Raw genomic sequence first — 72,089 nt, 5'->3', positions numbered from 1 at the left:
TGCAATGGCTGGAGCCGTGCCGATCAGGAGCCAGGAGCTTTCTCTGGGTCTCCCATGCAGGTGCAGGGGCCCAAGGACTTGGGCCATCTTCCACTGCTATCCCAGACCATAGCAGAGAGCTAGATTGGAAGTGGAACAATCAGGTCTAGAACCAGCGCCTATGTGGGATGCCGGCACTTTAGGCCAGGGCTTTAACCCACTGCACCACAGCACTGGCCCTGGGCTTGTTCCTCTTAAGATCACCAATTTTCTTTTCTTTTCTTTTTTAAGATTTTTATTTATTTGAGAGGTAGAGTTACTGACAGTGAGAGGGAAAGACAGAGAGAGAGGTCTTCCACCCGCTGTTTCACTCCCCAAATGGCCGCAAGAGCTAGAGCTGCACCAATCCGAAGTCAGGAGCCAGGTGTTCCTTCCTGATCTCCCATGCAGGTGCAGGGGCCCAAGCACTTAGGCCATCGTCTATTGCTTTCCCAGGCCACAGTAGAGAGCGGGATTGGAAAAGGAGCAGCAGGGACTAGAACAGGCGCCCATATGGGATGCTGGCACCACAGGCAGAGGATTAATTTACTGTGCCACAGTGCCAGCCCCAAGGCCACCAATTTTCTTAATAATATTGATTACAGAATCATTTTAGCCCCAGAAGTATTGCTTCCACGTTGCCCTCGAGTCATGTTTGTGTGTCCACAGCCCCTTGCACTCTACCTGTATTATAGGCACTTTTGTAAAGACTCCTGTGCTGTTTCAAATGGGTTCTCTTTTACTCACTCGCACAAATGAGTAAACAACACTTCTTGGCCACCTGCTCTGCTTCAGCATTCAGCGAGGACCTGGGGATAGAACCAAGTGAAACCCCATCCATGACTTCTAGGTCTCAACTTGCTAACACTTGTATCACACTCAGCAGTCTCAGAGCACCTTGGCCCACATTTTCTCATGTGTTCCCCACAACAACTTGGAGAGGTAAGCACAGAGCAGGTGATAGGTTTATTTCTGTTTCAAGAAAACTGGAGACAGGCTAGACAAGTTCTTTCAGGTCTCATGGTTTGGCAGCATTGAGAATAGCCTCCAACCTAAGACTTGCTCTTAACCCAGGCACTCTGCCTATGCACAGCCACGAGTCAAGGCCAAGTATTCCTGGTAGACCCATCTTGGTGTGTCCCAGTGCTTCGAATGAGAGAGTAAGATGAGAGCCATGGCGGTTTGGAGGGGCTGGGTCAGGTCTTTAACCCAAGTCTGTGCCATGCTTCTTGGATTGTTGTCTCCTGGAGGCACAAAGACAAGGGCAGTCTGTCCGCTCTCTGAAGTTTGAATCTTAGAGTTGTGTACTTTTTTGAACTTACCCTGTTGAAAAATATCAAGGTCAGCTCATGATTGAAGAACCTTCCTCCTCTCTTTTAAGTCTCCGTGCTTATATGATATTGTTTTCCACTGAAGAAGTTCTCTTAAAAATGAGGTTGAGATCCCTAAAGAAATTGCTTCAATCAGCAGCAGGGCTTAATGACTGTTAATGGGAAGTGGAGATAGGATAGTAAGTGTTACTTTGATTAATAAGAGAACTGCAGAGAATTTAAATTGTGCCACTGATGGATTATTTTCTTCAAGCTTGATAAGCACTTCTCATTTGTTCTTAAATTTGGTCAATACTGTTAAAGGCAGCAAAATGAAGTATAATTAATTCTATGACTGCTGCTCAGACCAAGTGTTACTAAGAAACAGATTATGATGCAGACGACGGTGGAAGTCATGGTGTTGACAGCTGGATGCTTTGAATACCGGCCCTTGCTTGTTAGCCCTAAAACATGAAAACAAAATTTCTGTATCCTGATTTTGAGATACTTAATGCCGTTTTGTTCATTTGTGTGTATTCTGCTGACCATAATACAGAAAATATCAATAAGATGATCAGCTGACATGAAAATGATCCTTCTTTAGAAGTCTGGAGAGTAAATAAAAGGTGGTGATCATACATCAGTTAAAGCAGGAAGCACCGGACGCTCATTTTGAATTTATCACTAAGAAAATGGGATATTGATTTGACATTGAATGGCTATTGAAAGAAAGTGTTACATATTTCCTCTTTTTTCAAAGATTCTGCCCCATCTTAGAAACCATGCTTTACTCTTGCTATTAATTTTTATCATAACTGTTGATAAATAGATGTGTTTAGAGCCAAGAATACCTTATTTTAGTAGACAATTTTATTTACTATCAGAACTAATGCCTAGGATATTGGACAAACCCCTTTGGATAAACCCCTTTCTTTTCTGTAAGCAACAGGATGCATATTTTCTGAGTAGCTTTTTTTCCTCTTGGCCCATTTTAAATCCATACCTATCTATTTAAGGGATAGCAGTCACTTTGTAAGTCATGCTAAAGTCCATGCCTGAGTGTGGGCAGAGATATTGGAGGTCTCTCCTTATTTTTTAAATTTTTTTGAACGTTGAATTGCCAACTTTATTTTAAAGACAGAGAGCTCTTCCATTCCCTGGTTCACTCCCCAAATGCTCTTAACAGCTTGGGGTTGAATCAGATCAAAGGCAAGAGCTCAGAACTCAATCTAGGTCTCCCATGTGAGTGGCAGGGACCTAAGTACTTGAGCCATCGCTGGCTGCCTCCCAGGTGTGCATTAGCAGGAAGCTGGAAGCAGAAGCAGAGCCTGGACATGATGCCAGGCCCTCTGATAGGGGATGGGGGCATCTCATTGCAGCCGTCCCAAGTGGGTACCTTCACTGCTGCACCAAACCTCCTCCCTGGGTTTCAGTCTTTTTTAAAAATTTTTTAAAATTTTATTTATTTGAAAGAGTTACAGAGAGGCAGAGAGAGAGAGAGAGAGTTGTCTTCCATCCGCTGATTCACTCCCCAGATAGCTGCAAAGGCCCAAGCTGTGCCAATCCAAAGCCAGGAGCCAGGAGCTTCCTCCAGGTCTCTCATGCGAGTGCAGGGGCCCAAGGACTTGGGCCATTTTCTACTGCTTTCCCAGGCCACAGCAGAGAGCTGGATCATAAGTGGAGCAGCCGGGACTCAAATTGGCGCTCACATGGGATGCCAGTATGCAGGCAGTGGCCCCACCCGCCATGCCACAGTGCCGGCCCTGGTTTCAGGTTCTTAATTCATATATTCTCGTGCTTGAAGTTCACACTCGGGTGCCTCTAGTTAATTCAAGCAGTGCTTCCAAGTCTTAAAATGAAAAATTAATTTCATGTCACTTTTAAAAAATAAAATACGCAATGTGTCAGCCCTGTTTCCCGAAACCTCCCCATAGCAGCAGGATTTTACAGCTTCAGAAATCTGGCCTCAGACTGAACAGGTGTCCTTCTGCTCCAAGGCCTCGAGCGCCTTCCAAAGTGTGGACCGTCACAGCGTGAGTAATACCGGATTAATGTAAAACCTAAGTGTGGTGGGTTAATAGTGCAGTTATAAAGTTTCTCCCAAGTTCTAATTCCGTTATTAAAAATGTAAACCTTATCTATTATAAATTGAGGACTAATCCTCTTGCACACGTGTCCTCTCACATAATTTCCGAGGATGAAAAAAATCACAGGACGCACATTTCAGGCCAGAGTGTGGAAGTCATGCCAGGCTGCAAGCGACTCTCTGGGGGCAGAGCCCGGGGTCTGAGCAAGAGCCCTGCGCCACTACTTCCCGGAAGGCCACATTCTGGTCCCCCCCTCCCCCGCCACCACCCATTGTGCTGCCCAGCCTCCAGCCATCTCTCAAACCCTCAGAGAACCTTTTCTCCTCCTTAAGGTGCAGGCACAACTCACCTGCTCTCTCAGGTTCAGCTCTGGGCTCAAAATCACCTGACTGGGTGAATGCTAGGAACCCCCACTGCGCTTCAAGCTTCAACTGTTGTGGAGAATTCATTCCACAGATGAAAAGTGGGCCCTGCCAGGGAGCCAGCCTGTGCTCCCTGCGGGACACAGAATTAGGGGGAGAGGGGGCGGTGCTGGAAGCTTCCAAGCCTGGGGTGGGGGTGGAGGAGGGAGGTGTTGGTGCGATCTCAGAGCGGCCGGAGCTAATACCTTCTGGAGGTGCGTGGAAGACACAGAGCCAGGAGGGGTGACAGGTGCAGGCGCGCAGGGGCCCCTCAGAGTGATAGACGGCCACCTGCGGCGAGCTCAACTTGTGCACACACAGAAGGAGCTGTCTGGCGTCATCTGTGTTGTCTCGCTGACCCTCCGCCTGGCTCCTCTCTATGCTGTATACAGGAACGCTGTACTTGTTAATTCCCTGTTTCTGCTGTATCCCATCACTCTGGCACCCGGGGCTTCGGTGTTGCAGAAGTTGCAGACCCTGGTGCTGGTTTATTCCCACTCACCCCACATCTCCGGGTGTCTGCCCATGGAATTCGGTGCAGTGCAGCTGATGGCTTCAAAGTTGCTCTGTGATGCACAGAGCCATGAGGTGCCCGCCTTCAGCTACCACAGATGGGTGCTGATGCAGGCCACAGTCAGACACGTCCTTACATTGTGCAACGCAGGTGCCTCCCACACATAGCTGGAAGCCTCAGAAATCACACTAGGCTCAGAGGAAACCAGTGCACCGTGTGTATGTGTGTGTGTGTGTGTGTGTGTAGAGCACTCCCCTCCCCAGCCTCCGCTTTCCAGACTGGAATATCGGAACCTGGTGAGGCCCAGGAATGAACCAAGAGACAGGGAATGGGGGCTTCGACGGCCCTGCTGGGCTATCCATCCACCATTCTTTGTTCTGCCACCCTGATGATTTCCTGGGTGAGCCAGAAGCCGCTGAAAAATGGCACTCGGCTACATAGGGGAGGTCTGATGCTTTGAAAACAAAGAATCGTTCCATTTAAACTGGAAACGCTACAAACTCAGCAACAGAGTTGGAGGAGGAATGAACTTCCTCCTCCTCTACTACAGTGTGCTTGCTTTGACTAAAGTGTCTGTCATGGTGACGCGGGGGCTGGGCTTGGGTCTCATGGGGCAGGACAGGGGGCTGCTTGGGGGCCAGAGAGCCTGTTGTTTGTCTGAGTCTGGGTGTAAATGAAGAACCGTCCTGGAGGAGTCCCGCCCGGGGTAGAGTTTGCAGCTGCTGCCTTGTGGGGCTCGCAGCCTTCTAGGTGTTTCTGAGGGGCGATGGGTTGTCAAAGACCCGCCTGCATGCCCAAGGCCGCGATCCCCGGTCTGTAGAGGCACCATCCCGCTAATGAGGGAGGAAGACCATTTGTTTCAGTTATGTGGTTCCTCGGCCATAATCTCTTTTTGAGGTTTATTAAATCATATAAAATTTCAATTTACACTGTAATATCCTCTAAAAGATGGAGCACCCAGAAGTAGTAAGTCTGACAACATTTCTTTCATTTATGAGTCGTATTGTTGACGGCGTTAACACGGCCACATCCAACAGCAGGATTATTTATGTCGGGGCAGTGATGTTCTATCTCCAATTTAATTTTGTAAAAGTTAATTACAAATTAGAATAAAATGAATGCAGTTACAGGAGGCAGTGAAATGCTGAGATAGGATGTTATGGGAGGGGTGGGCGGGTGGGATACTGATGCAGGCTGTATTCAGCAGCACATGGGGACACCCCCGTCCCCCATCTGCAGGGTAAAGAGAAGCTGTCTGTTTACTCCATCTGGACTTGGACCGTCCTGGAGGAACACAGAGAGTCTCGGGGGTTATTCCAGGGAAATCCCCTTCTCTGCCAGCCTGGCAGCCTGGCTGCAGGCACCCAGCACAGCCCAGGAGAACCCAGAGGCCCTGGTGCTGGGTTCCACTTCGGTTACCCACTGTATGTGTCTGCTTCTGCCCAAGGAGAGAGGGCAGGGGAGGCCTAGTAGTGGGGAGACAGAGGAATGAGAACCCGGCCCCCTTCCTGTGGGGACCTTCCCAGGTGAAGTCTGTCTCCAGGGTGTGCTAGCAGAGAGTTTTCTGCCAGAGCAGCCCGCGGGAAGTGCTGGTCACAGCCCGGCCAGCGCCGCTGCAACCAACCCAGCTCCTGGGGAGGCGATGAGAGGGGCAGCATGGCAGGAAGCCCCAGGCTGCTGCTTGTGCAAGACCCGGGCTGGGCCCTATCCTTCCTCCTGCTGCGCTGTTCGGATCCCCCCCCCCCCCGGGGGGGCTGGTGGAGGGGAACCTGAGCCTCACCCCTCAGAGGGGGGCTGAATTAGCAACACTGCAAGCATTTCCCAACACGCTCACTCTGTTCTTTGAATCCGGGGATCTCGGGGATCTCGCTTCCCACCGTCCTCACCTCCACACTTGACCCACAAGGGGGGCCCTTTGAAATGGCGTGATTGACTTGCTAGGTGAAAGACTTTTATATTTCGTTTTTAATAGAGCAAAAGTGACTCTAAATTTGTTAATATTCTTTAGGTTACATAGGACAAATTACAGATAAGTGAATCAGTAATGAAATTTGTAATGAGAATTTCTCAAGTATGAAATGTTGGCGCAAGGAAAGTTAATTACGGGATTTTACAGCCATTATAGTTTATATCATAAATGCAAAAATGACTAGGGCCATTTAATTACAGTAGGAGCACACTAAATTTTTATGCAGTGCCATTTTGTTAAAGAGGTACTGGGAGCATTAAGAGCAAATACCATCCTAACAGTGGGGCCAGGTAGTTTTTGCAGCATCAAATAAATATGCTATCGCTACAAAATCGTTCCTTAGGTACTATAATTGACACGATGACTAATGAGATGGGCTTATTCTCACAGCTTCACATACTCAATTTACGGTGTCGGAAAGTTATTTTTTCTACCATCTACAGACCTGGAAGCTACCAGAAAAATCCCTCTTGGAAAACACTATCTCTGCCGCTTCTCTAATTAACCTTCAAAAATGCATTCTGAAATATAGAAGTTGGTGCGTGGCATAGAAATTGGATTGTCTCAGAGACAAAAAAAAAAAAAAAAAAAAAGACCCAAGTGCTAATTTGTTCCTTGTTAAATATCTGACACGTCAAAATTACAGGCAGTTAATGCTTGGGAGCCTTGTAGCAGGCCGGGGCCAGTGGCGTGGTTCTCAGTACCAGTTACCCCAGAACCCGGTACTGCCCTCCCAGATGCCCCCTTCTCCCCGTCTCCCCTCCAGCCAGCCTGGGCCCTGCGGGCATCAGATCCCCTAGGCTGTAAATGGGAGGTGGTGTTCAATGGGACGCACACACAGAATCCTGAGCCTCCCTCTTCATTGTGTCCTGGGGGGTGTGGGGGTGTGGGGGGGGGAATGTGTCCCCTTCTCACCTCCTCACCCCAGGCCTTAGGAGCTTCCAGAATGGGAAAGAAGATTTGATGTGAAAAAGAACTACACTCCCTGTGGGCTCCTGAGGGCTTCAGTGGTTTTGGAAACAAGGGTGACGCCCTGCACCCCCGTTACCCCAGGACCAGGAGGCTCCGCTGAGAGTGCTCCTTTCCCTGCCCAAACCGGATGAAACCAAAGGAGCTGGGAACCCCAGACTGTGTTGATTTGGAAAACCTGTGTTCAAGCCATGTGGATCCCTAAAGCTTTGAGCTCGGTGTCTGAAAAGCAAAACAGATACTGAGTCATGGCATAGCTGGTCCAGCGCCTCCTGCAGCATGAGCGTCCCATATGGGCACTGATGTGTGTGCCGGCTGCTGCAGTTCCCATCCAGTCCCTGCTGTTGCGGCCACTTGGGGAGTGAACCAGCAGAGGGAGGACCTCTGGTGGAACCCTGCCTTTCAAATAAATAGATACAATTTTTTTTTTTTAAAGTAAAAGTAAAACAAGACAGAAACAATACCTATTTCCAGGGAGGTGTTGAGAATCTGAGACTTGAGCAGAGTTTGTAAATAGAAAAGCAGGCGGCCACACAGGCATGACAGCCTGAGTCACAACTGCTGAGGGCTGGGAGCAATGCCACTGTCCTCCGACACGAACACATGGATGGGTGAGGCAGGGGCAGTGCAGTGGAGTAGCGTCCAGCCTTACAAAGGAGGGAAACGGTCCCCGCTGCTGCTGCCATACAGACGAACCCTGAAGGCATCATGCTCATGGAAACGAGCTGGTCACGAGGCGACAAATACTGTTTGATTCTTCTAAGATGAGGTCCCTCGAGAAGTCAGAGTCACATTAATACCTCTGTTTTCAAGAACATATAGTACAAATATGTATGTGTGTAATAGCTGCATATGAAGTGAATACGGCAACATGTCAGAAACTATTAAAGCTAAAAACTAAAAAAAAAAAACAAAACAAAACAAAAAAAAACAAATGAGAAAGCAGAATGGAAATTGCCAGGGTGAAAGAGAGGCGGGCTGGGGGGTTAATGTTTGAGGGGCAGAGGGGTCACAGTGTTGCGCCATGGCAGGGAGGTGATGGGAGCACAGCTGTGTCAATGTACACCGTGCTGCCGACTGTATGCTGAAAAAATGACTACAACGGGAAGCTTGGTGTTACATTTTTTACAGTTGAAATAGCGATTCTATTTTAAAAGCACCATTTGTTGGATACTCCCAGCCTGGGGTTTGTGCACCGAGGATGGACTTTATAAGTGTCTCCTGAAATCACTTGAAAAAGATTGCACGAGGTATTTCTCCTCCTCAACAGGGTCTGCACTACAACCTGTCCAGAAAATCCTTTGCCCTTTCCTCGCATGAATAATGAACTGCCTCATTTGTCTCACTGTACACCGCATTTCACTCTGTTGTTGGGGAAATAACACAGATGTGAATAGTCACTGCTTGGGGAGCAGCTGGATACTGGATGGGGGCAGGGGAGGGACAGAGGGAGGTGAAGGGCAAGTGCTTGTAGCCAGCCCCAGTGAAGGTGGGAGACCACGGTGCCACTAACCAGGGAAACTTGTAGCACACGTTGTCTATGCAGAACCAGCACATGGAACATTTATGGTGGTTATAAATATTTGGAGCAAATATTTATATTTATTCAAATGTCACCTCATGAGTCATTTTTCAAAGTGGAAAGCAGTGCCTTCCTCACTCCTCTGAGGTCCAAATAAGACCCTGTGTATAAGCCCGAAGTGTACTTGATCACTGGTGCCAGCAGGTGGGGAGGCAGCCTCTCTCTCAGCTGGTGTCCTCACAGGTGCATACACCTGGTACCTGCCCTGGACAGCCAGGCTGCCGTTGTTCCTACTGGGACTTGAGGAACAAAGGGCTGGGAAGTTAGTCTTGCCATGCCAAGGATTGGCTCCATGGGTGGGCGTGTGTGTGTGTGATTTGTGTGTGTACATGTATGACTAGATGTGTGTAGCATGTGCACCTATGTGTAGTATGCTTGTTGGCAGCCCTGGTTCACGTGGGCAGAGTTGACAGTAGCTTTTGTGATGTGATTTGAGAAGCAATGGCCCTAAAACATCTTCCCCACCATAGGTCATGACCGTGCCACCTCCTCCAAGGCAGTGTTATATTCTCAAGGAACTCTCTCAAACTTCACACACTGTGTTAGTTTGCTGGGGCTGCCATAAAAACAAAAGACCATGGGTTTGGAGGGGCTGCTGTGAACCTCAGAAATTAATTCTGTCCCAAGGCCACCCAGAGCGGGATTCTTGATTTCTCTGATCTACAAGCAAATCTTGGCAGAGTTCACCGCAGGGGCTTGCCTGTGGGGGGCGCTGTGCCCTGTGTCTGCCCTAAGTGCTCGCCGCATCCCACCATGAAGGAGCACGGCCTTGGTTCCTCCATCATTTGTGGGTTTCTTGTTTGCTTCTTCAATGACATCAATATGGATATTTGCCTCCTTGATTGGCGATTTCTTCTAGTTTAAAATCCAATGCTGTATTGATTTTGTGGCCTGAATTGTTTCAGCTTTTGGCTCCTTCAGGTTGGTTGGTCCCTGTGTGCTGCTGACAGACTCATCTGTCCCGAGCATTTTCTTATTTTCTGGCACCACACAAAGTTCCAGGTTCGTCTCGTGCTTTCCATGCTGGGCTTTGCATTCTGCCACTTCTCCCAAGACCTGGTGCAAAGACCAAGCTCTGCCTTGTCCTTTGTCTCATCCTGACTGGGGTGTCGTTCAACCCTTAACACAGAGAGAGTGGTAGGTAACACATGTATGTGACATGTGTGTAATCCACATGTACATACCCTCTCCTATTTTTTTTTCTAAGATTTTATTTATTTGACAGGCAGAGTTACAGACAGAGAGAGGGAGAGCCAGAGAGAGAGATCCATCTGCTGGTTTACTCCCCAAACGGCCCCAATGGCCAGAGCTGGGTCAGGCCGAACCCAGGAGCCAGGAGCTTCCTCCGGGTCTCCCACGCAGGTGCAGGGGCCCAAGGACTTGGGTCATCTTTTGCTGCTTTCCCAGGCCATAGCAGAGAGCAGGATTGGAAGTGAAGCAGCCAGGACATGAACTGGCTCCCATATGGGATGCTGGTGTCACAAGCAATGGCTTTTCTCGCTAATGCCACAGCACCAGCCTTCTCCTCTCTCTTTAAAAACTACAGATGTGTTCTGATGCCTGAGATTCCAAACTAATACCACAGGGATCATTTTATATTTGTCCCAGTTTTTCTTACACCTGGGATATCATTCTTCAACGTTGAGAACCCTGGCTTCTATTATCAACAGTAGATGTGCTTACTTGTTTAATTCTTTTGACATAAAGCCGTTTCAGAGCTGGTAGCCCATCCTCCTATGAGGCACTCTAGCACAAACCAGAGCACAGGCTTTGTGCACTTGTGTCATTAGTCTTAGGGTCTCCAGCAAGGATGCTGCTTGCTCATCCCTTTCACTTGGCTGTCTTACTCATGCGCAGGAGAGTTGGCTTCATTTGCTAGTGTCTGCCTCTCATTGTGCATTCCAGCTGAGTCCCAGCGGCTTTGACCTGTCTGCTTATTTGGGGGGGGGGGGGAGGGTGTGTGTGAAGTAGTACTGAGAGCCAGATCTGAACCCAGAGCTGTGCACACAACAGCCCTGCCTTCTCAGCCCTCCCTTCCCCACCCAACCCCCATCTGCTGTGGGGAGCCAGCATCTTTAATTTCAGGTTTGTCTTTCATGCGTTGCTTTATGCAATCGCGTAGATACTGGGTGTGTCTCATATCATGCTTGCTTCTTACGTGAAGGGCCATATGCTACCAAATGAAGGCTGAAGTCAGGACTCAGGAGACAGGAGCTTCTTCTGGGTCCCCCATGTGGGTACAGGGACCCAAGCACCTGGGCCATCGTCTGCTGCTTTCCCAGCCATTAGCAGGGAGCTGGATTGGAAGTGGAGCTGCCAGGACTTGAACTGTGCCTATAGGGGATGTGGACATTACACAGGTGGTAGATTTACCCGCTATGCCACAACACCGGTGCCAGATTTAGCTTTTTTAAAAAAATCAAATGTGAAATCTTTACATTTAAAAAAAAGATTTATTTATTTATTTGGAAGGCAGAGTTACAGAGAGGCAGAGCCAGAGAGAGAGAGAGAGAGAGAGAGTCTTCCATCTGCTGGTTCACTCCCCAAATGGCTGCAATGTCTGGAGCTGAACTGATCCGAAGCCAGGGGCCAGGGGCCAGGAGCTTCTTCTGGGTCTCCCACATGGGTGCAGGGGTCCAAGGACTTGGTCCATCTTCTTCTGCTTTCCCAGGCCATACCAGAGAGCTGGATTGGAAGAGGAGCAGCTGGGACTCGAACCGGTGCCCACATGGGATGCCTGCGCCACAGGCAACAGCTTTACCTGCAATGCCACAGCGCCATCTCCAATCTTACATTTTTTAAAATGAGCATAAGTTTCAAAAGACTGAGAAACACTCTCTTGGACACCTGGATGAGCATTTAAAGTAGAAGGATTCTAAGTGGAAGCCAAGGACAGCTGGGTTGCTTGGCCAGGACACTGGTCTAACAACCACAGTATCCTTTCTTTCAGAGAGCCGGCAAGGGTGCTAACAGGACAGGCTGTGCAGGCCGAGAGAAGACGTGTGACTGCCAGTTCTGTATCAGACCGGGATGACTTTGTCGGGGAAAGCCCAAGTGGAAAGAGGGCAAGGCTGTAATGCTAGTCAGTAGCTGAAAGCTCCCAGATGAAGAGAAACCCAGACATTCAGGTGGAACGGCCCCAGCTGTCCCCAAACTTACTCCCCTGGGTGAGTCCCTTCTGTCTACACTTCTCAGACTTCAGTCTGCATTCTCCCAGGACCTGGTTAAAATGTAGATTCGGCCGCAGCAGGTGCAGTGGGCTGCCCCAGGTCCTGCCGGGCTGTGCCACTGCTGTTGATTCCCAGACTGCTCTCTGGGTAGCAAGACCTCATATGGTGCTTGTGTTCAGCTTCCAAGAAGCTGCTCCTTAGAATCAGAGTCAAGGTGCTTATCCACAACCCAAACAAACAAACAAATCCCAAGGAAGAGCTGGCTCACTCATAACTGCAGGCTTGGCATTCTCCCCAACTCTCTGGAATTCCTGATGTAATAACAAAGCAAGCCATATAAAAACAATAAAGCGATTCACTGGTGCATGGGAATCATTGTTAAACAAAAGTTTTATGCACGGGAGGAGAAGCAGATCCTACACCTGCTGTGCAGGGCCCAGCTGCAGGCCTTCGCTGAGTCTGTCTCCTGTGTGGGTGCTGCACTGAAGTTCAAATGACCTGAGCTCTGGTGGGTTGTGATTTTAGTTCCATCCAGGGAGGCCTAATTAGACCATGGGCTTGCTCCTGATAGCGGAGCTCAGCCCTGACTCTCTAGAACCCCCCACAGCCTGTGGCAGCCCGGAATTGAATTCTGGTTCATGTATATAGAATGTCACGCTTGCTGGCACGCTGTAGCTCCTCTAAGTCTCTAAAGATAATTTTATGAAATATGCATACTTCCAAGTCCAAGGAAGACGGGAAGCATCTTTTCACACCCATTTCGGGTGTTTTTGCTAAGAAAGTACAGGTTGTACACGAATTTCCCATGCTGCTCACTGTTTGGTGTTAGCTCTCGCCTTCTGCAGCTCTCTCAGTAAATGCAGAGTGAGTTAAGGCAGGTGCCCCTGGGAGAAGGAAGTGTCAGATGGATTTAGCCGAAAGCTCTGGCACAGACATCTACCGTCCCAGGGATCTGCTCTCTAAGGGAGACTTGGCTCGAGCTTGCTGTAGACACTGCTGATGGTTCCTCAAGTGAGCCATCCACGTTGCCCCAGAACCTTGTGCAAGCTCGAATCCCCTTGTTTGCCTGCAGGCTCCACCACGTTCTTTACCTGGCCTGACAGCACCCCTCGGCCACTCTGCTGAGGGTCCTCTTTCCTTTTTTGTTTTTAGAATTTTTTCTTATTTGACAGGTAGAGTTATAGACAGTGAGAGAGACAGAGAGAAAGGCCTTCCTTCTGTTGGTTCAATCTCCAAATGGCCGCTGTGGCCGGTGCTGCGCTGATCTGAAGCCAGGAGCCAGGTGCTTCCTCCTGGTCTCCCATGCAGATGCAGGGCACAAGCACTTGGACCATCCTCCACTGCCTTCCCGGGTCACAGCAGAGAGCTGGACTGGAAGAGGAGCAACCGGGACTAGAACCTGGTGCCCATATGGGATGCCGGCACTGCAGGTGGAGGATTAACCAAGTGAGCCACGGCGCTGGCCCCAAGGGTCCTCTTTCCACTCTTTGCCTCTGACCCTTCTACTTTCCTTCCTCTTGGCTGCCCCTAGCCCAGTACCTTCCTCTCTTACCCAGGACCCTGCAGTGCCCCCCACCTGGTCCTGCAGCCGTCAGTTGCCGCTGACCTCTGCACTGCCATGGTCAGGAGAACCCGCGGAAGCACAGCTGTGAGCCTGCCGCAGCTTCCCTGAGGTGTCCAGACTGAGGACCACGTAGCCTTGCATTCGTCCTTCTGCTGTGCCCACCTGACCTCAGCTCCTCACTGCATTATTCATCCCCAAGCGCCCCCTGCCCCTGGTGGAGCCTCTGCTCTTGCTATCCCCGGGTCTAGTTCTACCTTTTGCCCCAGCCTTGCCTGCTGCAGTCCCAAAGGCTGTGCTGTCCCCGCCCTATTCCTTTTCCATCCCCACAATCCCTGGCAGGTGGCTTGGGAGGCCCTTTGTGGGCACTGGTGGCTGGTGCACCTGTCTTAGTCCTAACTCATCCCATGGTGCCCATCACAGTGGGATTAGGCTTCCAGTCCCCTCTGGGGTAGGTGGGGCCACGGACTTGTCCTGGATGCTGTGTGGCAGTGAATGTGGCTCCCATTCCTTCTGGGACAAGCATAGGACTCCTGGGGCGACTTTGCTGTGAGAGGTAGTGGGCCTATGTCTTGCTAGTAAGGGTCCTTGGTGACAATGGTGAGCAGAGCTCCCAGCTGGCCCATGATGGATGTGCAGCACCAATGGAAAATAAGCCCATTACTGAGATAAACTGGATACAGTCATGGGTTGTCACCAGCACAGCCCTGGGAAGCAGTGAGCAGCACTGAGGAAGCAATGTGGAGGGGCCGCTGGGCACACACCCTGGCTGTGGCTTCCCAGCCCATGGGTCTCAGGCCACCTTGGTGTTCATCTCCTGGCATCCGAGGGCAGCAGAATCCAGGAGGCTGGCAAGCCTCATACTGGGCTCCGCGCTCACAGCTACTTCTAGGAACCCTGGACTAGGAAGACATGTGTGCTGTTATCAGAGTCAGCACGTAAGCTGGTGTCACCAGCAGGGAAGACTAATAAGCAACTGCATTAATTAAGGCTAATCAGTCTTCTATTTTTAAATCTAATCTTTCCTTAAAACCAAATAAGTCATTATAGTCAGTGGTGTCTTCAGTAAAAGATGTGTTTGAATTTCTATATATATGGGCTACATTTTGCATTTGACATGCAAAATGGCATGCACTTTCTTTACTTGGGAGGCATAGGGACAGAGAGGGAGAGGGGGATGGGAGAGAAGTGGAAAGGGAAAGGGGGAGGGTTTCCATCCTCTGGTTTACTCCCCAAATGCCTGTGTTGGGACCGAAGCCAGAAGCCAGGAATGCAAACCAGGTCTCTCCCATGACTGACAGGAAGCCACCTACTCAGGCTATCACCACTGCCTCCCAGGTTCTGGAGCCAGGACCTGCTCCGTAACTTGTTTCCTAACTGCTAAGCCAAACCCCTGCTCCACAGTATTATCTCGATGGTTACCTGTAGCATGGGTGTTTGGCCTAGTGGTTAAGACTCTGGTTGGGACAGCTGCATCCCTGTCTCAGTGCCAGTGTCCTGCTAATGTGTACCTTGGGAGGAAGCAGGTGATGGCGTCAGTGGTTGGGTCCCTGCCACCCATGTGAGAGAACTGGATGGAATTCCTGGCTGCCAGCTTTAGCCTGGCTCAGCCTTGGCTGTGGTAGTTATTTGGGGAATGAACCAGCGGTTAGAGCTCTCTGTCTTTCTGTCTCTCAAATAAATAAAATAAATTGATGGTTATGTATAATCATGTCTTTCTTAAGCTATGATTATCTTTCCTAATTTAAAAGATGTGAATTTCCTCTGATGGCCATGGGAAAGGCTTCTAGAAGTTGTACAAGGTTCTGTTGAGTATTTTTTATTACTGATTTGATTGAGCACAAAAAGAAAATGCTTACCAAGTTCATGGACACCATACATTGATGTCTGGGAGAAAGGGATGCTTTATGGATGACATGGTTGGGATTCAAATGTTTCAGCACCAAGACATTGCTGAGACAACAGTGAGGAAACCACTAAAGAGAAATGCCAAGTTCTGCATGCAGGTGCACAAAGCCCGCTATACAGAGTGACCACGAGCGGTCACGAGAGAGAACTGTGGGCTTAGCTGACTCATGAAGTTCAGCGTGAAGTGTGCTGAGCACACGTTTCAAAGGAGTCTGGGGCGACAGTGATGCTGTCATTGCATTGGAGTTTTTTTTTTTTTTAAATACTTATTTATTATTTGAATGACAGAGTTACAGAGAAAGAGGCAGAGAGAGGTCTTTCTTCCACTGATTCACTCCTCAAATGGCCACCATGGCCAGGGCTGGGCCAGGCTGAAGTCAAGAGCCAGTAGCTTCATCTGGGTCTCCCATGTGGGTGCAGAGGCCCAGGGACTTGAGCCATCTTCTGCTGCTTTCCCAGGGGCAGTAGCAGAGAGCTGGATGGGAAGTGGTGCAGCTGGGACTTGAACCGGAGCCCATATAGGATGCCAGCATTGCAAACAGCTGCTTAACCTGCTGCGCCACAACACCAGCTTCCCTACACCAAATTCTTGAACAGAATCAAGTTATTTCTGTCATGGGATTTTATGTTCATTTTTAAAAACACCCTTTTACTTTTTTAATGGGAGACAATGGGGAAAAGATTTACCTTATATACATTTTCTATATGACCATATTGGGTATAAAACATAAGTTTGCAAAAACAAAAACTCATCTCATATAAAAGCCTTTATTTAGCTCTCTCTCCAATTTACAAAGCAGACCCTTCCATATGGGATACACAAAATACTACACAAAGTACACAAAATACTCAGGAGTTCTAGAAAGCAGGCAGGGACACAGTCCGCGCAGCCCAGCCATCTCCAGGCTGCCACTCCCCAGCCCACTGGACAACAAATGAGTTGAAATTCCAGTGGAAGGAAGTCTCTGCGGCTCCCTCCCTCGGTACAATGGCTGCTCTGCAGAGCCGTGTGTGTCGTGCTGTGACAATTCATTCCTGCGCTCCTGACAGGACCGCCGGCTGATTTCACTATGCTCAATTAGGAGAGAACGCATATTTTAATCTGCCCCGTGGTGAGGTAACACTTTGCTCGGTGGCCTTGGCAAAGTGGCCATTTAACTGTTTAGGTGGGCGGAAGCTTCCTCTCCAGCCTGTCGCTTGGCTGCCAGAAGCCTCTCTATTCTTGTTTTGTTGCCAGCACTTCCTGGGTTTCAGAGTACAAACAATTAAAGGCCACTCCATCATTCTTGGAGCCTCTGTGCGGAGGTCCAGCCCCTCAGGCAGCGGCCGCCATGCTGGCTGCGAGCAGCAAGCTCAGCACCATGTGCACCGAGGTGCAAGTGCCCTTCCCTTGCTGCTTTCCCTCTCCGCACAGGAGCCCCCGCTGGACCCGCATTCCTGCCTGCTTGTTCTTGTGCGCGTGCATGTGTGTGTGTGTGTGTGTGTGAACTGGAGGGACTGTGCCAACCAGCAGAATGGCACCCACCCTGGGAGGCCTGCTGATGACTCCCGGGACGGGTAATGCCACCAACATCCCTTGACCACACCTGCCATCTCTGACCAAAGTAATGCTTTAAAAACATTTTTCCCCAGTGAGTGAGATCCAAAACCAGTACTCCTATTGATATGGGATGACAGCCACAGTGCTGGCTTCATTGCTGAGTTTTAACCAGTTCTTTCCAAATGATTCCTTTTGCTCTACAGCTAACAGCTTAGGGTCTGGCTCTAGTCACTGGCCAAGCCCAGGCCCATTTGCCCTGGGTTTCTGTTTATGGAGCTCAAGTCTTGGAGCCTTTTGGTGAATTTGCCTAAGGACCAAGACCAGACAGCTCCCCGCCCGACCCCGGATAGTTCCAAGTTCCATGCAAGATCACCCCACTCCTGGTGCTTTTACAGAGCTTCTGACTTCTTCAAGGTCCCTTTGCTAAATCGCTGCTCCTCAGGGGACCTGGACTGAGCTCCAGGCTCCTGGCTGAACCAGTGGTTGAAAGATATCTTTCTCTCTCTCCCACTCTCTCTTTCTCTCTCTTTCCACAGCACCCCATCACTCTGCTTTTCAAATGCATAAAAATGAATAAACATCACAAAGATGCAGGCTTTTAATCCAACTGCTCTGGGGTAAAAAGAGTGCTGAGGGATGTTTACCTTCCTGCAGTAAGGAGCAGTTATTCCGACAGCAGCTAAAGTCTGCCCAGCAAACCAGTTTGCAGAGGAGAGGACCACTGACAGCCCCCACTACCACCCCCAACCCTGACCCCTGTGGCAGGTGAACTGCAGGAGGCATGGCCTACTTAGGCTCTTCCCTCTTGGCCAGTCTACAGGAAATGGCCTTTCTGTCCACTACCACTCCACTGGCTAGCTTCCACCTCTGTGTGTGAGCGCAGGAGCCTGTGGTCAGGGGGTGCTGCCATTGGTCAAGGTGAATGCCTCCCACCTGGGATCTGAGCATCTCTCTGGAGAGAGAGCAGCCTGGCCAGGGGTCCCACACATCCATCCATGGCCATGAGGTCCTCAGCAAGCCTCATCCTGCCCCTCTCTCTGCCCTCTTCCACTTCTCTGGATTGCTTGAAACAAGCCCCCCACCTGCCTCTGTGGCTGGGCTTCTGGTCTGGCTTTAGAGTGAGAACTTCCAAGACTCCAGAGGTTGGTTCAGGGCAAAGCAAGCCCAGGAGACAGGTGCCAGCAAGGACAGCCCCTTCCAGTCTGGGCAGTGCTGGCCCCTACGGGGCCCCCTTTGCAAGTGGCCCCTCTCTCACAGTGGATATGGTAGAGGTACCTCGTGCGTGCAGATTTTAGACTGGACTGGAACATGATGTGGCCTGTAGGAAGAGGTCGATCATCGTCTTCAGTGGCTGGTGGGGTGTGTTCCCTGTCACTTTTTTGAGGGATGAACTTGGTGAGAGACAGACGTGGGCTTGCACATCCTGCGAACTTCATCTCAGCGATTGGGTGAACATCCTGTTATCTGGGGGACCTCACTTCCCTGGCCCGCATGCCTGTAGCCTCGTGACCCCTGGAGAGCTAGCACTGGGGAGAGGAGCTTGCACGTGCCTACTCTGTTTCCTACCCTCCCCTGAGAAGACACTCGCGGCCTCTGGTAGATGGAGGCTGCAGGCGCATGCGGAGACGGGGATGGTTAGTAAGATCAGTTTAAAGGTCACACTCCTGCTTTCTTCCCAAGCTGTAAGCACTTCCGTGTCACCCGAGAGCTGCTCGGTTGTTAAAATCATATTTGCTGTTAACCTGGGGCAGAAGTCCTTGGCTGGATGTTGGTGGCTGGGTAAGTACTCAGTCTGGCATCCTTGTCCGGGTGGAGGTCAAGCACGGAAGACCGCCCATCACCTCTGGCCAGCTCTCTGCTCTTAGGGCTTCTGTGGGTGCCCCTGACTTTGGGTTGCTGTGCTCCCCCCACCCTTTCATCTGGACTGAAGGATTATGATAGGTGCTGTGAGAGTCCCCTTTAGAAGTTCCATGTTTCCAGTAACTCTTGTCACCTTGTCTTTGCTATAATCCATTTGATACATCTTTGTGCCTCATCACAATGTAACCAAAATATGCCAGTTTCAGTGTCTGTGAGAGATTCTGCAAGGCCATGGCTAATGGGATGAGGGGCACAGGGTATTAAACTCCAAGGTATCCCCCTCTGTGGCTGAGGGTCTCAGGCATTTTCCCAGAGGTATCGTTAACAGTCAGAATCTGCCATCGTGGGTTCTTCCCCCACACACCAGTGTCTTATTAGAAATACAGTAAATAGAATGAAAAAAAACAACCTGGTGTTAAAATGGAAATGGCATAGAAAATTAATTAATTTGAAAAGAAATTATGTAGGATCTCTGTCTTTAATGTGCTGTACATTGCTATTTAATGCTATAATTAGTAATCCAATGTAGTTTTTTCACTTTATGTTGCTATATGGGCAAAATGTTGAAATCTTTACCTAATATATACTAAACTGATCTTCTGTATACAAAGAGAATTGAAAATGAATCTTTACATGAATGGAAGGGGAAAGGGAGCGGGAAAGGGGAGGGTTGCGGGCGGGAGGGAAGTTATGGGAGGGGGGAAGCCATTGTAACCCATAAGCTATACTTTGGAAATTTATATTCTTTAAATAAAAGTTTAATAAAAAAAAAAAGAATTTAACGCAATTTGAACAATCCAACAGACTCCGATCTAAAGAACATCATTTCAGGAAAATAGCAGTGGCTTACAATTTACTGCCTCTAAATTGGAAAATCAGTTTTGGAACATTGCGAACTTTTAATTGCATGCAGCAAGGAAGCAGGTTTCGGACAGAAAGGAGGGGAAGCAGAGCTCCTGGGGACTGCACCACCCCTTGTGCCACATGTGCTCCTTTTGTTTCCTCAACCTCACCTCGGCCAGAGGTCACTGGAGCTATTTTGTCTGAGTTGCAAATAAAGACATTGAGGCTCTGCAAGGAAAGGTGTCTTGCCCAAGGTCACTGGGTAGAAAGTTGCAGGGTTTGCATTTGCAATCAGATCTCTTTGAGTCCACCATGAAACATGGACCTGGAAATCGTTTCTTTCTTCCATGAATTGACCTCACTGCCTGCTACATAGGCAGCGCCAGAAGAACAGAGTCTACTTTTGCTCCTTCAGCTCCCCTTCCCTGGGGCACATGAAGGGCACTCTGCTCGCTACCAGGAACCAGGAAGAAGGCTCAGGAGGAGCTGGCTGGCTTCTCCCCGAATGGCACTCTGTGTCACCTTGTCAACTCCCATGCAGCTATTTGAGAGGCAGACACACATGTCATACACATACACACACACACACAGAAGAGAGAACATGCTGCCTGCCATCCATTGGTTCACTCCCCAAATGCCTGCAGTGGCTAGGACCCAAACCAGGAGTTGGGAATTCAGTCCAGGTCTGCCACTTAGATGTCAGGAACCCAACCGTATGAGCCATCACCACTGCCTCCCAGGGTCTGCATTACCAGGAAGCTGGAATCAGGAGCCAGAGCCCAGTATCAAACTTGGGTGCTCCAACATGGGACATGGGGTAGACCAAACATCTGCCCCTGGACAGGAAGTTTTAATCTGCAAACACTCCCTTCTCCCAACACCCTGGAATTTCAACCTCCTTTCTAGATTTGTTCATATTAATTCTTCCCCACTCACTGGCATTATACTAGGTCCTTGCTATTCTCTGACAAAGCTTGGGGGCCTTGGGTCAAGCAGTTTCTCCTTCCAGAATCCTCTTAGCCTCCACACTCAGCTGCTCTTTTCAGCAGGCAGCATTCCTGTGGCCAGTATTGTGTGAGTGTCATCGTGGCCAGCCAGGACAGAGAACGTGCAGGACACCAGGCCTGGGTGCTGAACAAGAAACAGTTCTGCAAAGCACAGTCTGGCGAACTGTGAGACCAGGGTCTCTCTCCCTCGTTCCCCACAACTTCGAGTTTGATTCTTTCCGGTGGTTTGACCTGGTGGGCCTGGCTTTGCAATTAGGACTTGACTGCCTCCCTCCACATAGGCAGTTCCTAGAGAGAAATTCATGTTGTACCCCATGGAGCCCAGCACAATATTTTGAGAACAATAGGCACTCAGTGAGTGCTCCTTGTACTGAATTTCATGATTTAAGGGGCACAGAAATGTTCTGGATCCATCAACTCTTGCTCTACAAAGTTCAGAGTTGAGAAGTTTCTAAAAAATGTAGACCACATGGGTGACTCATGAGGTTGCATAAAGGACAGACAGAAGGTCAGTGGGAGTCGTACATAGATACTGCAGCTCGTTTTAGATAAAGAATGAAGGCCCAGATTGCAACAGTGGTGCCCTGATTTTTATTTGCAATGCGATTCTTTTTAAGAGGTGAGGAAATGAGCAGGATCAGCTAATACAGGGCTTCCTCTGCTCTCTGCTCCTGTGCCAGCAGCCGGGCAGTATCTGTTCATCGTGGGCTCTGAGGAAGCACCCGGCATGCACAGTTCTTGTGAACCCAAGCGGCACAGTCCTGTGTCACCTCCTTCTTGGATTTGAGAGCAAGTGACTGGGCCACAGGGAGCCCCACATTTCTGTCTTTCCATCTTGTGTGCCTTCTAATCATTTTTGCTAATGGCTCTTTGTTGTAATGATCCACTCACCCTGTGCACCCTCCTCTTAAGATTTCCTCCTTCCAAGTTGCTAACACGTACAGGGCTTTCCTGGGAAAGTTTCTAGGATTTGGCTGTCTGCTGCCCCCCGGAGAATGCAATGGTTATGCACCATGGATATCTGATGTGCACGGGCTGTTCTCTGTGGCAGGCCAGCATTGTAATTTCTTATTTATTTATTTGAGAAAGGGTTGTAGAAAGAGCTCCCATCTGCTGATTCACACCTAAATGCCTGCAGTGGCTGCAGCTAGGTCCAGGCTGAAGGTAGAAGCTGGGAACTCAGTACAGATCTCGTGTGTATACAGCAGGAACCCAACTATTTGAGCCATCACCATAGCCTCCTGGGGTCTGCAGTAGCAGGAAACTAGAGTCAGGAGCCAGGGCCAGGAATTGAACCCTTTGGGCATCTTAACCACTGGACCAAACATCTGGCACTCGCCCCCTTGTACTTTTCATCTAGAAATGGTACTGAGTGGAGGATAGCCAGGAAACAGGCCCCCACCTTGTGGGACTGTGTGGCCAGGGGCTCAGTGGATGCACCATGGAAGCCCTGGCAGAAAGTACTGGGACTGGAAAGAGGGGCTGAGAGTGCTGGGGGGTGCTGCCAACGGAGGCGGAACTACAGAGATCCCTGCACCTGCCCAAGAGCCACTGGAGGGCTGGGAATGGTGCATGGACTTCAGCTCAGTCTAACCTGGGCTTCTTGAGATTTCTGTGTGAACAGATGGAAAAGCTTGACTGCTGTCCAGTGCTCTCCTTTGAGAATCTGACACTGTCCGTGACACTGTTACTGAGTGTCAGCTGCAGGTGAAACACGCTTGTCAGTCCTGACAACAGCACCAGGGTGGGAAGCAGCATCTGCACGCTGCAGAGAGCAGGAGAGAGAGGCTCAAAGATGCACTGAGGCCACACAGCTATAAAGTAGGAAACACAGCACTTGAACCTTGGTCTTCCACTCCAAAGCCTGGAAGATGGAAGGTCATCTTCAGATGAGACACACAGAGCAGTTGTGGCCTCGAGGCTCTGGCCTTTGGGATAGTGTTCTAGGTTTCCTCCTGGGTGGGGAGAATTTGGCCTGCTAGGATTCCCACCTAACCTAGTAGGTAGGGTACCCAGCGCGGAAGCTAGATTCACCTGAATCCTTGCTAAGATGGCCGCGCTCTTCGGCGGATTCATGAAAGTTGACGGAAGGTCTTGTCACAGTCTCCCAGGTTAGCTGGTGGGGAGTGTGTTGTCGGGACACCTGGCTGCTGCTCCCCAGAACCTAGCCACACAGAAGCAAGACACGCTTCTGCCTGTTCCCCCAGTGAGCCCTGCCTCCTGCAGGGACACACTGACGTGTGTCTCATAAATCCAACCATTGTGTCTGCAAGCTCCTTGGCTGGAGCTGGTTTTATGAGATATCGCGGTGCTGTGCTGTGCACCTGTGCAGCTGAGAGCAGAATGTTCACTGCGGAGATGGAAAAAAAAAGAAACTGGAAGAGATTCAAGTGCAGTCCCCTTTTGTTCACAATGAAAGAGACGCATGCGCTCTCTAGTAACTTTTCGACAGATAATTGCCAGAAACTCATGAGCTTCTGCTTTACATCCCTATCCTTTAACCCTTTGGCTAAAATTCCCTGGGCCCTGAAAGTAGAGGCTGTAATTCGTTCCCCACCAGCCAAGATTTGTGTGGGCTCCTCGCCGTTCCCTCTGTCTATAACCCAGGCACAATCAGGCTAGGAGTGCTATTGTGGCATCACCTTAAAATGGAACGCACACTCCAAACCCTCCTTTGCTGGTTTCTATTTTCCTGTGCAAATCAGAAATCCCAGGGACTGAGCATTTAACTCTTTCCACACCACAGTCACAATCTCAGGTCTCACAGAACAGGGGGTGGCACCCAAATAAGCCAAGAATGAGCTGGTGTATCTGGAAGGCCAGCTTCAGGGATGCTCAAGTGGAAACAAGGAAATGAAAACAAAGAGAACTAATCTGCTCCCAGCCTTTGCGGTGGTCATGACCACAGCCCATTCTACCTTTAGGGCCTGCCGAGGACACCAACCCAGAACCCACTAAGGTGGGGGAAGCTGCTTTCTTGGATGCTTCATAGCTGCCTCAATTTCTCCACTGATCAGAGTGAAAGAGGTAGCCCATTGGTCATCCACAGTCTCAGATGAGAACTCAGAGCCAGGAAATTGAATATTCAGGAACATTGGCTGATCAGCAAAGCCTGCCCTGTGCTGGCTTGTGTCTCCATGCTTTGAAGAAGAAACCCCTTCTGGAACCCCTTTGATGCCTTTTGCTGACTGTGATTGCAAGGATGCCCTGGAAGGGGTCCCTGGGCTCAGCCTTGTATTTTGAATGTGATCTCAGCAGTGGCCTGGTCATGTTGTGTGTTTGTACACTCGGTGCATCCTACATTGGCTGGTGTGGCATTCCTAAGGCAGAGGGACGGTGACTAAACCTAGGACAGCCATGAGATAATGAGCCTGAGCCCAGGGAAAAGAAATCCTGATCAAATGCCAGAGGCCAGGCTGGCACCACGGCTCAATAGGCTAATCCTCCGCCTGCGGCGTCGGCACCCTGGGTTCTAGTCCCGGTCAGGGCACTGGATTCTGTCCCGGTTGCTACTCTTCCAGTCCAGCTCTCTGCTATGGCCCGGGAGTGCAGTGGAGGATGGCCAAGTCCTTGGACCCTGCACCCACATGGGAGACCAGGAGAAGCACCTGGCTGCTGGCTCCTGGCTTTGGATCAGCGCAGTTCACCAGCTGCAGCGCGCCGGCTGCAGTGGCCATTAGGGGGTGAACCAATGGAAAAGGAAGACATTTCTCCCTATCTCTTTCTCACTGTCCACTCTGCCTGTCAAAAAAAAAAAAAAATTGTCAGAGGCCATCTGAACTTGCTCTTCTAGCTAACAACCTTTCGCAGCATCCTGGGAGCCCCTTCCTCTTCTTGCCTCTTGAACTGGCCATTCTTCAAAGCAAATTGCAAAGTGTTTGTGAAAAGCTGCGTCCAGCCTTGAGACCCACCTTCACGGCATGCTGTAGTTACACCCATGTTAGAAGTCCCCAGGCTGCTCCAGAGCGTATGACCACCGTCCCCATTTGCTTGAGACTCCTGTCAAAGCAGAACTGTCCGTCATCCTAGCTGGGACAGCAAGGACCCCTGCTGTTTTGTTTTAGGCACACCGGGCTTGTGTATGCGCAGCCCCCTTTGGGAGGCTATGTGGTTGAGCAAGCACTTACAGCGGGAGATAGAGAATCTGCACTTGCTGTCAACTTGCTTCTTCACCTTAGGTCAATCAATTACTTTCCCTGTGTTTCGATTCTTTTTTCCACCTGTACGGTGGGAATAATACCCATTTGCTCCATTCCTTGGATGCCATAAGAATTAAATTACATAGTAGTTGTAAAATAATTTGGTTTCAATGGAGTTGGACACGGCCCGAAACAGAGAGGAATGATTGTGCAATTCTTAATGACCTCTATCTTCTGGCCAGGTTGCCTTAAGACCAGAACAATCATTTAAATTCCTGTTTTCCAGCTCATGGCAGCATAAAGGCATGGGCAGGAGGCCAAAGAGAGGCTGGAATCAGAACATATAATTACGGCACGAAAATGCTGCAGTGTCGGCACCCAATAGCCAAGTCTGTACTCGGCCAAGGCATTATAGGATTCTGGCGGGCATGCACAGGGCACAGGGAACAAAGCTCCGAGAAGCAGAAATTTTATGTCATTGCTATCATGATAGGTCAGGGTTAGGTTGTCATCCCTGACTTTGTCTTTTAAAAGATTTATTTGTTTGAAAGGCAGAGACACAGAGAGGAACACACGCACGCACACACACACACACACACATGACTCTGGAACGTTTGGGATAGATGAGCACACACCTGACAGATACAATACCTGCCCCCTTCCCCCACATCCCTCAGCAAGAGCACTAGTAAATTCCCCCTGTGCCCCGGCCCCTCCTGGATACACTAGGACATGGCTCTGCTTCTGCCCTTCCATGTGCACCATCACCGAAGCCTTTGATTTTTTTTTTTTTTTTTTTACTTTGTTGGCAAAGTCTAACTTGCTCTCGTCTCAGGGCCTTTGGGTTACTGCTTCCCTCTGCCTGGAATGTTCTCCCACCTGTTCTTTCTATGGCCAGCTCCTGCTTACTGTTCAGGTCTCAGCTGAAATCTCATCTTTGAGTGAGCGTTTGTCACAGTGGTTAGGCAGCTGTTTGGGGTACTTGTGTCCCAAACTGGAGTGCCTGGAGTTCGAGTTCTGGCCCATTCCCCATTCCAGTTTCTTGCTAGTGCACACTCAGGGGAGCAGCGGTGTGGCTCAAGTGCTTGGGTTCCTGTCACCCACGTGGGAGACTTTGATGGAGCTTCAACCTGGCCCAGCCTTGGCTGCTGTAGACATCTGGGGAGGGAACCAGCAGATGGAAGATCTCTCTCTCTCTCTCACTGTCTCTCTACTTTTCAAATGAAATGAAAACAAAATAAATGCATACAACCGCGTGTTGGTGGAGAGGCCTTCCCAGCCACTTCCCTGTGAGGGTTTATTCATCAAACCCTGCAGTATTCCACGACATTTTGTTTGCTGATTTTCTGACTTCTTCCCATGGTAGAGACAGACAGGTGCTTCCTGCCACCCATTCTCTCCTTTCCTAGGAGCTGAGTCCCAGACGTTAGCCAGGCATGCAGTCACCAGAACAAGGCAGTGCATTCCAGCCCCCTTTGGCGCCGTCCTGGCCAATCCAATAGGAAGATTCCCCTCCCCCGCCCTGCATTGTCTTATTTGAGTTCTCTCTATTGACCTCCCTCAGATCCTCCCCTCCCCACATGTCCTTGAAATGTGGGTGTTTTCCACATGTGTGTCCTTGGCTGAGGGGGGAAGCACAGGTGTTGCCATGACGATGCCTTCATTCCCACAAAGCCTTCCAAGTGGAGCTGCCCTCCCCACAGTCCCCCAGCCCCCCAGGGCCATGTTTAATACCACACCCTCCCCTTCACCCCAGTGGGAGCAGGGGTTGTCAGCTTGTGAGGAGCCTGGCTGGGAAGAATGGCCTGTACCGAGATTCCCTCTTGTGGGAGTGTTTTCTCATTTTAATTTTAAATATGTGAAAAATACTGATAAACACATGAAAGAAAAATCAGCCCTCCCCAATCTTTCCAGTTTTAGAAAACACTATGTACAGACATGAAATTCTCACTCCTTCCCTTCTTAGGCCTGCCTAAGAAATCTTAGCCCCTTTATATATCTGTATAAGAAGGGAGGTGCCTATTTTTCATAATTTTTTATTAAACAGGCATCTAAATATGCATGTTTATATACACTACACATACACTTATTCTGCATCCTAGAATCTTTCCAGGCCAAGAAATGCAGATCTAGCAAGGACTGTTCAGTATTCTTCAAAGTGATGTCTGATCAAATGGTCCATAATTCTCCATTGTGGCAATACTCAGGATATTGCTGTGAATACATTTAGATAGGTAGATTTACAAACTTACAAGATAGACACCAAAAAGTGGGATTGCTAAATCAAACAGTATGCATGTATTTGAAAGTCAAATGTAGAGAAGGAGGGAGGGCGGGAGGGAGGGAGAGAGAGAGATCTTCCATCCACTAGTTAACTCCCCCAAATGGCCACAATGGCCTGGGCTGGGCCAGGCAGAAGCCACAAGCCAGGAGCTTCATCCAGGTCTCCAGTGTGGGTGCAGGGGCTCCAGGACCTGGGCTAGCCTCTGCTGCTTTCCCAAGGCCCATCAGCAGCGAGCTCAGTTGAAGTACAGGAGCCAGGACTTGAACTCTCAGTGCCCGTATGAGACGCTGGTGTCACAGGCGGTAGCTCAGCCCACTGCTCCCTAGTGCCGGCCCTGTAACCATCTTTAATGTGCAGTTCACAGGTGTCAAATGCACTCTCATTGTGCAAGTCCAGAGCACATCTCAGCTTGCACAGCTGGAGCTCTGTGCTCACTGAATGACTTCTGTTCCTCCATCCACAGTGACATTTTTGTTTTAAATGTGGAGAACAGTAGTTGAGGGAGAGGTTCCCCTCTGTGCTTTTATTTTATTCAGCTTTTTAATTGCTATTTATTTGAGAGGTAGACAGAGAGACTGAGTTCCTGTCACCTGGTTCACTCCTCAAGTGCCCACAAGAGCCAAGTCTGTGCTGGGCTGAAGCCAGGAGCCACAAACTCAAACCATGTCTCCCTTGTGGATGATAGGAACCCAATTACTGAATCCATCACTGCTGCCTCCCAGGTTTGCACCAGCAATGAACTGAAGTCAAGAGACAGAGCCGGGGATCAAACCCAGGCAACGGCAACATAGGACCCGAGCATATACTGTCACTGCTATGCAGAGCACTCTTCCCTGTAGAGACATTCCGACCCCCAGCCACAGCCACCCTGTCCACTCCAAGGGTAGAGGTCAAGGTCATCTTTATGTCATCAGGATCTGCCCTATGCAAATGAGTCAAGAAATATTAAATGCACAACTCTCCTTGTTATTTCACCCAGGTGATGCCTACCAGTGACTGACCAGTGTCTAGAGCTCTCCACAGTTTAACTTCTACTTCTCAGAGTAACCCTCTGGTGGTGTTTGTTCTGCCTATAAGGAAAACAGAGGCCCTGGGAACATTCTGGAAGGGGCAGGCCTGGTAAGATTGCCAGTGGCCTGCATCTTAACCTTGTCCTGAATACGCCTTGCACCCCTGATCCTGCGACAGCCTGCATCCACGCCCACCTCCTTCGTCCTGCCCGTAGGACAGCCTGAGGTTCTCCTAACTCACCACCCCCTGGCTCTCCCCTGGCCAATCCTTTCTCGGCTCCTGCTGCCGGGTCAGGCATGCTCAGCTGCAGCGCTGCCCGCGTGTCCCCTGCTCGACCTCTCCACCATGCCTCAGTGCACACACGTCCGCTGAGTGACGGACAGCTCACAGCCTGGCCTGGAATCTGCTCGCCCGGGGCCCCCACTGCCTTCCTTGCTGCCTCCTCTTCTCTGCAGTCAAAGCCACACCCTGCCTGCATTGTTTTGCCTCTGTCTCTCGGCTTTTCCTGTTACTTTTGTCCCAAACATTCTTCTCCACTCCACCCAGAGGACAAAGATTATGCAACAAAGACAGGAGCACCTTGCCCAGAGCAGCCTCCAACCCAGAGGCCCATGGTGCCTGGGTGGCCTGGGTGTGCACTTGATGGGGGAGCCAGGAACATGTGGGTGAGAGTCTTGGTAATAGAACTGGAGGTAAGAGAGGAACTAAGAGAGAAATCTATCTTTTTTTTTTTTTTTGCTGGCTCATTGGCCATGGGAGTAAGGAGGCTCAAGAAGAGACTGAATCCAAGCAGTAAAGGCCACAGTAGTCTGGAAACAAAGAAAGGGGCGTCAGAGGAAGGGCCCCTTACGGGCAGCTGTGCAATGGTGTTCTGCCTTCAGAGACGAGGCGCCCGACCACACCTATCCGTCCAGTCTGTCTCCTCCAGCCACGTGTCCCTACCTCATCCCAGATGTCCTCTTTGGTCCTCTCCCTCCATGTCACTGTTCCCTGAGGTCCCGAGAGGTTGGCGTTACATTCCCATTTGGTACCCGAAATCAATGCCCCAGTTTACCCATTCATTCATTCATTCATTCAACAGGAGTGTGTAACCGATCTCATGGTTGTTTTGATTTGAATTCCCTAAGGACATAGGACGGTGAGCCCCTTCCAGTGTGCTTACTTGCCACCTGTGTGTCTTCTTTGGTGGGACATCGTGCAGATCTTTGGCCCGCTTTTTAATGGGGGCACATGTTTGCTGTGGACCAGGCCTGGCAGTGGGAAGTATGCTGGAGCCCAGGAGGCTCACGTTCGTGCTCAGATTCACTGTGGGTGATTTTAAAATGAGCCACTGGACGCCTTCCCCTCCAGAGTGTGAGTGTGAGCTAACAGCAGACTTCAGGGATGATGGCGGGGGTGGCCCTGTCTAGCTGTGCTCCTCCGCCTGGCAGGTTCTGTGCTTGCCAGCAACAGAGTGGCTGCAGCAGCGTCCTCCCGTCAGCTCCGCAAAGCTCTCTGCTCCTGCTCCCTGCTCTTGCTCCCTGAGCTCGTGCCGGCCTCACTCACTGGCCTGAGGAGCCAGCCTCAGAAGATGCGGACATCGGGCTGCTGTGCGCTCCTGGGCCCATTGGCTCAGCTCTCAGCCCTGCAGCTCATTCCTCCTGAGGCCACAGGGAGCCCCTGGAGATCAGGTGTCAGCTTGAACTCCTCCCAAGCCCCTTCACCACTGTGTTCCCCCTGAGGTTCCTCCTCCCAACACGCCTCAGGGTGGGGGCCAGTGCTGTGGTGCAGCGGATTCAGCCACTGCCTGCAGCACCAGCACCCCCTATGGATGCCAATTCAAGTCCCAGCTGCTCCACTTCCCATCCAGCTCCCTGCTAATGCTCCTGGGAAAGCGGTGGAAGACGGCCTAAGTTTTTGGGTCCTGCACTCACATGGGAGACCCAGAAGGAGTTCCTAGCTCCCGACTTTGGCCTCGCTCAGCCTTGGCTATTGAGGCCACTTAGGGAGTGAACCACCAGATGGAAGCCTCTCTCTCTTTCTCTCAGCCTCTCACTCTCTCTCTATAACTCTGCTTTTCAAATAAATAAATAAATCCTTACAAAAAAAAAAAAAAAGCATCAAGGTCAAAACGCCTTGCTCAAGGGTCTGACCTGAAAACCATTGCCCACAAAGCATCTCACTCAGTGACACGGGCCCAATAAATGCCAGTCCACAGGGTGACGCCGTGGGAAAGTGCTGGAGTTCTTTGGAGGAAAAAGGGGTGTTTAGGGCTAACTCGGGTTACAGAAAATAGAGTAAGTATTCGTTATTTAGACTGCAGCTCCCGGTGACAGTTTCTCCAATAAAATTGGATATTACAGCGCGTGCGTGTCAGTGTCCAGGTCCAACACACCCCTGCCACCCTGCAGTCATCCCTGGCGGCCCTCGGGTGTCAGGTCTGTAATTTGAGTTTATTAGTTTCTGGCACTGGGTCCTGTGTTTTGAAAAATTCCTATAAAATGTACTTGGGAGTTATTATTTTCCTTTAAAGAATGTGACACTGAAGCAAGTTTTTAATAAAATGTTTTTGGGAAGGTGACAAGCTGAAAGAACGCTGGGCAAAATTTCAAGCTAGTAATGAACTGAGTATGTCTCTAATTATATTGAATTTACAAGTAATAGGGTAAGGCAGGGCTAGCAATTACTTGTGAGTGAGATTGCAAGCCCAGGGAAGAGAGCATAGTCTTTACATGCAGGGAAAATGGGTAAAAGCACTGTATCATTACATTTGATCTTTAAGTAGCTCTCACTCTAGACTTTGAAAGGTCGAATCAGTTCAGAAACACAGATTATGCTATAAACACTTGCTTTAATTTTTTTTTCATTTTCTTTGAAAGGCAAAGAGACAGAAATAGACCTTCCATCTGCTGGTTCATTCCACAAATGCCTGCAACAGCCAGGGCTGGGCCAAGTTGAAGCCAGGAGCCAGGAACTCAATCTGGTTCTCCCACGTAGATGGCAGAATTCAACCCATCACCTGCCATCTCCCAGGGTATGCTTTAGCAGAAAGCTGGAGTCGGAAGTGGAGCCAGGCCTCAAACCCAGGCACCCTGATATGCGATGTTGGCATTCCAAGTTACCTCTTAACTGCTGTGCCAAACACCTGCTCCTCAATAAGCATTTGGTAAAACTCATGGCTTTTCCCCCCAAACTAAGTTTGGTATGGTTTTCTTTTTCCTTATACAACACTGAGTGTAGATAAACTGCCTTATAGTCCTACTGCTCATGAATTTTCTTGACAGAAGCCAAAAATAAGATATAGAAAGTGATTAGAGGGGCTGGCGTTATGGCGTGGCAGGTAAAGCCACCACCTGCAGTGCCGGCATCCCATATGGGTGCAAGTTTGAGTCCCGGCTGTTCCACTTCCCATCCAGCTCTCTGCTGTGGCCTGGGAAAGCAGTAAATGATGCCTCGGCACCCGTGTGGGAGACCCGGAGGAAGCTCCTGGCTCCTGGTTGGATCAGCACAGCTCCGGCCATTGTGGCCAGCTAGGGAATGAACCAGCAGATGGAAGACCTCTCTCTCTCTCTCTGCCTCTCCTTCTCTCTGTGTAACTTTGACCTTCAAATAAATCAATAAATCTTAAAAAAAAAAAAGTGGTTAGAAAGTATTCGCTGGAATTTCCATTTACCAGGCTGAGAACTTTGAGAACTCCAGAGTGAAACAAGTTTGTATGCGCCAATAAAATAACCCCACAGGTTGCATACAGAACTCATTTGAGGTCCACAGGCCTGCCTCAGCATTTGTCTTTCCCAAGCCGAATCTGCAAGTAAATGGGGCACTGGCTGGTGCTGAGGCCCTTGTCAAGACGTGAACCAAATCCCACCGATCCTTTGGGTGGGAAAGCCCTGGGCTCCCAGGGGTCTGCACCCCCCAGACCGCATCCTTCAGTCCCACACTTGTGAACATGGACACTCGGTCTGCAGTTGAAGGCCAATGTGCTGGGTGGGGCGGGACCGTGAGCCCTGAAGCCTCCATTTTACAAATGCACACACGTGGCCTGTTGCCCTGTGCCAGGCCCTGTGCTGGCAGCTTCTGCTTCATTCCTACAGCACCACACGAAGTCAGTGCTTGAGTTTTTAAAAAGATTTATTTATGTATTCATTTGAATGGCATAGTGATGCACACATGTGCACACGCACACACACACATACACACACAGATCTTCCATCTGCTGGTTCACTCCCCAGAAGAGTACAACAGTCAGGGCTGGGCCTTGAGTAAGCCAGGAGCCAGGAACTCCACCTGGGTCTCCTATGTTGGTGGCAGGGCCCCAAGTGTTTGGCCCATCTTCAGCTTCTTTCCCAGGGGCATTAACAGGAAGCTGGATTGGAAGTGGAGCACCTGGGACTTTGCTCATATATGGGATGCTGGTGTCATCACAAGTGGCAGCTTCACTGCTGCACCACAACACGGCCCCCTCACCAGATGGGTATTACCGTTACTGCCCCTCCCATGTGGATAAGGACAGCAGGCTTTTCTAAAGGGCTGGCATCTGGTACAAGGTCTGGCTGCTGGTGTGTGGCAGAGCCAGACTTGGCTCTGGATGGCCTGATTCCTTCACCACCATATCACAAAGGGATCTCTTCACAGAGCCTTATCCTGGTTTACCCAAGGCTTATGGAGGCCTCCCAAAACTCCGCAGGTGCAGGTGTAGAGGATTCAGTGACATACAGGGGGCCATACACATAGTAGGTCCAGGGCAAGTTGGAAATCATTTCAGGGAACCTGTCTCCCTGTTAGTACATGTGGTGTGTGTGTGTGTGTGTGTGTGTGTGTGAGAAAGAGAGAGAGGCAGTCGCCCAGATGGCCTGGCCAAGTCAAGGATCACAGTGGAGGCTCCCATCATCCCTCCTAAGACTGGGCCTCAGTTTCCCAAAAGGGAGTGAGACTTCAAGCATACAATGTAATCACCAAAATTCTATGGCTACCACAGCAAAGAAGACAGTGTGCAGTGCCACCATGCCATGCCTGGTGGAAACTTAGAGGGGGCTTGCTGGCTCATCTCCCATGCAGACCACCCGCTGATGGGGAAACATGACCCCTAACACACACCTCCAATGATAAGAGGACTCTGGGAGGTTCCAGCTAAAGCATTATGGCTTTCCTCTAACTGCTCACTACCACCTTGGGCGAAATTTTGCTTATCCGTGAACGGCTCCAATTCTCCTTTATCCTCCCCTCGAGCCATTCATCCACCGCATTAGGAGTCCTTGAATCAGGAAGGAAGATTTTACCTTTAATGTCCTAAGAAAACATTGTAAGATGTGTCACAAGGATGAAGCAAAGTCATTTTTACCTGCGGCTTAGAGGACCCTTTCAGCCAGCTGCTTTTGCATAAAGGATAATCCTGACTGAATTTACCCTGCCAGGAGTTAATGCATTTAGCAACAACGCATTATGGCAAATGCCACTGCCTGCCAGTCGTGTAGCATCGGGATCATAAAGAGCCTGTCTGCTCCGGGTCTCCCTTATCTTTCATCTTGTCCCTGAAGATTGGCACTTGCTTCTGTATTCTTCAATCCTTGGAGAAAGGACCTGGGGATTGCTTCTGGCTTTGGACTTCCATGTAGAACTACATCAGCTTTGCCAACTTGAAGACGTTCGTTTTATTCCCCCTCATCCAACAGCCGATATGATTTGAATCCTGATTTCAAAGATGCTGGTCTAGGTGACCTTTAAGCTGCTTCTTCAAGCAGCTGACCCGCTAGGTCTCCACATATGCAGGGTCAGTGCTGTCCTCTGATGAATTCAGCTGCCTGCCTTCCCATGTTTATGCGCCGCCAGACAGCCTTATTGTCTGTCATCACTCTCAGGATCATCAGCATTCTGATGCTTGTTTTCTTTACTTTATCTGTTAAGCAGAAGTATATTCAGTGTTCCAAGTGATACATCAAAAAGGTAGAAAAAGGTGAACCCTTTGATATATTACAAGTCGTTCGCAGCATGAAATAACTATTGCCTATTATTTTCCTCCTGACGTTTTTATTTTTAAGGGAATTTCACTTGATTTGTGGTGCTGACACCTTTGATATGTTGTTTCCAGTGACCTTACATCCAAAATCAGTAGCGTGTGACATTTGATGGCCCAGATAAAAAACATTAATGGCGGAAGAGAGGGTTTATTTTCCTGGTCATAAATTAAGTTTAAATAACTCTGAATTTATTTTAAACTCTCCAGTACTTTTTACTGTCCAAGCAATAAATGTATTTATTACAGGGGCTTCCTAGGGTTCCTGGGTGGAGTCTTTTCTCTTGCTGCTTGGAATCCTTTCCTGCTTCCTGGTGGAAAACTCACCTAACCTGCTGTTGATCTGTACAAACTCACCTCTGATTTCTGCCAAGAGGGATCAGAGAAGCTGCTTCTCAGAGGCATAAGCCCCAAGTGCTGGTGTTGGGAATCAGGTTGAGAAATTCACGAGTTTGTAAAATGCAGGTGATCTCGTCCTGAGCGAGTTCTGACGTGGAGGTGGGGGGTAGAGCAGCCATAGGCAGTGGGGCCCTGACCTTGGAGCTGCGAGGGAAAGGTTTGCTTCAGTTCCATAGACGTGGAAACCCATTTCTCCATTGCTATCTTATGTGTCCGTGGTTTTAGGACTCATTCATTAGATGTACCATAAACCTGTATGGAGAACTCCTCAGCTTAAAATGTTTCATGATTTAAAAAATTCTATCTATATGTTTGAAAATTGCCTTATATGTTTTTATTGAGATATAATTCACATATCATAAAATTCACCATTTTAAAGCATGCAATTTAGTGGTTGCTGATCTATTCAGGTAGTGCCCCCCCACTGCTACTGAATTCCGGAACATCTTCATCATCCAGAAAAGAAACCCTGCATGTATAACTCCTTTGTTCTCCAGTCCCTCATAACCCCTAATATCTTTTATCCATGGGTTTACCATTTCTGGGCATTTAATATACATAACTTCATTCAATATGAAGCCTTTTGTATCTGGTTTCTCCTTTTTTTAAAGATTGATTTATTTATCTGAAAGGTAGAATGAACAGAGACAGAGAGAGATCTTCCATCTGCTGGTTCACTCCCCAAATGGCTGCAATGGCCAGGATTGCGCCAAGTTGAAGCCAGGAGCCAGGAACTCCATCCAGGTCTCCTAGGGTAGCAGAGGCCCAAATTTTTGAGCCATCATCCTCTGCTTTCCTGGGTGCATTAACAGGGAGCTGGCCATGAAGCACAGCAGCCAGGCCCCTAATAGACTCTCCAGTGTGGGAATCTGGTGTCACATGCAGCAGCTTAACCTGCTGCAGCACCACGGGGCATGGCCGCATGGCTTCTTCCACTTAGACAGATGTCGCTAAGGCATTTCCTTCCCCTGTGTGGTTGGGTGATATCCCATTGTATGGTAACACCACATTTTGCTCATCCACTGACAGATATTGGTAGATTTTTCATTTAAAAATTCTAAATATGTGTTCAAAAGATGACTTAAAATTCATTCCCCAGGAACTTCTCTTGTTTGGAATATTTTTAAGTTAGATATTTTAAAAAATGAGGGGCAGGCATCTGGTCTAGTGGCTAAGATGCCTGTGTCCCATATCAGAATACCAGGGTTCAATACCAGGCTTAAGCTCTTGATTTTGGCTTCCTACTGATGTAGACCCTGGGAGGCAGCAAGTGATGGCTCAAGTGGTCAGGTTCCTGCCACTCATGTAAAAGATTTGGATTGAGTTCCTGGTTCCAGATGTCAACCCTGCTAATCTTGGCAATTGCAGGCATTTGGGGAGTGAACCAGTAGATGGCAGCTGTCTTTGTAGCTCTAAAAAATAGATTACAAATCTTTGAATTTAAAAAATGAGATAAAGCATTTGTTGTTTTCATGTATCTCTCTCTCTCTTTTTTTAATTTATTTATTTGACAGGTAGAGTTATAGACAGTGAGAGAGAGACAGAGAGAAAGGTCTTCCTTCCGTTGGTTCACACCCCAAATGGCCACCACAGCTGGCGCTGTGCCGATCCGAAGCCAGGAGCCAGGTGCTTCCTCCTGGTCTCCCATGCGGGTGCAGGCGCCCAAGCACTTGGGCCATTCTCCACTGCCTTCCCGTGCCAAAGCAGAGAGCTGGACTGGAAGAGGAGCAACCAGGACTAGAGCCCGGCACCCATATGGGATGCCGGTGCTGCAAGGCGGAGGATTAACCAAGTGAGCTACGGCGCCGGCCCCTTTCATGTATCTCATATTATGCATAAATTTCTTATAGACCTTGCCAGAAAAAGGGAGGCAACTCTGCATTGTATGTGTAGGGAGGTAAAACAACAACTTGTTTACTATCAACTCACGTGTAAGGAGTGTGTGAATGTATGAAATGCTGTAACGCTGCCTTTCACAAAGACCACTTGCTAGAGCCCTGTTGGGTCCCCAGACCTTGCCCTTGGAGCAGAACTACATTCCATATGCGCTCCTCTGTCATGGGGTGGCGGGGGGGGGGATTCCATGCCTGCTTCATCTCTGTTTTGTCTACTGAGTGCCGACACAAGCTTTGTACCTAGGAGACACTCCGAACACAGATGCTAGGTCTTCTCCCCTTTGCCCTCAGGAAGTAAACAGAAGAGGCCTGGAAAAGGCATGCTGACATTGCACTTGGCTGCTCCTGCCACTCACGCAGAGAGGCACACTCCCATGAATGGACAGATGCTCACAAAATGGGTACACGTGTATGACCACCAAATCCAAAGCCACAGAGTGACCATTCTCCAGAAACCCTTGGCACTCTCTTGTTGCGCCCCACAGTCCCCTCCAAAGGCAACCACTATCCTGACTTCCAACTTCACAGGTGTGTTCTCTGGTTTTGAATTTTACATAAATGGAACAACACCACATATATTCCTTTCACACTGTTGATATTTTCAAACTATGAATAACAAGCAAACTTTGTGTTCTTATTGTAAGGATACACATGATACACAATATTTGGATTGTGAGTGGCAAAGGCTGAACTAATCATAAAGGACAGAAATGTAACTCCTGTTTCACCTTTTTCTCAAAAAATATTTATTTATTTGTTTATTTGAAAGACAGAATGGCAGAGAAAGAGAGAGAGAGAGAAAGGAAGATCTTCTGTCCCCTGGGTCACTACCCAAATGGCCCCACATCTAGGCCAAGCTAAAGCCAGGAACCAAGAGCTTCATCCTGGTCCCCACCCGGGTGGCAGAGACCCAAGCACTTGGGGCATTTTTCACTGCCACCCAGGTATATTAGCAGGAAATCAGATTGAAAGCAAAGCAGCAGGACTTGAACTGGTACTATGATATGGGGTGCCAGGGTCCCAAGGGGCGACTTAACATACTGTGCCAAACTACATTGCTGGGCATTTTCACTTTGGACTAAACTGAAATTTTTAAATTTTTCTCTCGTGCTTTCTTGTATTCCAGTCATTGTTCATTGCATGGTTTAATTTCCAAGCATAGAAGAGTATGAAGTATGAACTCCTTCTGTCTTAGATTTTTCTTCCTCCATCTTTTTTTCTCAAACCCTTTCTGTCCAAGTGCTCTTGTGTTATTGTGCCAGAATACCATGGACCAGGGAATTTGTAAAGAAAAGACATTTATTTTCCATAGTTTTAGAGTGTGAGGGGCCTGATATCAAGGTGCTGGCATCTGGCCCGGGCTTCTTGCTGAGTCACCCCATGGCGGAAGGCATCCCATGATGTAGGCGTGAGAGAGACAAGACAGTGTTGAACTCGCCTTTGTAACACCCATGCTCAAGAAAGCCAACCCCCTCGCAGGACATTCATGGGGGCAGAGCCCTTGTGACCCAACCGCTTCTCAACACTGTTGATCAAGTTCCCCACAGGAGAACTTTGGGGAACACATCCGATTCACAGCACTCTCCTCCAGTGCAAGCCCCTACTGATGAAAGTGCCCAGTGAGATTAGTAACCACCTCCTTCTTAGGCCCTCTCTAGGACTGAAAGGTCTCCAGTTCTCAGAGACATTGGGATTTGGGACTGTGTGGCTGTGAGTCCTGTGCATTGTGGTCCCTGGGAGAACAGGAGGCTTTGAGGAATGGATGCCGTGAGTGCAGTAAACCCTCTGGCCAAGTCTTTCCCGGTACCCTTGAGGACCAGAGGGAGCGGTGTGTGATTGGCAGGGTAACAGCCTAGCGCTGAGCTCAGAAGTAAAACTCATCCACCAGGTGACAGAATTATGATGCAAACAGACCTTGACAGGGAAATGAAAGCCCAACTCCTTGAACTTCACGGTGATAAACATAAGGTTCGGTTTTCGGGCTCAGAAACGGATGACACACCTACAATACGAGAGGGGCGAGGAAAAAAGAAAACGCCCTGGAGACTTCAGCTCGTTCTCAGGGCAGTAGGTGGTGGAATGGTTGGGGGGCCAGGCACCCTGAGTTCGAGGTGGTCCCCTCTTTCAGCCACCTGAAGGGTGGTGTTCCGTAGCATGGAGTGAAGCTGCACACTTGTGTGTGGCCGTGAAGGGCAGCTCGGCTTCTTGCAAGCTGTGAGTTTGGACCAGATGACACGAAGTTCGTTCCTGATGAAACAGCAATGAATTTTGTGACTCGTGTAAACCAGAGATGTAGTAGTTCAGACTCTGCCATTCTAGAAGAGTCGGGCAGCTGGAGTTCACTAATAATCCGTTCCATTAAAAGTTAATTTCTCTCCAAGGGCACTGTATTTATCCCCACTCATTCTGATCCACCAACTTGCCCTGCCTTTTGCTGCCTTTTCCCTCCCAGAGTCTCCTTTGTCAGGCACTTGACATGTGGCCGGTCACTTTTGCACAGAGGCCCTCCCTCCTTTAATTTTCACAGAAACCATGCAAAATATATTATTTTAATTCTTCTCACTGTATGTGTAAGAAAATTGGCCTTTTGGGAGCCATTGCATGCCCAAGGTCACAGCAGGTGAGTGGAGTGTGGGATTTGAGCTGGGCTCTGCTCTCCCACTGGCTGGTTGGCCCTGAGAAATGTTGTAGAAGGAACTGAACCCAGGGGAAGAAATGTCAAGGGACAATTCTGTGCTTCCTTTAGGCCACCACCCAGGCCGAGCGCTCACCCCACCTCTGACTCCCTTTGCTTGTCTTGCACCTTCCTGGTTTGCTCTCCAGCTTCCTTGATTCCCAGAGACTCTCTGTATCCTGCCAACTGCACCATCGCTAGGCAAGGTGGCCTGGCTCAGGGGCCAGACCACAGGTTACCGGCATCATTGGCCTTGACCTGTTGAGAAGACTCTACTTCTTTCATGGGAAAAAAGAAGATTGGCCCTCCACAGTCTGTGTCTGTATATTTCAGTGCCTATCCAGTGAATGAGTGAATGAATGAATGAACAAATGCTCAGTTTCGTGCTCAGCTCTGACTTTCAGAGAACTGAAACTCCGGACTAGCCATGGGCTAGGACAGGAATGGTGCTGCTTTCTGCCTGCCGAATCCCTGGCAGCTCCCAAGAGTTCTGATTCCTGAGAGGCAAGTGCATTTGTGCAAAACACAGTCATCAATGGCACATCTGTATGATGTACAGTCTTGAAATCCTCAGGTTAACCAAATAATTTATTAGTGAACCAAAGTTGGTCCCAAAGATTTGTTAGGAAAATAAAAGAAAAGAGAAATGAAGAAAACAAAAAGGGGAAAGATTAATCCCAACATCAGCCCTCATCAGAGTCATATGGAGGTTGTGTTTGCAACCTGCCTTACTCCCGTCATCCTGAGAAATCTGAAGAATTGTGTCCCTGGTCTTTGCACACATGTGGCCTGGGAGGGCGGCAGAGGAAAGTGGATAAGGCAAGAAAACTGCAATAAAGAGAAGAAGGCTAACCCCTCTTTATCTTATTTCCATCACAGCTAAAGACAAAGCATCAGGAGGAAGGTTGACCTCGTCCTGGCTGGGGCCAAACCCTGCGGCGTACCCCAGTGGCGGGGCCTCTGCTGAGCAGGGTGCAACACCTCATTAGTAGGGGCACTGAGATGGATCTGATCAGCCCCTTGGCCTGGTACTGCGGGGCAGGGGGTGCCTTCCCCAAGATCTCCACATACACCACTCCTTGGCCAGTCCAGTGCACCCTGCCCCCCGGCATCTGTCGTGAACCCCAACTTCTCCTTTACCAACAGCTCCCCAGTCTCCAGACTTCTTGTTCTTGGAGGGCTGGGAGGGTCAGGAAGCAAGGGGGAAAGAACAGAGCCCCTGGAGTTTGGTTATCGTTTGCTCCCAGCCACTAACGTTGAACGAACTGCTGTGAAAATCAGACTCCTCCCGTCCAGACCCCCGCCAACACCGACTAATTGATTAACCAAGGGTTCCTGAAGAGAATCATTTGGGGAGAGTAATTTATAGAGATGGCATCTTTTGTCATCATTTGTCTTGGAAAACATAGAAGAAAACTGGCTGCTGGAGGGTGTCGCCGGCCAACATGAGCAATGGATGCCGGAACATCATCAGTTAGAGCAGGCGGCTCGATTTTGTACCTTTTCAGCCAGTCAAATATCCAATAACCACAAAGACGGGTGGGGGGAACCCCATATCCTCACTCCCTGTGTTTTCAACTTTTCCAGCATTGGCTTATGAAAATATTTGGGGTTGTTCACTGCTCTGCTCTCTGTAGCATAAACATTTATTTAAATGGGGCTGTCTCTAGTAATGAGGAATGAAAGAAAAACAATGGTCTGATTTTGACAAATTAACTTGTGATCTGGAGAGTCAGCGAAGCAGGGAAGAGACATTCCTAACTATACTAATTAAATGAGCTTGCAACATTTATTTTAATGCAATGGAACCAGCCATATGAAGATGAACATTTTAATTTATTTTGCAGTGACATTATGAAAAATTTCACTGCTGCAGATTATCTACAAAAACAAATCTCATCAGCATCTAGGTTTGTGCAGGAAATTTCCATCTTTCACGTGCGCCTGACCTTCCCCAGTGGAAGCAAGTGCGAATGAGCTGAGGAACCCGGAAAGTTTGTCTGAAGGTTGTCTTTCCACTGAGGCTGGGCTTTATGTTCAAATGACTTCTGTGTCAAACACATCCATTTTTCATGGTGCAGCGTAGATGAAAAATTCCAAATCCATTCTACGGGGAATGCAAATATAGCTCATTAGTTCTAAAACATTTTTCATGAAAGACTGCAGAGTGTTCGCCCGTAGATGAGCCAGCGTAGTTCCAGCCAGAATGAACACCACATGTCCCGCTAATTGTTTTTAAAGTTGTTCCTGTCCTCTCTGGCACCCAGTAGCTATTGAAAAAAAGAAACAACATGAAAAATGGAGATGAGGCCTCACTGACTTGGGCATTATTCTGCACTTAGCATCTTTGGTTTGAAGCGTGTGTTTCCTCCCTGCTGCGTGCAGTCATGTTCTAGAAGAAGGTGTCTTTGCAGACCACCAAAGCCTTTTGCTTCTTCTAAAGTCGGCTGTGGCCTCAAGGCGGGTCCCTGGAACCTTCTTCTTGGCTGTCAGGCCCCCCAGTTGTAGGTGCACCACCAGGCAGGCATAATGGCCACCTCCAGAGAAGGGCGGAGGGGCTGCTGGCTGCGGGCCACTGCCGTCTCTAGCTCTAAGCAGGGCTTGCCGTCCAGGTCTGTCTTCCAGGCTGGCCTTCCCATGGGTGCTCTCCCCGGAAGAGAGGACAGCAGATCAGCTCCCTCACCAGGCCTAGGGAGGAGCTGTAGGGGAAACCACCCAGCTGGCACAGCCCACTGGTCCCTGCATGAGGGTCACCATGCACAAGGCTCATGCAACGAGTAAGTTGCAAAACAGCCAATTTTTGGGGAAAAGAACATCTTGGTGGAGTCAAAGAGGGCTGTGGGAGTAGGGCCTCAGCAGAGGCCTCTTACCGGCGGAGGGATGAGCCACCGCCTTCTCCACAAAGCCAGTCTGATGGTTACTGAATGCGAGGCCCGCAGGTGGCGTGGTACGCTGGCTCGGCCGCACTGTGGAGCCTGACTGTGTCTGGATCTCAGCTCTGGTGCTTGCTGACCCTGCAGCCTTGGACAGGTTATTGTCTGTGTCTCCGTTATCTTCTCAGTAAAATGAAGATGACTGTGACGGAGCCTTCTGCATGGGGTTCCTGGGAGGATTAAACGGTTAAGTTACCTGAATCACATACAGCAATCTCCTGACCGTCTGCAGCTGTAGGAACCACACTGCTCCCGTTCTCTGAGGGCCCATGTGAAACAGAGAGAAGAGGGAACAAGTCAGAACCCACTCTCACACAACTGGAGACTTAAAAGGGAATCCTAATGTTTTCCCAGAGATGGAGATGGGTTCTGAAGCGGAAGCTGACCTGTGGGAGACCCCTTGGCTGAGACAGTGCTGGTCCCCACTGCAGGAGTCCCGAGTTAGGATTTTGGAACCTGCCGTGACACATACAGACTTTGACAGACTCTTAAGTTCCAGCTGGGCAGCGCAGTGACGTCACTACTTAGCTGACAAATATTTCACGGAGTTCTGTAGTTGGCACACTTTGTTTTCACTCAAGAGAAATTTAAAAATACATTTATGTGTTTGCTTTCCCTGTGTGTGAAAGGCAGAGATACAGAGAGAGACAGACAGAGAGATCTTCCATCTGTTTTATCACTTCCCAAATACCTACAATAGCCTGGGGTGGACCAGGCTGAATCCAGGAGCCAGGAACTCCATCCAGGTCTCCCATGTGGGTGACAGGGACCCACGTACTTGAGCCATCACTTACTGCCTCCCAAGGTGCATATTCATAGAAAGCTGTGTTGGAATTGGGGCCAGGACTTGAGATGCAGGCAACCCAAGTGGCATCTTAACAAAGACCCCAAAGGCCTCTCCCCTCAAGCAGAATTTATAACATGGTTGGGAACATGAACTTAACATTGATGGTACATGCAAATATTGGTTAGCAAGATGAATAACACAGGACAATCTCGTTTTGTGAGCAAATGGGAGACAGAAGGAAGGGTGGAGTGGTTAGGCATCTTCCTCCCGGGCTCTCAGGACTTCTGGAATAATGTGGTAATTGGCCTGGTCCCCAGCCCCATGCCTCCACCAGGAAGAGGCTTCCTCTGTAGTGGGTCACAGGCTCCACCTCACTTTCGGCTTCTGTGGGCAGAGATAAGGTGACTCCCTTACTTGTCTGTGACGCAGCTGTCCTTTCTCCTGAGATGCCCCCAGCAGAAAAGAATAACTGAACTAACTTCCAATGCTGTCTGCGTTTGGCCAGACGTCTTAAAGGCCCTGGCAGGTGCCGAGACTCTCTTTGGTAAAAACGTTCTGTCTCTCAGAGACATCCCTCTTCACTTTTTTCCTCTCTCAGGGTGTTGGGCTGGGTGAAGGGCAGGTGAGAATGGTGGGTCGGGCTGGGAAGCACTCAGGCTCCCCTGTTCTCCGGGGCGATGCCAGCAGGATTGCTCGTCCTGTGCTTCCTGCCTGCCAGGGTCCCCTGGTACCCCCTGGTTGCAGCCTTAGATTCATGTGGTCCAAGCCTTTGATACAGAGACACATTGCGCCTCTTTTTTTTTTTTTTTTTTTTTTGACAGGCAGAGTTAGACAGAGAGAGAGACAGAGAGAAAGGTCTTCCTTCTATTGGTTCACCCCCCAAATGGCTGCCATGGCTGGCGTGTAGCATGGATCCGAAGCCAGGAGCCAGGTGCTTCCTCCTGGTCTCCCATGTGGGTGCAGGGCCCAAGCACTTGAGCCATCCTCCACTGCCTTCCCAGGCCACAGCAGAGAGCTGGACTGGAAGAGGAGCAACTGGGACAGAACCAGAGTCCCAACCGGGACTAGAACCCAGAATACCGGCGCTGCAGGCGGAGGATTAACCTAGTGAGCCGCAGCACCGGCCACATTGCTCCTCTCACAGGGACCTCTCCTGGAAAACTTATCCACAGCCAGATTCTGAGCGGCTTCTTGGACTGTCGAGGTCATGTGGCCCCCAAGAGATGTGTTGAAAGCCAGACTTTAAGTCCGTCTCAGTTTGCCCGAGCTGCCAAGGCAAGACACACAGACTGGGTGGGCTCAAGCAATGCAGTTCTGCAGCTGGACTTCAGGTCCGGCCGCACTGGTTTCTGAGGGCTCCCTTTCTGGCTGCAGGTGGCCACCTGCTCCCCGTGTCCTCATGTGGGCCTCCCTTAGTGGGTGTTTGTGGAAAGAGAGAGAGAAATCACTGGGTCTTCCTCAGTTCCAATTGATTAGGACTTTGCTACCCTTGTGACTTCATTTCATTTTAATTACCTCTTAAAAACCCTAGCTTCAAATATAAGGGGTCCTCAAAAAATTCATAAAAAACCCGTATTACGAAAAAACTATACACAGATTTCAAATTGTTTTGCACCAAAATGAGCTATTTTTAATTTCATTTTCCATGAACTTTTTGAAGTACCCGCCTCTAGTCACAATGGGGGGTGGGGTTAGAGCTTCAATCTGTGTATTTAGGTGGGTCGGGGGCACAGTGCAGTCTGTAGCACTCTGTCTGCCTGGCCACACTGTGAGGTCAGTTCCCAGGGGAAACCTGAGAGGGAATTTCTACCCAGGATTCAAAATATGGTAGAAGGGACAGTGGTCTCTGTTGGCCCTGGGTATTTTCTAGTTCAGGAAAAGTGATATTTATATGGCTTGTTAAGAAGGGAAAGAAACCAAGCGGATGCTCCTACCAGAGTAGCAGAGTGCTCGAGACTTGGGAGAGCTGAGTTTTAACCTCATGATTTTCTGTGGGACCCTGAAGCGCCTTGATCTCCACTGGGGCTTTATCCATCCTTCCCTGCGGTAGGCAGCTGGTACGGTGCCTGAGAGGAACCAGCAGGGGCATCATGGCAAAGTCTTTTCTGAACACACAACAATGCTGTGAGACGCTATAAATAAAGTAATGCGGAAGACTATACTTCCTTCTCAAGCCCCTGGCATTGGCAGGGTAAAGCAGGAGGGCGAATAACTGCACCCTCAGTTGCCTGTGCGTTGTGGGACTGCGGGGAGGGAGGGAGCAGGAGCCTTCCCCTCTGCCCGGGGAGAAGCCTGGGGACAGGCACCGACTGGAGAGCGCTGGGCTCGCTGCAGCGCAGACCCCAGGAAACCTGCAGAACCCCCCAGGGGCAGTTTGTCAAAGAGAAGCAAATCCTTCAGGACATGCTCTTTAATATACTTTTAGTCCATGGTTTATTGTATTGGATTATGGGAATTAGGGGAATGAAGGATCCGGGCCATATTTTTCAAAAGCAATATTTTTAGAATCACAAATTATATTGAAATCTTTATACCAAGAAAATAAAAACAAAGATCAGAAGAACTAAACAGCATTTATATATGTCTCTACAGAGATATATATGTATATTAGCAAATTGAAATATAGCAAATATGCACGAAAACACCCGCATAAAAGAGATGCAAATTATATTTTTGACACATTTTCAGCACAATCACCTAATACAATTTTCTTTTATAGGCAGAAGTAATAAATAGTGCAAATGTATATTTATGGTGTGTTTGACAAATGTATTTGCTTTGAGTCAGAGTGAAAAGCTCCAGTGATTTTACCGTGGAACCACTTCTCGCCTACCTTGACTAAATTGCTCTTCTTTCTCCCGGGTTTCTTGTTGTGACCAAGTCTGAGGTGACAAACACCCTTTGGTCTGAGGGCTTGGCACATGCTTGGAGCAAGAGTTTGCAGCACACCTAAAACTCAGGGCGTCGTCGTCCTTGGGTGTGCGCCACCTTGTCACTCCCCCCCACCCCGGACTGGAGACCTTTTGAGAGTCAGGACAGTGCCTGCCACTTCCAGGCAACCTTGCAGCCCCCTCGGCAGTGCCTGGCAGGTGGCAGGTGCCTCATCAGATGTGTGGTTGCTCTCCTGCACCCAGGTGTTGTGCAGCTCCTGCATCCCCGAGACTTGGGACCAGTGAAGATCTGAGATTACTCCCATCACTGACAAAGCAAGTTAGGGTCGCTCCCTGAAGCAGGCTCTCCTCTCTAACATGTTATTTGGGCCTGCAATGGTGGTACCAAAAAGTGCAGACCTTAAACAAGGAGAGAATGGAACATCCTATGGGACAGGTGGGTGAGGAGAGAGAGCAGAAACGGCTCTGGCCAGGAGTGGGGAGCTGATGGGAAGGAGTAGAAAATGAAGTTCTGGGACCTTTGACCTTTGACTGGAGAGTGCCCACCCCACCACAGCCTGTGCCTGGGGGAGGCCCTGGGTATGGTTATTGCCTGGCGAAGTCCATGGGTGAATCTACCCTCAGTGCAGGTCAAGGGAGACACTCCACAGGGCCCCGGGGACCAAGTGCCCCAGGGTGGCAGGTTCGAGGGACTAGAGAAATCATCAGACCTAGGCTCCCTCCAACTCACAGAGCCCAGCGTGACTCGACTTAGGGACAGTGCCTGGAGCACCTGCTTGGAAGCTGGTGGCTAATTTCATCACAGATATTCAGCTGGTGAATGACAATTTCTCCTCCACGCTCTGAAGCCAGAGGCCCAGGTTCGAATGCATTCTGCAAAGGCAAGTTCAGAGGAAGGAGAGATCATGGCTCCTCATGTGGCTCTCCCCATACTCGGTTCTCTTTCTCAGTTCTGCCAAGGGCCAGGCATTTTCCTCCTTTCCATGTGTGCGTTTCTTTCCAGGCCTGGAAAAGAGAGCAGAGCCACCCACCCACTGCTGTGAGCAGATATATTTAAACTTCTTTCAGCTTGGGTGACGGCCTTGGATGAGGAGCTCTAAGTACCAAGAATTATTGTTATTACTATGTAGTTACTGCCTAGCATGCAGCGAATTACCCTGCCCTGCTGTGTAGAAGATGTATAGTGGGAGCGGATGTGGGGAAGGCGGGGCGGCGTCGGAACTGCAGCAGGAGGGGAGTGCAGTGCCCTGAGGATGCACCGGGACAGGGGTGTCCAACGCACAGGACTCTCCACCAGGCCCTCTCCTGTAGCCAGAAACAGGAACTGACTGCTTCCCATGAAGCAAACATAAGGCACCACACTTGCTGCCTGATCCATGGGTGGGTTGGGGCCAGTGGTTGGATTGTTTCAAACTCAATTATTTGAACTGATCTATTGATCTGGGGACAGGTAACTCAAAGCTTCCCTCAGGAACTGAGCAATATAAATAGATTCAAAACAGCAGACTTCACCTCACTAAAAGCCACGATATTTAGGAGGCAGAGACTAGGGGGTTGTGGGATGTGCCAGTTTCCCTCCCCCTTTCTTATCACTCTCACTGTTTGCCTTTTACTCTTTGCTGTTTTGATCTCCTCCTGGGTAGTGGACCTTCCAAGGATGAGTAAAGCCACTCATCAAGCCATTAATTGAAAGGTATCCTCTCCACTTTCCCTCTGAAAGGCTCAGTAATTATGTCTCAGGTTCCTCTCCCAATTAAATCTATAAAACAAAATGAAAACACTTGGGAAAAATGTAAAAATACCACCACTGAATGGCAGAGTCTGTGAGACACCAAGCTATTTAAAATCTGTTAGTTTATGTTGATTCTTTGAGATAGGACTACTCAGAGGACCATACGATACATGGGGCTTCCAGACAAGAGGGTGGAATGCTACCATTTTGGTGCCTACTTCTTGCCGTCATTCTAGACCCTTGTGAATTAATTTAGATGAAGAGGAAAAAAACCCCACCTTTCCTGCATGTGGTAGAATTTCCCTGAGGTGCAAAGTGGGAGCAGAGGGGTCTGAATCCTCAGTCGCACCTGGCATGGGTGCACCTGCTCCGTGGTACCCAGTGTGTAGAGAAGGATGGGGAGGCCACTCTGGTGTGTGGGAAAGTAAAGGGTGGTTTTGAGCCCTTTGACTTCAAGCAATGAAAGAACATTGCGTGAGCTGCTGTACACAAACTTCTCTACAGATGACCTGCTTGGCTCTTAAAACACACACACACACACACACATACTCATACATACACATGGCTACAGAGCATGCAAATGGGAGGAGCAAATGCTTCTGTTTGCTGAAGATTAATTTTTCTGGAAAGTTGTACATTGCAGATTGCCATCAACGTGACACATCCTCTTCCTCCTGCTCCTTCTCTCGGCTGGCTTTGAGGAAACACACTCCCAAGTTTGAGAATTCATCTTGTCTGATTAATGATGTGTACACACAGATTTCGGTCTCATCTTCCTTCTCTTGGTCCTTTTTATTCAGTTGTTTGCTGTGCGACAAGCCTGCGGATAGATGGTTCTGCCGTGATAAATGTAAAGTTTGCATAAGCCATGTAACAGCAGGGCAGCCTATTATCACTGTACATTTTCCATGGCTGTGCAAACCTCTGTAGGCTATTTTATTGCTAATAGATCCACAGAGAAACAGTAGTGATTTTACGACTCTTTTTAAAATGGAAATTCATGTTTGAGAAATACAACTGGGAGGAGACAGATGTAAACCACTTAAGCATTTGCAGAAAATTGAGATGCACACTCTTATTTACAGACCTACATAGCCTCCATCGCTTTATTTTCAAAATTAAAATAAGCAATCTGTTTACCATGGGAAATGAGGAACTGTAAACTTGTTGTTTCCTTTTTACAAGGCAATGGCCGCCGTCGTTGGTTTAATGGCAGCACTGAAGCACGGTGGCAATTCTTTTCCCCTTAGATTTTATTGTCTATAATGCATTCCCTCTATAATCTGGGCGAGAGGTAGGCAAGTGGGAAAGATCTTAGTGTAACTGTATTTCTGAATCCACATTATGCCTTAATAGCTAAAATGATTACCAGACGCGTTAGATGGACTTTAACCAGGTAAAACACTGAATCAACCTCTATGAAAATGCTTTATCTATGTCCAGACACAAAAGCACAACCCATCCAACCCATTCTTGCCTGCTCACAATCTCTGACATCTCCAGGGACAGTGACAAATGTCACATTTTGGAGAGGAGATAGAAGTGGAAGTATTTGGAAACAGTAAGCTCGTGAGATCTCAGTGTGCCAGGCTCATCAAGGGAGATCCTTGTGACCTGTGGTGGTTCCTCTGTATTTTTCTTGCCTTTATTTGTTCCTTTTACTTTTGGAGCCACATTGGTTTTTGATGTGGTAAAATATGTGTAACGTAACATCGACTGTTTTAGCCTTTGCCAAGTTCACCATTCAGTGGCACCGCATGCGTTCACACTGTTGGGTCACCATCACCACCGTCCATCTCCAGACCTTTCCCACCCCAAATAGAGAACCTACACCCATCAAATCAGCAACCCCTCCTTCCCCTCTCCCCTCCAGCCCCCGTAACCTCTCTTCTACCCTGTGTCTCCGTGTAGCTATTTCTGATCCCAGTGTGCTGTGCATGTGGAACCACAGACTTCTTGTCCTTTAGCGAGTGGCTTACGTCAGTCAGTGTAATGGTTGCAAGGCTCATCCACAGCAGTGTGTGTCAGTACTGCCTCCCTGTGTGAGACCGAGCAGATTCCTTGGTGTTTAGATACTACATTTTAGGTCGGCGCCGCGGCTCAATAGGCTAATCCTCTGTCTGCGGCGCCGGCACACCAGGTTCTAGTCCCTGTTGGGGTGCCGGATTCTGTCCCGGTCACTCCTCTTCCTGTCCAGCTCTCTGCTCTGGCCCGGGAGTGCAGTGGGGGATGGCCCAAGTCCTTGGGCTCTGCACCTGAATAGGAGACCAGGAGAAGCACCTGGCTCCTGCCATCGGATCAGCGCGGTGCGCCGGCTGCAGCGGCCATTGAGGGGTGAACCAACGGGAAAAGGAAGACCTTTCTCTCTCTCTCTCTCTCACTGTCCACTCTGCCTATCAAAAAATTAAAAAAAAACCCAACTAGATACCACATTTTGTTTCTCCACTCATGGGCCAACAGTCCTCCAGTTTCAATATTGAGGCAGTATCCCACCCCCCAAATCAGGATGGAGGTGGCCTGCACATTCCTGGGGTCTGCCAAGGAGACGGCAATAAGCAGGGGAGAATGAGACATGCCCAGGATTAGATCTGCAAGATATCTGGCAGGGAGGCCTCCTGGAAACCATTGACTTCTAAGCTCTTAAAATCACTGGCTATGTAAACTTGTTTTCATTCTTTGTTTTTAAGATAGATTTATTTATTTATTTATTTATTTATTTAAAAGGTAGAGTTAGAGACAGAAAGAGAGATATCTTCCATGCACTGGTTCACTCCATAGGATGGCCACAGCTGCCGGGACTGGGCCAGGCTGAAGCTATGAGCTAGGGACTCCATCCAGGTCTCCCAGAGGAGTGGGCAGGGCTCAAGTACTTGGGCCATCTTCCATGGCTATCCCAGGTACATTAGCAGGGAGCTGGATTGGAAGTGGAGCAGCCAGGACTCAAACCAGGATTCTGATATGAAATGTCGGTATCGCAGGTGGTGGCTTAACGCACTCCAACAAAACATCAGCCCCTGAAATTCTTCTTAAAGGCAAGATGTGGTGAGCAGCTGCCCAGGGTCTGAGACTAGACCATGTTTCCCATCCTGATGCCTCCCTCAAGCCACTGCTTCCACCATACTCAGAGGCTCCTTGATGCTGGCCTCCGAGCCACACCAAACACGGCACAGCCACAGTGGCCCAGGCTCATCCTTGGTGGGAACCACACTGCAGTAATTGGTGAGAAGTGTGTAGACAACCCTGTTTCCCCTGCACTCCACTGTCACACTGTGGAAACTGAACAACTGCCCTCTCTGTACGTTGTTATGGCAAGACCCATATGATGCATAGAAGCTTCTGTCTGCAGCCCTGGAGTGACATCAGCTAACAACAGAGCCATGTAGAAGACCCCTGAGGCTCTCCTGCTGCTGCTGCCATCGCCATCATTGAGACTGTCTGTGGACTCCCATGTCCTCTGCCCTGTGTCTCCACCCGTGTCCTCTGCCCATGTCTCCACCTGTGGGGTGGCACTGTTTACCAAGCGGGGTGTCCCACAGTGCCTGTGTGGGTCATTTCAGTCACCACTATTACCCAGTAACCAAGTAGCCTTGGGGTCTGGCTCAACACCTCCAGCATGTATGTTTGTTGACAGGACATCTTCTTATCTTCTTTATCACTGATAAAACATTTGCACAAACATTTATTTATCCTACACAACAACCCTGTGAGGGCTCCAGGATAACCTTCATTATCCCCATGTTACAGAGGAAGCCAGGTGATTAGCCCTCAGTCATGGCACTGGCAAAAGGCACAGCAGGTTCCCTTTACCGGATACAAAAGGAGAAACTTTACTGGATTCTTCTCAAGGTAGGTGGAGGCTTTCTGTCTGAAGGGAGAGGAATGAAGGGCACTTGTTTGCTGGACTTCGGCATTGTGCATTATCTTGCATTCATTCAGCTCCTACCGGTACAAATATTGCATTTAGTCCACACTGTGTGAAGGCTCGAAATCCTGTTTTTATAAATAAGCCTCAGAGATGCTATTGGTCCATGTTCTACAGCTCCCGCCAGAGAAAGAAGTCAAGCCAGATATAGCTGAAAGGTTGATTCTCTTTCTGAAACACAAGGCCACTGCTGCCTCTTTCCCCAGCTGGCACCTCAGTGCCACTTCCGCATTGGCACGAGAGCCTACCACATGTCTTGTGCACACTGGTCCTTCGAACTGTGAAGCAGTCTTTTGCCAGTAAAAAGCTAATTTACTCCAGTAGGGATTGCAGAGGGTGGGGGGTGTTGCCCAGGGCTCCACCTCAGGGAATCCCCTTGCTCTCTGCAGGGGGAACTGGTGGCCCCCATAGACCTGCAGGACCCTCCAAAGTCCGAAAGCTGTTGCTCTAGAGTTTTTACTGGACCAGTCATTATTCCATTATATTCCCTTAGTTACAGGACCCTTTCAAGGCAAGGAGAGCTATCCCCAGGATACAATCCCATCCAAACTTTGACAAAAAGTCACATTATTGGACATCAGTTGACTGTGGAGGGCTTGTGTGCCCCAGTTCACAAATTCTCTGCCTTGTCGGAGCCCATCGGAGCCTGGAGGAAATCTAGCTGGGCACACACACACACACAATTCAAGTGCCCGCAAGCACTGGGGCAAGGTGGCAGCGTGCACACTCAGGGGCGCGCAGAACTGGGAGCATGCAGATTCTCCTCCACTCACTTCTTCACCGTAGATCCTGAGCACAGCATGGCTACAAGAAATGAGGGATGCTGCCTTGTGCAGCCTCTGTGTCTCCTCTGCTGATCTGAGACATTCTGCTCTGACACTGAATTCTCACCCAAACGCTTTCGATGGCAGCAGGCCCTACATATGCCTCCAGCCATCACTCCAGGAGGCTGCTCAGCGCCACCCTTTGTCATCTTAGTACAGTTGCTTCTCCCTCCGCCCCAGGATGTCTTCCCCGAGAGGCACTGGGATCGTTTGTTTCATCTCAGTACGCTCTCAGCGACGTTCTAGCATCCCTGCAGTTTTACAGCCTCGTTTGAGAACTATTTATTTATTTTAATGATACATTCGTTTGAAAGGCAGAGTGACAGAGAGGGAGAGGTGGGGGGAGGGAGAGAAAGGGACAGAGAGAAAGAGAGAGAGAGATCTTCTCTCTCCACTGGTTTGCTACCCAAATGCCTGCAACAGCCAGGACAAAGCCAGAAGCCAGAAACTCAGTCTGGATCTCCCATAAGAGTGGCACAGATTCAACTACTTGGGCCATCCTTCCCCCCAGCAGTGTGCGTTAGCAGGAAACCAAAATCAGGAGTGGAGCTGTGGCTTGAACCAGGCACACTAATGCGGGATGCTGGAATCTCAAGTGGTGTCTTAACTGTGGTGCCAGGTGCTCACCCCTTTAGAACCTCTGAAGAGCTGGTGCCTTAGGTTGCTTGCTGCCAGTGGCTTACCCCCTAATCTGGCGATGGGGCGCGCACACACACACTGCAAACAGGTCACAGCTGCCAGGGCAGGCCGTGGTTGCTGCGTGCTCCATGCTACCTTGCTCCTCTTGCCGCCATCTGCCCGATTCTCTCCTGTTCTTTTCCCTGCTCAGGAGCTCCAGGACCTCTGCTGTCCAGCTGGAGGAAAAATCCCCACAGTGTGGTCAGAAGACCAGCTCAGCCACTCACAGCATTGTGTTCTTGTCCATGGAACATTTTTCTCATTTTAATAAACTCAAAGCCATATTTTCGTTCCATTCTGCACTTAAGTTCTGTTGGACCTGTGTTTTCAGCCTCTGCTGGGGGGTTGATTTACGTTTTAGACTTCCAGATGGATTGCAAATAGTTGGCTGGTCTATTCCCTTTGCATTGTTTTCTCTCCAATTTCCTCCTCCTGAGCTTCCAATGTTTCTTGTAAACACAACTACATCCCTAACAGGAGCCAGAGTGTGGCATGGCCACGCCCCCTTGTGTTTCTTCCAGAAGTGCTAACACCTGCAAGGCTGGCACTTTCCGTTTGCGAACTTCAGTCTTGTGGCCTTGACTTTGGGTTGGTGCGTATCCAGTGCATGAGTGAAGTTGCATCTCGTCCCTTCCCATGTGTCCACACCATGAGTGCAATTGCTGGCCTCCTCCAGGGGAGCCTTTATAAGGCTTTTACAAAACTTTTAACCCCACATGAAATAAAGGCCTCGCTTTCCAACCCAGCTCTGCATTAAAATGCTTCCACCTATTTCATCTTTCCTCAGCCTCCCAGGCTTCATCTCCCACCTCCCACAGTCTCTGACCTTAGTTCCATATTACCCATCTCAGGTGCATACGTGTGCTGGCGGGGTCCCCTGAGGCCCCCTGTGGGGGCAGCCATCCTGCCCACAACCTCTGCAGGACAAGTGCTGGTGTTTGCTGGTTGGTTTTGTGCCAGGACCGTCTGTGTTCCTGGTCACAGCCAGGGTCAGAACCTGACCCCAGATAAGCCAATGGCCAGTTCATAGTTGACAGGGCCACCCAGTCTCCCATGGGTGAACTTCCTTGTGGAAGTTTAAGCTGAGAAACAGAGAAGCAGTGGGCAGCCGTGGTCACAGAATCCAAACCAGAAGGTACCAAAGGAGAGAGATTGTGAAGGCTGAGCGAGGAGAGGGCCTGGCAACATCACAGCCATGGTCACGCTCACAGTCCTGGTCCTGGTCATGGTCAGGGTCAGACTGGTTCCATTTTACTAACACAAGAAGAGATGAAACGTAAGCTCCTGCTTCCTTGGTCAGGAGGCAGCTGCTCATCTGGAGGCCACCCTGGCTTCACACCCATGCCCTCTGTCAATGCTGTCTCTGAGGCAAGCCTTCTTCGTGGCATCCCTGCAGCCCACACTGTCCCCAGGGCCACCTCAAGACGTAGCCTTCAGCCTGACCTTCCTCCACGCCTCCAGCCACCTCCTCAGTGCTTCTCAATGCAGATCTGGGGCTGCTGCCAGGCCTAGGCCACCTCCTCGTCCTGGTCATGGTTTTGGGGCTTTGATGTCACAGTCAAGGTTAAGCCCAGCCTCTGCCACACATACTTTTCCAATGCCTGTAACATCAGCGCCTCATTGGGGTGACTTTTGTTTCTGTTTCAGGCACTCGGGGCTTGCCTGTGCGGAACCTGGGAGCCCTCACCTTCAGTGGCACATTACCCCTAGGCCCTTGGTCTCTGCTCTAATCCACTGCCCTCCCCCTTTCAGGTACCCCAGTGGGCCTGCAGGACTCGCTGCTACCAAGAGTGGCGCTAACATCTCCAGTTTCCGAAGGATGAGACATGAGCTGTTCACTGAACTCCTAGAACAACCCTGGGAGTGGTAGCTCCAGTTTATAGAAGAGACGCCTGGAGGTGTAAGGTCTTGTACAAAGCCACACAGTTTGTCAGCGGGGGCAGGGGCAGCCTGACCACACAGAGCACATTCTGGGCTGTCACCCAGCTAGCGCCCTGCAGGGGGCCACCTGCTGCCTCCCTCCTGAGCACAGGCGGGCCTGTCTCTACCACAGCCCTCTCCAAGACAAAGACTGGAGCACTTGACTTTGGCCCGCTGAGTGGAACTCACCTTCCCAATTGTTTGAATGATCTCCAGAGTAAAACCCATAGATCTGCTTCTGAGGCCAGGGGGTCTGAAGGACTGTAGCCTTGACTGGGTTTGGTTCCAATGAACGCTACCTGGAAGGCTGCTAGCTGGCCAAGTTCTTGTCACCAGTAAGGGACCTTGTCACGTAGCCGGTCCCTTTAACCTTCGTGGACCTGATACAGAAGATCCGGGGATTCTTCTCTACCTTATAGCTCATTTGGAATTGCAGGCAAGCCAGCAGCCAGTTCCAGCTCTCTCCACCCTCGCTGCCGGACACTTGACCTCTGTCCGGTCTCTCCAGCTGACTCTCTCTGGTCTCTCTTTCCAGCTGACTTTTCCAAGCGCCTCTGTGATGCCTCTGATCCAAGCCGGGAATAGAATGTGCATGAATTACTGCGTTTGTGATTTCAATCCAGTCGCCATTGCTATCCTGGAAGCATCCTTTCTCCTCCTCCGCCCTCCCCAACTCTGCAGGTTTTGCCTTCCCTGGGTTCTTGTTCATCTCACCAGTTTATCATAGATGTGCAATTTCGCTGAACCTGTCTTGAATCTCACAGCACCCCGTGAAATGGTGAGAGGGCCCCCTTGGTGAGCACAGTAAGTCCTTCCTCCCCCAGGAAGCCTTCCTGGATCACCCCTCCTGATCACCAACCATTCTCTGAACTCAAAAAGTCTACTTTGCGGCTTCTGCTTTCTGTGATTCAGCCCCGCTCCACCTTGCAGCATTTCTCATATTACCATCATGCATTCTAATTAACGTTTCAAATATTGACGCTTTTGTTTCCCCCACTAACTTTTTAGTTTCTTAAAGGGATCTAACTCCTGGATGGTCTTCATACTGTTTTGATCTCTGTACATTTGCTATTTGATTTAAGCTTTGATTAGAAAGTAAGAGACATTTTATTGAATTACTGAGCAAGAGGATTAGGTGAGCTTTTCAAATTCCTTGTCTTCTAGTTAATCCTTTCCCTTTGCAACCAGCATTCTGGTTCTGAATTAGTGAATGAACAAAGGAACTCACAGTGAGCAAGTCTCCTTAATTTAGAGTAAGAAAATATGGCTTTTCAGTATAACTCTGTATGGCATGAAAACATAATTTGTAAAAAAATTGCAGAACAAATCTTTGGGGACAGCAGTAGTACCCATGGGTGATGATGCCTACTGTAGGCTGAATGGTGTCTCCTGGACATCCATATGTTGGACTGACCCCTAGAGCCTCATGGGAACTGTATCTTCAGAAAAGGTCTTTAAAGAGGTGGGTAGGGGGGGCATCGTGGAACAGTGGGCTAAGCTGCCACCTGCGATACCAGCATCCCATATCAGAGCACCTGTTTGAGTTCTGGCTGCTCTGCTTCAGATCCAGCTTCCTGCTAACGCTCCTGGGAGGGCAGCAGAAGATGGCCCAAGTGCTTGGGACCCTGTCACCTATGTGGGATACCCAGATGAAGCTCTGAGTTCCTGGCTTTGGCCTGGATCAGCCCTGGCCATTACAGTCATTTGAGGAGTGAACCAGTGGATGGAAGAGTCTCTCTCTCTCTCGCTCACTCACTCACTCACTTTGCCTTTCAAGTAAATAAATAAAGAGGTGATTAACTTAAAACGAGACCTTTAAGGTGGGCCCTAATTCAAACAAACGGTGTTCTTATCGGAAGAGAACATTAGAGCACACGGAGACACATGTAGGACCCAGGCAGACTGAAGGACCACATGAGGATGCAGAGAAAGGGAGCCTGGGCGGAGCCCACCCCAGTCATGGTGGGTGTGGGTCCTTGACCCTGGACTCCAGCCTGCAGAATGTGAGCATATACACTTCCGGTGTAGAAGCCACTCACTTTGATGTCGTGTTGTGGTAGCAAATAATCCAAGGTAATTTGTATCAGAGCAGAAAACCTCTGTCATTTGGTCACAGGACATCTCGGGGAAGCTACTTGCATGTAGGTTTCCCATCTGTAAAGTGGGAATAATGAGACCACATCATTGTGTTGTGGGGGGATTAAATGAGATGATGCAAAGCAACAGCACAGTACCTGGTGTTAAATAAAGACTATTACTCAGCCTCTAATGGTAAAGAATTAGGAAGAAAAGGCATGCATTTGTTCCCCACCGTAGCAGAGCCACTTTAAACACTTTGCTAATTCTCTACGCATCCCATTATTAAACACAACTGTGACCATATTGTATATATAATTTTAGGGCCTACTTTATTTTATTCTACATTGTATCATAAGCATTCCCCTGAGCTACTAAAGTAATAACTGTTTGCTTTTTCAGTATTAGGGAATTACAATGAGGCAATTCCTCTAAAAACTTGTAAATTATGAAAATAAGCTCATCCTCGGAGAGTAGAACTCTACAATCAAAATATAATGGAGCAGATAGATATAGAAATACATGCACACACATACATGTTCATTAATACGTAACAGACTGGAGCCAGGAAATGGGGCGTCGCTGACAGGTGGCTCTTTCCCACAGTGGCTGTAGTTCCTCAGATGAGGCTCCTCTGTCTTAGGAGGGGATGTGGCCATAAAGGGAGAAACCTGGAGGAAGCAGAGCTGTAGGTGGGGACTGGCGTGGCACAGTGGGTTAAGCTGGGGCTTGCAACAGCATCCCATAGTGGAGCAGGTGTTCAAGTCCCAGCTGCTCCGCTTTCCAATCCAGCTGCCTGCTAATGCACCTGGGAGAGCAGCAGAAGATGGCCCAAGTGCTTGGGCTCATGTCACCCACATGGGAGATCAGGATGGAGTTCCTGGCTTCAGCTGAGCCTGACCCTGCTGCTTCAGCCATCTGGGGCATGAACCCATATATGGAAGCTCTCTCTGTGTCTTTCCCTCTCTGTCTGTTGCTCTACCTCTCAAATCAACCAATTTTTAAAGTAGAGGCATGGCATAAGCAGATGGTTTCCCTCCCCTTGCAGGGGAGCAGGTGGAGTTTCAAGGTTAGGTCCACGACCTTGGAGTTGAACTGTGCAGGGTTGGAGTCCAGGTTCAGCAGCTGATGTAACTGCAAAATCTTGGAGAAAGGACCCTAACCTCTTCGTGCCTCTCTTTGTTTATCTTTAAAATGAGGTGGAGGGGAGGGCACCAACTAGTTCCTGGTGTTTTTTCCTTGAAGATTAAGTTTGGGTTTATCTCTCCAGTTCTCAGTAAACATCAGTTTCTCTTATTCAAGAGAGAGATGGCCTCAGAGAGTGAGTCTCAAATCCAAGATCTTCACCATCACAGATTAGCACTTACAGAGTTGTTTCAGCCGGAGGCCATTAAATCCTCTAACTCCCTTTGCTGGGACTCCAGTCCCTGGGAGAATTGTGTTTCCCATGTGGCTCTGTCACTTACTGACCTGCTCTTAGTTTCCTCCCTTGCAGAAGGGGATGATGTCCCGAGACCTCTTGGGGAGCTGAATGGTGGCAGTCACCACACTAGTGAACTTAGGGGGACTTCAGAAATGTCTTGGAAAGGTGGAATTAAAAGATAAGATTATTTGAGTATAAAATAATTTTGAAATCCACGTTATGAAAAAACAAATTTGTCATGCATCAAAATCAAGTTATCTTTTGGGGCTGGCACTGTGGCATAGCGGGTAAAGCTGCCGCCTGCAGTCTCACCATCCCATGTGGGCACCAGTTCAAGTCCCAGCTGCTCCACTTCCAATCCAGCTCTCTGCTATGGCCTGGGATAGCAGTAGAGGATGGCCCAAGTCATTGGGCCCCTGCAACCGCATGGGAGACCTGGAAGAAGCTCTTGGCTCCTGGCTCCCAGATATGGCCATCTGGGGAGTGAACCAGAGGACGGAAGATTTTCTCTCTCTCTCTCTCTCTCTCTCTCTCTCTCTCTCTCTTTCTCTCTGTAACTGTTTCAAATAAATAAATAGATAAATTTTTTTTAAAAAGATGCTTTCCCTTCCTTTGTCTGGGCTATGGAAATATTTTTGAAGATGCTAAGATCATGCCCATTAGCAACTTCACCAGCCTGCCCTCTGAGGGAATGAATGAACTGGATTTTCCTTCTCTTACACCTGGCTCCCCCTGTCGTTTGCCACTGGCTCCTCAAGGATGGAAGCCTGTGATGGGGTTGAGATGGGCAATGGAGCCAGAGGATTCCCCCTGGGGTGCGCAGTGAGCCACAGCGGAAGCCTGTGGTGGAGAGCACATCTCCTAAGTCATCGTCTCTGGCTGTTTTCACCAGAGCCGAGACTGCACACTGCTCTTGAGAGACGTTGCCTGCAACTGCCGGGTCTTAAGAGGCTGCCCGTGGGGCGATCAAGGCCGTTGAGACTGTAAGTGAAGGTTATGGCTTCCAGTGGCACACAGGGCCCTCACGGGCTGATTAGTACACTGAAGAGCTCTCATTGACATTTCATGGTTTAACATAAAGATTTCTTGTGCACAGCTCAGGAAAGGGAGACAGATTTTCAAACAGCTGTCTAATATCTCTGTCAACATAGAAATTAAATAGATTTAGGAACTTCACAAAAACATACGCACATTTAATGCCCAGTAATGATCAATTCCAATTCCCAGTTGCAGAAATAGGAATTGTTTTCAATGTGTTCTATGGGTTATTCCAAATAAACATCTGGCATCATTTTATTTCTTTTTAATCATTTGAATGACGATATTATAGGTCTATCTATTTATTTGTCCAGCTATAGAGCTGATGATACTGTTAAGATACTGAAATGAATCCAATGTCTCAATCGACTTTGAAATGAAAACGTTAAATTGCTTTAAAGCAATCGTTTGCACGTTTAGCCTGCGCGAGCTTCAGAATGCGAACTTCCTCCAAACTTGCTAACAGTTCCACAGTGCTCTTTTATTTCCCACCTCTACCGGTTATAATGAAAGACAAAAACACCACCTGGCCTTGAGTGTCATCTCTGTGCTTTCGTTGGGAAGAGATCACTCTCCGCTGTCCAGGGAGAGGCACGAAGGTGTGAAGGAGAGCGACCCGAAACTCGGGGTTTGAGCCTGCTTCCTCCTCTCAGCCAATCAGAAAACAACCCTCACTGAGGCTTGCAGTGGGAGGAGAAGAGGGTTGAGCCGAGTGGGGCTCAAGTCTCTCAGCTCTGTCCTTTCTTTGTGACGTCCCACTGCCTGCTTCTCCTCTGAGTGTCAGCTTCTCCATCTTGAATGCAGATGAATAAGCCACGATGACATGAGGTCGCGGAAGTGGAGCATCTCAGTCTGCGGTCCATTAGGTCTGCATAGACGTCTGTGGTCACTGCCGTGAGAATGCAGTCACAGAGCCCTCCCCCTGCCCCTGTAAGCCCACAGGACTGGTTCTGAGGGAGTGGGGTGAGATGAGTCAGGCTACCTCCTGCAGAAGCAGCTCACAGTCACCGACAACGGTAAGGGCAAAGGCAGATTCACTGAAGTCAAGAGGCCCAGCTCCCTGCTGCTGAGCACACGAGTGGTTCAGGAGGGAAACCTGAATGCAGTCAACAGGCCCAGGCCTCTGCTGAGAGCAATAGAAACAAATCAAAATTATAGATCATCTTAATAAGAGGTCACTTTGGAACCTTGCGGACATAATAGTTACAGTTGATTTAGGTCGGTGTGAGGACTGTAAAGAAAGTAGGGCTTCGGTCTTTACGTCCTTTGGGTAATTATAAAGAACTACAGCATGGCCGGCACAGCGCTTCACTAGGCTAATCCTCTGCCTGTGGTGCCAGCACCCCGGGTTCTAGTCCCGGTTGCTCCTCTTCCAGTCCAGCTCTCTGCTGTGGCCCAGGAAGGCAGTGGAGGATGGCCCAGGTCCTTGGGCCCTACACCTGCTTTGGAGACCAGGAGGAAGCACCTGGCTCCTGGCTTTGGATTGGCACAGTGCCGGCTGTAGTGGCCATTAGGGGAGTGAACCAACAGAAGGAAGACCTTTCTGTCTGTCTCTCTCTCTCTCACTAACTCTGCCTGTCAAAAACAAAAACAAAAACAAACAAAAAAAACACAACACTATAGCAGTACACAGGGTGGCAGCTCGCTGTCACCTGCCCTGGCTTCACAGAACATCTGGACCAATCAAAGCCAGGAGCGACATTCAGTCAACGCTCGGAATAATGTGGCTTTTCTGTGGCAGTAGAAATCCTGTCCCCAAAATGAGCGTTCTAGCTGGCGCTATGTCCTGCAATGTTGGCATCCCATATGGCACCAGTTTGAGACCTGGCTACTCCATTTCCATTCCACCTCTCCACGATGGCCTGGGAAGATGGCCCAAGTGCCTGGGCTCCTGCACCCATGTGGGAGACCAGGAAGAAGCTCCTGGCTCCTGACTTCAGATGGGTGCAGCTCTGGCCATTGCGCCCATTTGGGGAGTGAACCAGCAGATGGAAGACTTCTCTCTCTCTGCCTCTGCCTCTCTGTAACTCTGCCTTTCAGATAAATAAATAAATCTTTAAAAAAAAAAATCTGAAACTCCATCCAGATCTCCCATGTGGGCGTTAGGGACCCAAGTGCTAAGGTCTTCTACTTTCTCAGGTTCATGAACAGGGAACTGGTTCAGAAGTAGAGCAGCCAGGACTCAATGGGCTGCCAATGTTCCAAGTGATGGCTTGAGCCACTGTGCCACAAACCTGGCACCTCATTTTCAAGAATAATAGGAAACAAACATCAGTTACCTATTCCTCACTCAATCAAATATGCCCAGTAACTCTGAGCCATTCTCAGGGCTACCACAACCAGAGCTCTCCACTCCGCCCCCCACTGCCCCAGGGAACATTATTGTGCATGCTGTGTCAATTTCCTGCTTTTCCTAAAGTTTCTGAATATCCCTAAAAGGAGCACTTTTGTTTTCTCTTTTAAATGATTTATTTATCTAATTTGAAAGCAAGAGACAGACAGCTCCCATCCACTGGTTCACCCTCCAGATGAACACAGCAGCCAGGGCTGGTCTATGCTGAAGCCAGGAGCCAGGAGCTCCATCTGAGCCTCTCCCATGGGGGTGGCGGGATCCCAGGTACTCGAACCGTCACCTGCTGCTTCCCACAGCGCATAGTAGCAGGAAGCTGGAATCGGGAGTGGAGCCAGGACTTGAAGCCAGACACTCTGATGTGGGATGCCTCCCAAGCAACCTCTCGAGGGCTATGCCAAACGCTGGACCAAAACGTAGTTTTAGATACGTCAATCTTGTGAGCTTTTTCGCCAACATTGTGCTTGCGAGAGTCAGTCGTGCTGTTGTCTGTGGCCATGGCTTCCTCACTTTCACTGCTCTGTTCCTTGGTACACACACACAGTTTGTCATCTCATCTGTTGTTCATGGACATCCGTGCTCTTTCCAGGCCTCCACTCCCCTGAGCCTTCTTACGCCGTCTCCTGGAGCTAGCAGGCAGTAATGTGCCTAAAGTCCCAGTGATGGATGGCTTCAGACTTTTATTGAATTTTGTACCTATCAAGATGATCGTGCAGCTTTTTCCCCTTTAATCTATTCTTGTGGTAAATTAAAGTAATAAATTTTTCTAATATTGAATCAGTGGTGCATTTCTGGGATAAAGCCTACTCAATCTCTTATTTGTTGTTGAATTTGGTTTAGCTTTATGTTATCTAGTGATTTTGGATTTAAAAACTTTTTTTTTTTTTTAATTTGAGAGGCAGGGAAAGAGAGAGAAAGCGAGAGAGAGAGCGCGCTCCCAACCACTGATTCACTCCTTAAATGCTTATTAGCACTATTAAATGCTTATTAGCATTATTAAGTTGGGGCTGGGCTAAGGCCTAAGTTGGGACCTGGGAACTCAATCCAGGTCTCTGCTGTGGGTGGCAGGGACCCAATTCCTTGAGTCCTTGTTGCCGCCTCCCAGGGTCCACAGTTCCAGGAAGTTGGAGTCAGGAGCTGAAGGGGACCAGGACTTGAACACAGGGACTTGATGTGGGACATGGGCACCGTAGCTGGCATTTTAATCACGAGGCCAAACACCTGCCCCTGTTTTTGGACCTTGATCTGTTTTGTCTAGATGGGGTATCACAAGATGAATCAGAAAATATTTCCTTCCTCCCTCCCTTCCCTTCTCTCTTTTCTGTTTGTTTTAATGCTAGACAAGAACTTGCATAAGATGACAATCGCTGATGTTTTGAAAGTATAAAAGGCCTAGAATTTTCATTTTTGAAAATATTTTAAAACACTTACCTAACTAGATTTTCTCCTTTATGTAACGTGGTTTGGGTCAGTCATATTTTCTAGAAATTTATCCACTTTACTTATTTTTCAAAATTTTTCATCAGAAAATGATCTAGAATCTTTTCTCTGTATCTGCTGTACCTGTGGTGTATATTTTGTGTTGGGCCTAACATTGCTAATTTGGGCCTTTCTGATCTTCTCTGAGATCAATCTTGCTAGAGCTTTGCCCATGTTATTGGTTTTTGTGGAGAACAACCTTTTTTTAAAAAAAAAATATTTATTTTATTTATCTGAAAGAGTTACAGAGAAAGGTAGAGACAGAGAGAGAGGTCTTCCATCCGCTGGTTCACTCCCTAGCAGAGCCGAGCTGATCCAAAGCCAGGAGCTTCTTCTGGGTCTCCCATATGGGTGCAGTGGACCGAGGACTTGGACCATCATCCGCTGCTTTCTCAAGTGCACTATCAGGGAGCTAAATTGGAAATGGAGCAGCCAGGACTTGAACTGGCGTACATATGGGATGCTGGCACTGCAGGCCAGGGTTTTAACCTGTGGCGCCACAGCATTGGCCCCAAGAACAATTTTTTATCTCAGGTAATCTGCTCTATAATATTTTTGTGGCTCTTATTTCATTAATTTATGCTCCTTACTGTTTCTTATACTTTATTTGAGCTTATTATGCTCTTATTTTCCTAATTTCTTATATCATTAATTTTAAGATTTTCCTTCTTTCTTTTTTAAAAATGATTTACTTAGTTTTATCTATTTGAAAGACAGAGAGAGATCGAATGTCCATAGTGGCTGTGACTGCACTAGGCTGAAGCCAGGAGCTGGGAACTCAACCTAAGTCTCCCACAAGCATGATTGGAACCCAGCTACTTGAGCCATCACCTGCTGCCTCCCAAGACATTTGCAGTTAACTGGAACTGGGAGCAGAGCTGAGACTCAAACCCAGGCCCTTTGATATGAGATATGGGTGTCCCAAGAGGTATCTAAGCACTGTACCAAATGCTCACCCAGAGCCTGTTTTCTTTCTAATATAAATGTTTAATTCTATGAAAGTATTGCTTTCACTGCATCCCACAGCTTTCTTAAATGAACTTTTACATTTTGAGATGATTGTAAATTCCCATGCAGTTGCAAGAAATAACAGAGACATCCCCTGGACCCCTTAGCCTGCTCCCTCCAATGGTGACGAGTTAGGAAACTGTAGCGCGTCTCTCGGCTGAGAGACTGACACTGACTCTGCCACGATACAGCAGGTCTCCATCACCGGCTCTCTCGTGTTGCCCTTCAACAGCTGCTGCTTCTGCCCTCTCGTCTTCACCTCTCCTTAACTCCTAGCAACAACTAATGTGTCGCCTGTTGCTACAATTTTGTTCTTCTAAGAAGGCTATCTAAATGGAATTACACAGTACAGAAACTTTGAAGGTCGCTTTTTTCACTTTCCATAATTTTCTGAAGATCCGTCTGGGTTGTTGTGGTTATCAGTAGTAAACTTTATTTTCATTGCTGAACCCAACTCCGCACTATGGATGTACTGTGGTTTGCCTAGCCATTCATCCACTGAAGGACATCTGGAGGTTTTCTACTGGTTGTGAGGAGTGGATGTTTAGTCTAGCAGTTAAGATACCTGCATCTCACATCAGAGAGCTGCTGTCAGTGCCCAGATCTGGCTCCCGATTCCAGCTTCTTGCTGATGCAGACCCTAAGAGACAGCACTGATGACTCAAGTTGTGGAGTTTCTGCCCCCCGGGTAAGGAACCTGGATTGTGGCCCCAGCTCCTGGTTCTGACCTCAGTCCAGCCCCGGCCATTGCAGGCATTGGTGGAGTGAACCAGCAAATCAAAATTCTCTTTCCCTCCCCCCACTCCTTCCCTTTCAAATTAAAACAAAATAAAACGTTTGTTGAGCTGCTATGAACATTTGTGTACAGGTTTGCTTGCATATTTAGCTCTTTAAGGAATTGCCAAACTCTTTTCCAAAGTGAATAATCTTACGCTCTCATCAGCAAGCCATGAGTGGCTCAGTTCTCTGCATCGTTGTCAGCATTTGACGTTGTCACTATTTTTTGTTTTAACCACTGTAACAGGCTTATAGTGCTATCTCATTGTGGTTTTGATTTTGCATTTCTCTAGTAGCTGATAATATTGAACATCTTTTCATCATATTTGCTGTCTGTGTGGCTTTATTGGTGAGATATCTGTTCATGCCTTTGCCCATGTGGTAATTGATTACAGTTGAGATCTGAGAAATCTCTATGTAGTCTACATATTAGTTCTGCATCCCACAGGTGTAAATAGGTAATATTTCCCTTGGCTTTTTCATATAAGTGTCTTCTCATTTCCATAAAGATTTTAAAGCACCTGCTTTAAATATTCAATTGGCTTTCTAGAATTTATCTTTTTGCAATTGTTTAATTTCATTATCATCACTGAATATGATGACTCATATCAATAATTTGAAATTTTTTGATACTTGCTTTTGGTTTGCATTGGAGTCAATTTTCCTATTTTCTCTGGGCTTGAAAATGATTTCTGCTCTAGCTTATCAGAGTAGTATTTAAATATATCCAATAAATTAAGTATGTGTTCTTTATATCTTCTATATTCTTTTTTTTAAAGATTTATTTATTTATCTAAAAGTCAGTTACACTGAGAGAGAAGGAGAGGCAGAGAGAGATAGAGAGAGAGAGAAAGAGAGAGAGAGGTCTTCCATCTGCTGGTTCACTCCCCAACTGGCCACAATGGCCAGAGCTGAGCAGATCCAAAACCAGGAGCTTTTTCAGGGTCTGCCACATGGGTGCAGGAGCCCAAGGACTTGCGCCATCTTCCTCTGCTTTCCCAGGCCATAGCAGAGAGCTGGATCGGAAGAGGAGCAGCCGGGACTAGAACTGGTGCCCATATGGGATGCTGGCACTGCAGGAGGCAGCCTTACTGGCTAGGCCACAGCACTGGCCCCTATATCTTCTATATTCTTACTGATTCTTTTCCTTTGTTTGATTTGCCAGGCATTGACTGCCTCCTTTGGTGATGGTCTGAAATTTTTTTTAAAGATTTATCTATTTATTTGAAAGTCAGAGTTACAGAGAGAGAGAAGGAGAAGAAGAGGGAGAAGGAGAGGGAGAGGGAGAGAGAGAGAAAGAGAGGGAGAGAGAGTGAACCATCCGCTGGTTCACTCCCCAATTGGCTGCATCTGCTGGAACTGAGTCGATCCGAAGCCAGGAGCCAGGAGCTTCTTCTGGGTCTCCCACGCGGGTGTAGGGGCCCAAGCACTTAGGCCATCTTCTACTGCTATCCCAGGCCACAGCAGAGAGCTGGATCAGAAGTGGAGCAGCTGGGTCTCAAACTGGCGCCCATATGGGATTCTGTTACTGCAGGTGGTGACTTTACCTGCTACGCCACAGCGCTGTCCCCTGATTTTTTGTTGTTGTTGTTGTTTGTTTCTTTTTATATTCTGTCAGTTCTTATTTTATATATTTTGAATTTTTTTGCTAACTGTACATACATTTCTTGTGAATTAAATCTTAAAAAGTTTATACTGTTGCCTATTATCCATATTAATGTCTTTTCCCAAGGTCTATTTTATCTGATGTTATGCCAGACTTCTGTTAGTATTCTGCCTGGTGGGACAGAATTGTTCCTCAGAGTTTTTCCTCGCTGTATTCTATGACAACAGAATTCTCTCTCCCATTTCTAGCTGGAGACCAAGCCCCCTGGAGTAGAGACAACATTTTCCAGCAGTCTTTGCAGCCAGGTGCACCCCGCTAGACCCCTGGCCCACAGAGAGCGTGAAGTGACAAATGCGTATTATTTTCAGCTGACAAGTTTGGGACTAATTTCTTGGACAGCAGTGGGTGACCTGCAGCCTTGGAAGGCATTTCTGAGGTCCCGGGCCGTGTGCTCAGCACAGTTCTCACCGTCTTGCCTCAAGGCTAACTGCAGTCCTGCCAGGTGGGTAGAATTGTCTCCATTGTACAAAGAAAATGTAGCTCGCCAGGGATGAGGGCACCCGCACCTAGCACACTCTCTGCTCTGATCTCGGGTGCGGGAGAGTCAGGAGTGCGGCCCCTACTGAGAGTCACGGTGACTGGCCGCCATCTCTCCCACCACCGCTTCTTTCCCAGACATCAGCTCATTGCTGTCAGGCAGCCAAGGTCCTCAACAGCAAATAGGGCTCCGTCCTCATCTGCAAGTTGAGCCCTGACTGGGCATTCTCCATGCACTGACAGCCCATGGTCCACTCTCTTCAGCCAATCCACAGGAGAGAAAGTGCTGGGCCCAGAGTTTTCCAGATTGGCTTAGGGGCCATGATGACTGTGAGACTGGGCATCTGGATAACTGATACTTCTTGCTCTCCTCAAATTCCATTCAAACACAAGTTTGATTTTTCGACAATGTTTGAACATCTGCATTTTTGCCTAAAGCGGAAAGCAAAGAAGAAAAAGGCCCACTTAGAATTTTTAAATATTCCCTTGGGCTTCCTGTTAATTTTTTTGGGTGCATCTTATCCCTGACATTTTGAACTTTTAAATCTGGCGACATAGGGCTGATGTATATCACACTACTGTTTGAGTGGATTTGATTTCAGACATGACTAATGCAGACTGGCTGGGTTTACAAAGTCTCTCGTGCTAAGTTTCTTGGGCAGCTGCTGAAACATTTAAGCCTGGCCTCTAACAATTTCCCAATGTGCAAAGTTTTGGGTTTCTCCCATAAGTTTGGAAATAAGGAACGCTGCCAAATGGAAATATGATTTTCCTTTGCTGATTGCTGAAAGCCAAGGGTACGATTTCTATGACCTGGCTCATGTTTGGAACCTGTGTGGTGACACTTGCAAGATTAATAATCTTCTGCAATAATTAGCAAATTAGCTATTTCCTTTTTTTCCTTCTCTTAAGTTAAAAATTTCAACCTGATGAGGTTTCTTAGTCCAGTGGAGGAAGGTGTGTGCTTGCAGATAGCACCTCTTACTATGCCGGGGTTCTTGGGTCTTGGTATGCTTCCTCTCCACCTGGTGAGCAGATTAAAACACACTCAGGAGGCTGAGAGAAGGATTTGGGTATTTACATCTTTATCAGCTTTATACAATATTTTGATGCTTCCCAACTTAAAGAGCTAGGGCAATATCCTTTGGATTACCCATGCCTTCCTTGGCAAGGTTGGGAGGAACGGGGCGGGACTTGGGGGGGGGGAGCTCTGGGCCTGGCACAGCAGCTGTGTTCTCTGGGGCTGGCTTGGTAGGTGATGACTGTCATCTATGCCTACAGGGGGTACAAAGCTAGGGTAGAACAGCAGGTTGAATTGGCGGTGCAAGTTCATCAAGCCGAATAATTGTTGCTCAACGTGTGGCTGACACTAAAGAGGCCAGGACTAGGAAGCCAGAAATCCAATAGGAAGTAGAGAAGCAAGGGTGCAGGCAAGGCCAAAGTCATTGTGAAGATCAAGCGTGGTCCGGAGGCTGGCGCATGGGAGGGGCCACCGTTCCTTACACACCAACATTGTCTAACACGAGGAGCAGACTCCACTCATCTGTGATTTTGCAGGAGTCAGACTGAGGCCCTGGTCATTGGCTGAGAGACTGAACACAGCTTCTGGAACTGCTGCTGGCCAGGCAGCTCTGGAAGAGATGGCTGGTGTGTGATGGCAAGAAGGAGACTAAGACTGATGTCCTGACTCTGCCAATATCACTGTGTGACTTTAGACAAGCCAACGTCATCGGGAAAAGTCACTTCTCTAGGACTCTAGTCACTCGGTGTTAGATATCCACTTGAAAAATGGTGCCAGGAATTCTACAAGTGCTCTTAAAAATATAATCATGTATTTCAGTTGTGCCCAAGGATCTAGATACCTGGATTAAGGGAGCCAAATGACTGATTAGTGACTGAATTTTTTGCTTAGTTGAGTCTCTTAGGGGATCATAGGGACTGAGCCAATCTTGAGGACACAGTGAAAGCAGTGGGAGGAGGACGACCCCCACGGGAGGCCTTGGGCAACCCTAAGAACGCACATTGCCAACGGAGCCCCTGTATCTCTGCAGCCGTTGCTGCTTATGGAGGAGAGTCTCTATTGTAAGAAAAACAAGGCTTTGAAGTTTTCCAAGCCCTCTATCTCATGAATCAGAATTGCATTATCATCTAGGTTAAGCATATAATCTTTTCTAGGCTATAAAGTCCATTTGGTGGCCAATTATGTTTTAGTCTCTGCAATGAAGTTTGCTAATAAAATGTCTGATCAATGGATATTTGTATTGTGTACACTGTGCACTGTGGTGTCAGTGTTCAGTCGGAGGTGCATGGTGTTCACACCCCTCAGTGCAGTTCAGGCTCTTCTTTCTTAGAGATTTGTAACCAATCAGTTCTAAGTGTTTTCTGCATTTCTGGGGCAAGATCCCATTTAGATTTCTTATATTCAAATTCATATCTAGATTTTAGTTACCAAATGGAAATTAGTTACCTACCACTAAACATTTTACCTGCAGATTTTATGGAGTTGCACTGAATTGAGCATTGAAAATCTGTAGTGTGCCAATTTGTGGCTGTTTTTTAAATACACAAACTGCAGAATGGTAAAATAAAAGAACTGAGATTTTCTCACCTTGATTCTTGTGTCGAATGCAGCAGTTGTAAAGTCTAAGAGTTTTACTAGCTACTCAACTGAGTCTTTTTAAATTTTTATTTTATTTGAGAAAGAGGGAGTGACAAAGGAGAGACACACATGCATGTGCACAAGTGTGTACTTGTGTGCACACACACACAGTACTTCCATCTGCTAGTTCTCTCCTTAAATGCCTACAACAGCCAGGGCTGGGCCAGGTTGAAGCTGGGAGCCAGGAACTCAAACCAGGTCTCCCATGTGGGTGGCAGGGACCCAACTAATTGAGCCATCACCTGTGCCTCCCAGGGTGTGCACTAGCAGGAAGCTAGAATTGGAATCGAAGCCAGGACTGAAAACCAGGGGTTCGGATATGGGATGGTGATGCCCTAACTGGCGGCTTAACCTCTATGCCAAATGTCCACCTCTCCACTGAATCGTAACACTTGTTTCCATTGTATACTATTTTTTTGTTCAGTGCTTTGCTCTAGACCCAGGAAGGGAGAATTAAGTAAATAATGAATAAACACGTCTCACTGAAGCAACTCTGACATTTCGTCTAAGTTTACGTGTTAATTAAGATAAGATTGTCTAGTCCCCCCAAAGGATCTTTTCTTCCTTTGAGCAACTAGGCTGAAATATAGTATAAAAGTGTATGAACACTCTGTTAAATGCACAGATTTAACCCCGCTGTTTTGCTCCTAATCATTATTAATTGCCTCCAGTGGTGGACATTAATTTCCCTATTGCAGCAACATGCATCTTGAGCTTGGGCACATCCTAATACATCAAACGGGACAGGTGATATAATTCAGCCGGTCACAGCTGGAAAGGAGACAGCCACCCACACGCAGGCAGTCTGTCAGCCTTGGTTACACTGCAGACGCCACCACAGACTCCGAAACAACACCGTACATTTATCTCTGGGGATAACTTTACAAGAAGTATGGCCGCTGGGCTCATCCTATTTCATCTGTGACTGTCTTAGAGGCTACAAGAAAGGAACGCTCGAAACTCAGAATCCTGCATTTGCTTGTAGTCGTGGGAGAAGAGCAGGGACATATGGCCAGGCTCAGGGGGCAGATAAACGGATCAGGGCTTGGTTCCGGGGGATTCTGTTTTAAGGCAGATGTCACCGAAGGACTTCGAGGGAGTTGATCACAATGCTCCCAGACCCTGTTCTGTCTGCAGGCTGTTAGGTAGATCTTGACACATTGCTCAGAGCGCCTGAGGTTCATACAAGGGGGCTCTGACTCTTTGAAGTAAAGTTGTTAGCTTTGTTCTTCCTGGAGGGGAACACAAGGCTCCAAGGCGGTGATGTGGAAAACAGAAGCAGGGTGGGTGTCTATGTCCTCAACTGTGTGGCCGAGCGAAGAGATGTGTTGCCAAGGCACAAGCCAATGTGAAGCTGGGGCTTAAGCTCTGTCCCCACACTGCGACCTCAGAGCCTGGCTTCCCCTTGCTGTCTTTAAGACTCACTCAGGGCCCGTTGCTGTGGTGTGGTGGGTAAAGACACCGCCTGCAGTGCCGCCATCCCATATGGGTGCCGGTTCGAGTCCCGGCTGCTCCACTTCCAATCCAGCTCTCTGCTATGGCCTGGGAAAGCAGTGGAAGATGGCCCAAGGACTCGGGCTCCTGCACCCATGTGGGAGACCCAGAAGAAGCTCCTGGCTCCTGGCTTTGGATTGGCGCAGCTCTGGCCATTGCAGCCATTTGGGGAGTGAACCAGCAGATGAAAGACTCTCTCTCTCTCTCTCTCTCTCTCTCTCTCTCTCTCTCTCTCTCTCTCTGCCTCTGCCTCTCTGTAACTCTGCCTTTCAAATAAATAAATAAATCTCTAGGTTGGATCAGCATGGCCATCACCAAAGAAAATCCAGAACATAACAGGGTTGGTGAGGATGCAGGGAAGTTGAAACTCAAGAGAGACTCTTGGGGACAGAGGTGCAGAACGCTGCAGCCAGTATGGCAAACAGTGTGGTGGTTCCTCAAGATGCTAAAAATAGGATTACCACAGATTCACCTGCAAATGCCTGGCAACTGGTAATGACCTGGTAACTCTGCTTCTGCATCTATCCCCCAAAGGGACTGAGGGCAGCATCCCCCAAAGGTACACCCTGTTCTCAGCAGTATTGCTCAGAACAACCAGAGAGCAGAAGCAGCTGTGTCCGTGGATGGATGAATGGGGAAACAAAATGTGGTGCGGCCGTGGAGAGGAAGGAGCTCTGCTGCATGTTACCACGTACACGACCCTGGAGACACCGTGCTAGCGAGATGACCACACACTACAGGTGATACTCTGTGATCCCATGTGTGTGAGGAATTTAGTCAGAACCACAGTGCTGGGGCTTGTGGGTAGAAAATAGATCATTG

The sequence above is a fragment of the Lepus europaeus genome, chromosome 20 (assembly GCF_033115175.1).
Source record: "Lepus europaeus isolate LE1 chromosome 20, mLepTim1.pri, whole genome shotgun sequence".
Taxonomy (NCBI): Eukaryota; Metazoa; Chordata; class Mammalia; order Lagomorpha; family Leporidae; genus Lepus; species Lepus europaeus.
This window is presented reverse-complemented; position numbering follows the sequence as displayed.